Source organism: Chanos chanos, chromosome 9 (assembly GCF_902362185.1).
Source record: "Chanos chanos chromosome 9, fChaCha1.1, whole genome shotgun sequence".
NCBI classification, from domain to species: Eukaryota; Metazoa; Chordata; class Actinopteri; order Gonorynchiformes; family Chanidae; genus Chanos; species Chanos chanos.
The window spans coordinates 42,896,204-42,968,013 of record NC_044503.1 but is presented as its reverse complement, the minus strand read 5'-3'; the positions used below and the strand labels follow the sequence as shown (position 1 = coordinate 42,968,013).

General features: G+C 41.0%; 3 protein-coding genes across 3 annotated transcripts; 1 reads left to right on the top strand and 2 right to left on the bottom strand.

Moving 5' to 3' along the window:
- Nucleotides 1-27,254: 27,254 nt before the first annotated feature.
- On the bottom strand, nt 27,255-34,238 carry LOC115821836 (interferon-induced very large GTPase 1-like). Its single transcript, XM_030785623.1, has 4 exons — nt 33,841-34,238; nt 33,391-33,458; nt 28,715-31,642; nt 27,255-28,216 (listed from the first exon to the last, which is right to left on the bottom strand). The coding sequence occupies exons 1-4, from the start codon at nt 34,236-34,238 to the stop codon at nt 27,255-27,257; spliced, it is 4,356 nt and encodes a 1,451-aa protein (XP_030641483.1).
- Nucleotides 34,239-35,319: 1,081 nt separating this feature from the next.
- On the top strand, nt 35,320-55,345 carry LOC115821835 (carcinoembryonic antigen-related cell adhesion molecule 2-like). The gene is made up of 7 exons (XM_030785622.1): nt 35,320-35,430; nt 38,688-38,697; nt 46,225-46,380; nt 47,218-47,493; nt 51,981-52,229; nt 52,317-52,380; nt 55,216-55,345. Exons 1-7 carry the CDS (start codon nt 35,320-35,322, stop codon nt 55,343-55,345), a joined length of 996 nt encoding a protein of 331 aa, XP_030641482.1.
- Nucleotides 55,346-63,778: 8,433 nt separating this feature from the next.
- Nucleotides 63,779-71,097, bottom strand: LOC115821834 (interferon-induced very large GTPase 1-like). The gene is made up of 3 exons (XM_030785621.1): nt 70,260-71,097; nt 64,245-68,717; nt 63,779-63,807 (listed from the first exon to the last, which is right to left on the bottom strand). The coding sequence occupies exons 1-3, from the start codon at nt 71,095-71,097 to the stop codon at nt 63,779-63,781; spliced, it is 5,340 nt and encodes a 1,779-aa protein (XP_030641481.1).
- Between the last annotated feature and the right edge of the window lie 713 nt (nt 71,098-71,810).

Sequence of the window (71,810 nt, the reverse complement as noted above, 5' to 3'; positions counted from 1 at the left end):
TATATATATATAACCGCTAATTATCACAATATCACAATTCACAAGTATAAAGACAGAAGCTGGACAAGCTCAGATGGAGTCAGTCAGACTAATGAAGAGATGTACACACTTCCTCAGCTCCTCTGGACATCTCTCACCTCATACTCGTGACTCTGTGAGACTGGAGGATTGTACATAAAACAGTCAGATAGAAAAAGCACACACGTCTCATATTTCACAATACACACACACACACACACACACACGTCTCATATTTCACAATACAGACACACACACACACACGTCTCATATTTCACAATACACACACACACACACGTCTCATATTTCATAATACAGACATGCACCTCTACACAGCCAAAACACACTTGCTTATACACATGCATACACACACATGAACGCACGACCACACACACACACCATGGACTAAATGTGACTCACCGCTCTTTGAGAACTTCATCCTAAATAAAGAGGAATAAAAGGACATAGGAATTAGTGATTTGTAAATAAATACACAGACATTCAGTGTTGAACTGAAGCTGCTTAATAAGTGTAGCGAGCTAAGTTACCAGTTAAACACAGCTCACAAACGCAATCCTTCAGAGAAATGTAACCAGCTACCCTGCAAGCTCCATGGCAAAAGTAACTGGATACATCAGGACTGATGTCATGTCTGAGGCAAAGTACAAGTAATAATAAGCTGGTGGTCAAACAATTAGTTCTAATTATATTTTAGCACAAGGCAAACAAGACACTAGTGTTTTTATATTACACTTCACTAGTGGAGTGTATTAGACTATGTGTAGTCTCCGTGGGCCGGCCTCGGATCAAATTTAAGGACCCTGTCAAAAGGATCACAACACGGAGCAGCTAATATATTCTGTCAAAAATAATATTATAATATGTACACAGTGTGCATGAATGTCTGTGTATATATACGGCTTCTAAGAGACGCTTATTCACGTGAGACAGTAGAAGCCTTTCAGAATATCTATCAGAAAACCAGTTTCCCTTTGGTCAGAAAATGTCTTTCCCAACATCAGAGAGTCTTTCACAAACCGCACGTAGAATTCTATGGGAGTTCTGGACATAACTGAAAACGTCGAGCGGGCTTCTCGCGTGCAGTTCAGTCACTTTAGCGAATCACTCTTGTCCTGATTCCTAAATACTATCCTGGAAGATGAAACGATGTGGCGTTTGTCAATGCTATTCCGCTACATGATCCACAAAAACAGCTTAGCTTTACGGCTGAAAACCAGTTTGATTTTGAAAACAGCCTGAAAGAAAATGAAAATGAAACTGAATCTGAATTGCTGAAGTTCATGAAGAGACGTTACCAGTGTTTCAAGCAGACGGCCAAAACTATGACTCCCGTCACTACAGTGAAGGAGATCCTGATGATGTTTCCCACAGAGAGAGAAGGCCCTGCAGACACACAGGAGAAACATATATCTCTGAATGCCTGTTCCCAACACTGGAAGAGAAGAGACAAGCTGTCTGTCTGTTCAGAGGACTTGGTGAGAGACCGTCACAGTGATGGTAAAATAAACAGGCCTGGAAACACTCTTTTTGTCCAGATTCGATGTGGTGTATTGTGATGGTGCGGTTAGTGCTGCCGTTACCTAAAGTGCGGTAATGGAAACTCGACCTTTGGGAGAAACGAAACTCTCCGGCACAAACGAACAGGATGTAAATTAATATTTTATATGGACTTCACCAAACATATGGACTTCACCAAATGTTTGTTGCACAAAACAGAACAAAAACAGTACCTGTACTGTTTGAGGTGTAAACAACATCAATCGATTTGCCATTATGCTCAGTACCTGTATAAAGCCTGTTTTTTTCTTCTTTTTTTAAATGGCAGTCGAAAATTGAGGACTGTGTTTTGTCATAGCAGTCTGCTAGAACTCTTGTTTCACCATGGCAAACAGTTAACCATGGCAACAGCTGACTCGGGTATTAAATTTCTAAATAGGATTTTTCACTGTTTAGAATAGTGGTAGCCTAAATAAGTTTTTTTTTTTTTAATTCTGTCCATTTACCGGCACCCTCAAATCTCTGGATCAAAATCTCCTTACCGGTGTTCTGACAAGTTGTGCTACTTACTGGTCATGGATGAGATATTTTGTTGTAAAATGCTACCACAGCACGAATCTATAGCAGAGTCTAACCCCGCCCCTAACCATAACCCGAACCCCGCCCCTAACCATAACCTGAACCCCGCCCCTAACCATAACCCTAACCCCGCCCCGTCTGTCTGAATAAAACACCACTGCAGGTTCCTACATAACTACATAAAATGTCTGTGTTTGATGTCGGGTCACCGTGAACCATCAGACCTGCCTCAGTGCAGCCTGTCATGGATTCTGAAGTGCCTAAAACGTGAACCATCAGACCTGCCTCAGTGCAGCCTGTCATGGATTCTGAAGTGCCTAAAACATGAACCATCAGACCTGCCTCAGTGCAGCCTGTCATGGATTCTGAAGTGCCTAAAACATGAACCATCAGACCTGCCTCAGTGCAGCCTGTCATGGATTCTGAAGTGCCTAAAACGTGAACCATCAGACCTGCCTCAGTGCCTAAAACTTTGCTGGAGGAACGTCATCTTGTACTCGATCTTGATATGATTCTGTCGACTGTTCGATAGACCTCTGTCTGTCTTTGTTTCGCTGCCTTACTCACAAACTAGTATTAAGCATGTGCTATTAATTCTGCATTGCATCATTTAGTTTTCTTCTCTGTGAAGTTCTCATTAGACTGTCCTCGATGAAGGTCATGTCCTCAATCAAGACTGTCCACAGTCGCCAACCCTCTAATGCAGCACTTAATCATTCTATTCATTTCTGTTGTCTCTGTTATTCTGTTCATTTCTATTGTCTTTGTTATTCTATTCATTTCTACAGTGTCTGTGTTGGTGAATTATCATCAGTAAAGTGAATGTGTGTCACACTCACCTTTGATAGTCATTGTGTAAGTTGCAGTGTCAGAGCTGACAGGGTTACTGAGTCTACACTGGTATTCTCCACTGTCTGATCTCCTCACTGGACTGATGGACACTGATCTGTTATCAGCAGAGAAGATGATGCTGTCGCTAGGAGACAGAGGTTGACCATCCTTCATCCATTCTGTGGTGATGTTGGAGCCAGTTCCCTCACAGGTTAAATTAACAGAACTTTGATCTTCTATTAGGGGTTGTGCTGGACCAGTGAGGGAAACTCCAGATACTGTCTCTGTAGGAGAGACAGAGCAGAATCATTCAGGAAAGAAAGTGGTAGCCTGGCGTTTGCTCGGAATGAACGCACAATTTGGGAATAAAATCCAACTGTTGAACACAATAAAAGCAACACATATATTTTCCTACAAAAACAGTCGGATAGAATGACTGATTTTCAAGCATTTACAAAGGCTGTGTCATTACTGTTTACTCTTTTGATGTTAAATTTATTTTCAGTCTAATGTTACTAAGTGTTAGTTTGGTCAAAGAATGTATCATTGTACGTTTATTTATTTATTTATTTATTTATTTTGGTCTCTGTCTACTGTTTGGGAGAATTCCTCACGTGCAGTTTTACGTGCGTACTTGGCAGGTTGCCTTAGCGGCATCTTTTTTGTTGTCGTTGTTGTTTTTTTTTACATTGAAAAACAGAACAGAGGTCACCTGGCGTTAATACGCTCATCTCACAGCCAGCTGGTGTAAGCGAACCAGGCTGACTGAGGACTGACCCAGAGAGACAGCCCAAAGAGGTGCCATGCAGTCTCACTGAACACTAAGAGACAGAAACGGGTCAAGTTTTGGCCATTTTGGCCCCAGTGGACCATGGAGCACTCTCCCTGTGCCCCAGACGCCCGGTTCAAGCTAGGAGCTATTTTAAACTTTCCTATTCGACGTAAAAACAGAACTTGAAACAGGTCAACATAATGCAGGAAGCATTGCAGAAAGAGTAGCAAAACGATCCATCCAGCACACAGTGCATCTGCTCCTTCTGTTTTTCCCTGAGGGTTTTTTTTCTCTTTTTTACTCTTTGCATATCTATAGAACACCAGACACATTTTTTTACTGGGGGCAGTTTTCAATTCAATTCAATTCAAATGAGTTCAAGTCAAAATATTAAAATCAAAACAAAATCTTAAAATATTGCTTTTTTTGCAGTGGGAATTTCAGCAAGAACACAAAAACACATATTACATTCCAACACAAAGTTAGAGACAGAATTCGACAAGCTCATTACCAGCTGTGTGTAGTGTAGTTTTGTCTGTCAGTGCGGGAACATTCAGAGTTTTCCTTATGGTCACTCTGTACTCTCCACTGTCACTCAGGGTGAGATTCAGTAACTCTAATGAACCAGTGTGATTGTCCAGTCTGACTCTGTCACGGTAAACAAGTTCTGTAAAGACACCATCAGGGTGAGATGTAATAATGTGTTTTCCATTAAATGTCCATCTGACAAATTTGTGTGGTTTATCAGAAGGACTGATGGTGGTGTTGATCCAAACACTTCCTCCTACTGCTCCATACACAGGTCCAGGAGACAACACCACATCACCACCCAAACACACACCTGTGGAGAAAACAGAGAGTTAAATTATAACAATCACAATCATAATCAGACTTAATGATCTGCTTTGTCTCTGTAATCTCAGTATGATGCTGTTTCTCTTGTGCTCACAGAGAACTGGGCAAAAAAACCGATTTACTTAAAACCTGAGACATGGCCAAACCACCCTAAATGATACGCTACAGTATATTAACATTTGTTTGTTGGCTGTCTTAAAACAGTCCTTTGGCTGAATAAGCTATTGGAAGCACCAAAATAAAATATTACAAACCATATTTAAATAGATGAACTGGAAAGTGACACTGCTAATGAGCATCTTTAAATCAATTAAACACAAGTGTGGCACATAACTGTGAGTTGTCCACTGACTGTCACTCTCACATGAACAGGCTGATCTGTGAGTTGTCCACTGACTGTCACTCTCACATGAACAGGCTGATCTGTGAGTTGTCCACTGACTGTCACTCTCACATGAACAGGCTGATCTGTGAGTTATCCACTGGCTGTCACTCTCACATGAACAGGCTGATCTGTGAGTTGTCCACTGACTGTCACTCTCACATGAACAGGCTGATCTGTGAGTTGTCCACTGGCTGTCACTCTAACATGAACAGGCTGATCTGTGAGTTATCCACTGACTGTCACTCTCACATGAACAGGCTGATCTGTGAGTTGTCCACTGACTGTCACTCTAACATGAACAGGCTGATCTGTGAGTTGTCCACTGACTGTCACTCTCACATGAACAGGCTGATCTGTGAGTTGTCCACTGACTGTCACTCTCACATGAACAGGCTGATCTGTGAGTTGTCCACTGACTGTCACTCTCACATGAACAGGCTGATCTGTGAGTTGTCCACTGACTGTCACTCTCACATGAACAGGCTGATCTGTGAGTTGTCCACTGACTGTCACTCTCACATGAACAGGCTGATCTGTGAGTTGTCCACTGACTGTCACTCTCACATGAACAGGCTGATCTGTGAGTTGTCCACTGACTGTCACTCTCACATGAACAGGCTGATCTGTGAGTTGTCCACTGGCTGTCACTCTAACATGAACAGGCTGATCTGTGAGTTGTCCACTGACTGTCACTCTCACATGAACAGGCTGATCTGTGAGTTGTCCACTGACTGTCACTCTCACATGAACAGGCTGATCTGTGAGTTGTCCACTGACTGTCACTCTCACATGAACAGGCTGATCTGTGAGTTGTCCACTGGCTGTCACTCTCACATGAACAGGCTGATCTGTGAGTTGTCCACTGACTGTCACTCTCACATGAACAGGCTGATCTGTGAGTTGTCCACTGGCTGTCACTCCAACATGAACAGGCTGATCTGTGAGTTGTCCACTGACTGTCACTCTCACATGAACAGGCTGATCTGTGAGTTGTCCACTGACTGTCACTCTCACATGAACAGGCTGATCTGTGAGTTGTCCACTGACTGTCACTCTCACATGAACAGGCTGATCTGTGAGTTGTCCACTGGCTGTCACTCTCACATGAACAGGCTGATCTGTGAGTTGTCCACTGACTGTCACTCTCACAATATACAGGCTGATCTGTGAGTTGTCCACTGGCTGTCACTCTCACATGAACAGGCTGATCTGTGAGTTGTCCACTGACTGTCACTCTCACATGAACAGGCTGATCTGTGAGTTGTCCACTGACTGTCACTCTCACAGTACCTGTGCAAGCCTGCTGCTGCTGTTGTGCTGATTATTCGTCACTGCTCTACGGTCTGTCTCTAACATTTACGTTGTGCTGCGCTTCTAATCTTGTAATATTGTGTGCTTGTTTTAATCTCGCTCTGTGTCTGCTTCGTTAACGTTACCTATCAACACATTCTTTCTACTGTTTGGCTGCTAGCGTGGTAACACCAGCCTAGCATTCTTGCTAACCTTATTTGCACAGCAATAGTGTGTTGATAGTTCACGTTTACGTTACCTCTCTTTATCTGCCACTATGTCTTGCTCTCTCTGCCTCGCTCTCGTAGAGAAGTTGTCTCTCCTAGAGAGACGTGTCCGTCAGCTAGAACAAGGCAGCGCTAGCCCTAGTTTTATTACTATAGATACGACGGGCACCCCAGATAGCATTAGTTTAGCCTCTGAGCCGATTAGCGGCTCAGTCTCTCCCTTTAGTGCAGTTTCGCCGGCGGAAAAGGAGTTTGTTACGGTCATGAGTGGCAGGAGGTCTCGCCGACGCCGACACCAGCCGTCATCCGTACGGCCCGACTCACAACCGCTGCCGGTGGTGAATCGCTATGCTACTCTTGTTTCTCCTGCTTGCCGGCCCGGGTCCTCCACCTCCCACGACCGCCCCAAGCCCCGTACCTTAGTTATAGGGGACTCAGTGACCCGAGGGATTAGATTAGCAACGCCAGCGACTGTTACCTGTCTCTCCGGGGCCAGAGCTCCCGACATAGAAGCTAACCTTAGGGTGCTGGCAAACAGGAATAGCCGTATCGATAAGGCACACCACACAGACACTAGCTATGACAATATCGTTATTCATGTCGGCACCAACGATATTAGAATGAGGCAATCTGAAGTCACAAAAGTCAACATAGCTAGGACTTGTGACTTCGCCAGAAAGATGTGTCGGCATCGATTAATTGTCTCTGGCCCTCTACCAGCTAGGGGTAACGACGAAAGATATAGTAGATTACTGCAACTGAATCGCTGGCTGGCGCAGTTTTGTTTAGATCAGGGATTTGATTTTGTAGATAACTGGCCCTCGTTCTGGGGTCGACCTGGCTTGCTAAAAGCGGACGGCCTGCACCCTAATGGGCATGGCGCTGCTGTTTTATCAGGTAACATAGATAGATGTCTGAGTCAGCTATGACATCTTCCACTAGAGCGGGCCAGGTCGCAGGTGATTACAGAACCTGCTAATGAAATCCCCTCAGAGGCTGCTGAGTTCCATGAACCAATGACTCCTCTCCTCCAGCATAAGGCAAAGATTAATTTGACTAGTTATTCATTTAGTGGAGGGGCTTCAGCAGAGACTAGCTCCCTCTGTGAGCCTGGTCCTCATTCTGCCTTAGTTGCTCAACATAACTCGCTCTATGGTCATCCCTCTGTCAGCAGCAATTTGGCTTTTGCTATTAGCGTACTCTCACGCCCTCGCAGACCACGTCGGCCTAGATTTAGACAGCCTATTTCCCACAATAACTTAATTCCTATTCAACTGACCCCCTCTTCCGATTCGATCGTTGTAAGCCCAACAACCCTGAAGTTCGGTTTTATTAATATTAGATCACTCTCCCACAAGGCCTTGCTGGTCAGCGACCTTATTACTGATCTTAGCCTTGACATGATGGGTTTGTGTGAAACTTGGTTGAAGCCAGATGTTTATTTTTCTTTAAATGAAGCCTCACCCCCCAATTATTCCTTTTCACATGCTGCTCGAGCAGCGAAGAAAGGTGGGGGTGTAGCCTTAATTTATAACACTGAATTCTCGCCTAGCATCTTTAATGCACCAAATTTTACCTCCTTTGAGCTGCTCTCTCTGAAACAATCCTGCTCTACCTCACCCTTCCTCATAGTAGTGATCTATCGGCCCCCTGGGCCCTATAGTCAATTTCTCGATGATTTCACTGAATTGATCTCTAGCATTATAACTACGGTGGATAAAATCCTTATAATGGGGGATTTTAATATCCACATCAATGATAGCTCTGATTCTCTTAATAAAGCATTTACTTCTATTTTAGACACTTTTGGCTTCAACCAATACGTCTGCGAGCCCACTCATTCCAATGGCAACACCTTAGATCTTATTCTAGCTCGCGGCCTAACCGTCTCTCATGTGGTTGTTTCTCCCTATTCCACTGCCTTATCTGACCATTTTCTTGTCACCTTCCAGGTCACGCTCCCCTCTCCTCCTGTAGTCTCCACCGTGGTTCGTCGCTGCCGCCGCATTAATGCTTCCACCACTGCCGCACTTGCTAACTTACTTCCTGCTGCCCTCAGCTCTCTCAATGATCAACAAGGGTCTTTGAACGATCTGACAGACAGTATAAACTGTACCCTCCGCAATGCTTTAGATACGGTAGCACCATTAACGCTAAAAAATAGGAGTAAACATAGAACACCCTGGTTTAATAATGATACACGTGTATTGAAGCAAGCATGCAGAAGATTTGAACGAAACTGGCGCGCCACTAAGCTGGAGGTCTTCCGCCTCGCCTGGCATGATAGCTTAATAGCCTATAAATGTGCCCTCTCCACGGCCAAATCCGCCTATTACTCAAGAATAATTAATCTTAATAAAAACAACCCGAGATTTCTATTTGATACAGTATCAAAATTGACCCAGAATCACTCCCCTCAATCCAGTTCTATTACCGCATGCGGCTTTGTCGATTTTTTCTCACAAAAAATAGACTTAATCCGTTGTGATATTAAAAACAGTCAACAAAATCAATGCGCCGGTATACTCCCCATCGCTGCCCCAGAGCCTAATCAGGATGTGCACTCTTTAACCCAATTTGAGCCTATCTCCCTAGACGCGCTCTCCAAACTGGTGCACTCCGCTAAACCAGCCTCTTCCCTGCTCGATCCCCTACCTCCTAAACTTTACGTAGAACTTTTCTCGATCCTCGGCCCTACAATCCTCAACCTTTTAAATTTGTCAGTTAAGTCGGGCGTTCTACCCTCTGCTTTCAAAACAGCCGTGATTAGCCCCCTACTTAAAAGACCTAACCTCGACCCAGAAAGCTTGAATAATTATAGACCAATCTCTAATCTCCCGTTTCTTTCTAAAATACTCGAAAAAATTGTCGCTGCGCAACTCATCGCATATATGTCCTCCAACAGCCTCTTTGAAGTGTTTCAGTCAGGCTTTAGGCGTTTTCATTCCACTGAAACCGCATTAACTAAAGTGACTAATGATGTATTACTAGCCATGGATGCTGGTGATACCTCATTACTTATTCTTCTCGATCTGAGTGCAGCATTCGACACAGTCGATCACACCATATTGTTAAAGCGCCTGGAAAATCAAATTGGCATCCGTGGCCTGGCGCTCTCTTGGTTAAAATCTTATCTCTCAGAGAGAAAGCAGTGTGTCCACTACAATAATGTGACATCTGAGTATCGAGAGCTTAACTGTGGTGTCCCTCAGGGGGCGGTCCTTGGCCCTCTCCTTTTCTCTATCTACATGCTCCCTCTTGGAGACATTATTCGTAGCTATGACATTAACTTCCACTGTTATGCTGATGATACTCAGATCTACTTACCAATCAAGCACAGTGACCGCTCTGAATTGGCTAACCTTGAGGCGTGTCTCTGTGCCATTAAAAATTGGATGTCCTCAAACTTCCTGATGCTTAACGCAGGTAAGACAGAAATGCTAGTCATTGGACCCCCTGTGCATAAGCATCTTTTTAGTAATCTTAAATTAAAATTTGACAACTGCATTCTCTCGCAAAATTCTACAGCTAAAAACCTTGGTGTGATTTTTGACTCTAGTCTCTCGCTTGTCACTCATATCAAGAACACTACCAAAACGGCCTTTTACCATCTCCGCAATATCGCCAAAATTAGGCCCCTACTATGTTTAGCTGATGCAGAAACCATTGTCCATGCATTTGTCACGTCTCGCCTCGACTACTGTAACGTTCTGTACTCTGGCTTGCCCGCCTCTAGCACCAGAAGTCTTCAGCTTGTCCAGAATGCTGCTGCCAGAATCCTGACCCGAACTAGGAAGTTCGATCACATCACTCCCGTCCTGGCTTCCCTTCACTGGCTCCCAGTTCACATGAGGGCTGATTTTAAAGTCCTCCTATTAACATTTAAAATTCTCCATGGGCTTGCACCGGCCTATCTTTCTGATTTAATTACACTCTACGCCCCCCCCCCGCACCCTGCGCTCTCAGGCTGCTAAATTATTAGTTGTTCCAAAAGTTAAAAAGAAGTCTGCTGGCCATCGCGCCTTTGCCTACCGCGCACCCTTTCTCTGGAACAGCCTACCTATAGATATTAAAGAGGCAAACTGTCTTGCTACCTTTAAAACCAAACTTAAGACTCATTTATTCTCCGTGTCGTATGATAGCATAGTCTCAAACTAATCTTCCGGTATAGCTCAGTCTCTGCTGTAGTCTCTCCTGGCATAGTTTAGCTTAGTAGCTGCCGGCTTAGATACCTCTCATCTTCTCTCTCTCCTCCCTCTCCTCTCCTCTGCTCTTATCTTAACCTGATCAGTTACTGTCATTAACCTGCTCTCTTCTCTTTGTGTGAGTGGTCGATGTCTGCGCCTGCTTCCTGGATGTGGCACCTTCCCCTGACCGGCTGAATGACTGTGCCCTGCTGTCCCTGGCCCTGCTCCCCCACGTGGCCCTGCTCCTCCTGCGCCCTCCTCAGCTACTACTCTTGCAACTTTCAATACAAAATTATCTATAAAATTACTTTTCTTATTTCATCTGTTAAGTGCCGCTACTCCAATTGCTCTCCTTCCCTCCCTCATCTCCTGCATGGCTGTGGCTCATCTGTTTTGAGCATGAGTGTCTGGTGTGAATGTGGCTACTTTCTCTTAGGTGTCTCCCCCCCCCCCCCCCCCCCCACCCTCCATGCCATCCCTCTTCACCGTCATCCCGATGGCTGCTGCGGCTTCGTGTCCTCCTGCGCTGCTACAGCTGTGCCGTCCACCCCAACTGAGCCCCATGCTGCTGTGTCATTCCTCATACTACCTACCAGTTGTGTTCTCATTTATTATCACTCTGTTGTTTTGTAAATTGCCCTCTGGGCTGGCACCTACTGCACGCCTGGCTGGCCTAGAAGGGGTCTCCTCTCTTGTGGTCCTTCTCAAGATTTCTCCTATTTTTCCCTAACGTCTGGGTTTTTTGAGGAGTTTTTTCTTGCCCGCTATGAGGATCAAGTCAGGGGGTGCCACCCTGCTCTGTTTTGTTGTAATCCTGTGGGCATGTAAAGCCCTTTGAGACTGTAAACAGTGATATTGGGCTCTAAATAAACTTAAACTTGAACTTGAAACATGAACAGGCTGATCTGTGAGTTGTCCACTGGCTGTCACTCTCACATGAACAGGCTGATCTGTGAGATCCAGCTCTGGACACAGGCCTGAAAGAATGGCTTGAAGAAAATGATGGCCTACGAATCAGTAAACCTGTGTATAAACCTGTGTGTGTGTGTGTGTGTGTGTGTGTGTGAGAGAGAGAATCTATATAAACCTGTGTGTGTGTGTGAATGAAAATCTATATAAACCTGTGTGTGTGTGTGTGTGTGTGAGAGAGAGAGAATCTATATAAACCTGTGTGTGTGTGTGTGTGTGTGTGAATGAAAATCTATATAAACCTGTGTGTGTGTGTGTGTGTGAGAGAGAGAATCTATATAAACCTGTGTGTGTGTGAATGAATGAGAATCTATATAAACCTGTGTGTGTGTGTGTGTGTGAATGAATGAAAATCTATATAAACCTGTGTGTGTGTGAATGATTGAAAACCTATATAAACCTGTGTGTGTGTGTGTGTGTGTGTGTGTGTGAGAATGAGAATCTGTATAAACCTGTGTGTGTGTTTGTGTGTGTGTGTGTGTGTGAATGAATGAATGAATGAATGAAAATCTATATAAACCTGGGTGTGTGTGTGTGAATGAATGAAAATCTATATAAACCTGTGTGTGTGTGTGTGTGAATGAACCTATATAAAGATAGCTGTGTATATTTTATTCTTTTCTCTTTTGTGGTGTTCTTTTTTTCCCTCCATCCTTAGTTACTAGTCATTTGTGATGCACTCTATTGGCTAGTATTTGTTCTCTCTGTCTTCCCTGTATTGTCATCCATGTATTTTTTTTTTTATTAAACTTTTGATCTTAAATACAGAGGAGTTTTAGCAATGCAGTTCACTTAGCCCCCTGACTAGGGCGGGTTCTGTTGATCAGTTCACTTAGCCCCCTGACTAGGGCGGGTTCTGTTGATCAGTTCACGATCAGCCCCCTGGGTTCTGTTTGTTTTCTTGTCCTTTATTTCAGTCACTGCGGTGTGTGTACGGCTAAGACCATGGGTGTGAGCGTGGTGGTGAGAGCAGTTCATTCTCCCCTTAGTCCAAAAGCCCCTGCAGTCGACCCTCCACCGATTACGATTTCTTTACGTTCCCACAGACAGTCGACTCTCCACCGATTATGATTTCTTTACGTTCCCACAGACAGTCGACTCTCCACCGATTACGATTTCTTTATGTTCCCACAGACAGTCGACCCTCCACCGATTACGATTTCTTTACGTTCCCACAGACAGTCGACCCTCCACCGATTACGATTTCTTTACGTTCCCACAGACAGTCGACTCTCCACCGATTACGATTTCTTTACGTTCCCACAGACAGTCGACTCTCCACCGATTACGATTTCTTTATGTTCCCACAGACAGTCGACCCTCCACCGATTACGATTTCTTTACGTTCCCACAGACAGTCGACCCTCCACCGATTACGATTTCTTTACGTTCCCACAGACAGTCGACTCTCCACCGATTACGATTTCTTTACGTTCCCACAGACAGTCGACCCTCCACCGATTACGATTTCTTTACGTTCCCACAGACAGTCGACTCTCCACCGATTACGATTTCTTTACGTTCCCACAGACAGTCGACTCTCCACCGATTACGTTTTCTTTACGTTCCTACAGACAGTCGACCCTCCATCGATTACGATTTCTTTACGTTCCCACAGACAGTCGACTCTCCATCGATTACGATTTCTTTACGTTCCCACAGACAGTCGACCCTCCATCGATTACGATTTCTTTACGTTCCTACAGACAGTCGACCCTCCACCGATTACGATTTCTTTACGTTCCCACAGACAGTCAACCCTCCACCGATTACGATTTCTTTATGTTCCCACAGACAGTCGACCCTCCACCGATTATGTTTTCTTTATGTTCCCACAGACAGTCGACTCTCCACCGATTACGATTTCTTTACGTTCCCACAGACAGTCGACCCTCCACCGATTACGTTTTCTTTATGTTCCTACAGACAGTCGACTCTCCTCCGATTACGTTTTCTTTATGTTCCCACAGACAGTCGACCCTCCACCGATTACGATTTCTTTACGTTCCCACAGACAGTGCTGATATTGTAGAGTTTTGATGCTCTCTGTGTATTTGAATAACGTGGTGTTCGTTCTTCATTTCTAATTTTTGTTACCAATTAATCGTTTTATAAGTAAAACCAAACTGACATCTCTGTTTCTCAATGTCCTAACTTCAGAGCGTGGGAACCCCTCCCACTGGTTTTCAATATGCTCCTAGACTCTTGAGGTTAAAGTCCTCAGGTAGTGTTAAATTGAACACGCGTGATGTTAATCAAAGGTCTTACAGTCAGAGCATGCGGCTCGAAGAGCGCATCACGGAATGTCGTCTCGGCAGTCTACGAAGATGTAACGGTCTGCTCTAATTTTCCAGCTGTTTTCTTTAGGTGACTTGTACATCGTCTCGGAATACAACTACGACTGATCTACATTGCCAAGTTCCTGTTTTAAAACGTTCCATGTTAAGAGACTTACACACACATATACCACATACTTTCATACTACTCATCCCAATGTAAAGTGACTACTGATCATTTGGTGATGATAAACTTGTGAAAAAAGTGAGGGTTTATAAGGAATTGCATCAGTAATGCATCGAACATGAATGGGCAGACTAAAGGCATTGAACACTCAAACAAGATTTACACTGCACAGTGTACACTGCTACTATACAGCGTACCTTGGCATGTGACAAAGAAAACACCAGACAAATATCTCATCTCTCTCTCTAAACTAGAACAGGGACACTAGGATCCAGTGTCATATATCACATTATATTCCATTAGAACAATTCTAACACAGAGGAGAGATGCTCTATGATGGCCTCATATGATGGTTTATTGTCATAAAGGATGAGATGTTTTTACCTGTTAGCAGGACTATGATCAGGGAGGACACTGCAGTGGGCTCCATTTGGTCTGTTCTCCTCTGTCTGCTCTCTGTGAGGTTTTGACCAAACTCATCAACACTCACTGACTCAGTGTTAAACCACAGGGTAAAACTTTCACAAACAGCATTGGGTCATTTCCTCTGTTCTTCAGGTCTGGCAGTGTTTGCGTTCACTGATACAATTTTTCCTATAGATTTAGATCTAGATTAGATTAGATTCAACTTTATTGTCATTGTGCAGAGTAGAGGTACAAAGCCAGTGAAATGCAGTAGTATTTATAAGAAGCATTAAACTCTTTACAAAATAAACTACATGCAAAATGTGCACAAAGAGAAAAACACAATCAAACAAACAAACAAACAAACAAAAGTACTTTATCTGAACAAAAGCTGAATTGCAGACAGAGATACCAAAACACTGTAGAGATACCAAAACACTTTCTCTAGTTAAAACATGTTGAAATGGATAAATATAAATATAAATATAAATACATGAAGTGACTTTACATCACGAGGACGTTTTCTAACATCTTCCACTGCCTGCTGCTATCCTGGTTAGACAACATACCACTATATGCTTAATGTGAATGTTAATAGATTATGGATCTCCCTGAGCTATTTAAGCACATATGTAAGGGATAATGTTTAGTCTGCCAGTCATTATCGAAAAATAAATCCTGACAGGACGAACAGGACCCCAACGCGCAGCGGAGGGGATTTATTTTTAGGTAATCACCGCCGGACTATACATTATCCCTCTTATTCTACGGTTACTTGCCAAAGTGATAAAAGAAACTTCACACAACGTTTAATTTTAATTGCCGTTTCGTGGCTTCCGCTGAGAAAAATAGTCCTTCTAGCAAATAGGCTTGGAATTTTAAAGTTAAAGTTTAAAGTGTTGCATAGCAACGTGTTAGGCCACATAACTCTGTGTCGCAGATTAATAGGCTAAGCATTCTGTTTCTTGATGTTAAATTGAATGTTTCCATTAATGGTGCAGTTTCAGAGAATCAGTGGCACATCTCGGGGAAAGTGGAAGTTGATGTCCCCATTCATTTCCTGTCTCTGATTGGCTGCAGATTGTCAGATACAACTGACCATGTATATCCGTGACGATAAGTGAACGGACTTTTTGCGGAATGATATGACACAGAAGCACAAAGCCCGTTGCCAATGGCAGCGGTCATTCATTTTTCCAGCGGTTATTAATTTTTTCCAGCAGTCATTGTTAAGAAATATTGGACCTCTGAATGTTGCGATGACCCATTCAGTTCAATGGAGCATTCTGAGGAACCGTATGACACACACACACACACGCACACGCACACACACACAGTGGCTGGGTTGCCAGTGGTCAGCGCTGTGAATGTGGAAAAGAATGTGAAGTCATTTATGCGAAGAAAGCAGGCAAGACCACAACTTCCTGCTGCTGGTCATGTGAGTGCACCCTTCTTCACAGAAGATCCTCTTCTGTTTTTAGCTGTTCTTAAAATGTGACCTGTATAATTCATCCACAGGTAAATCATATCCAAGTCTTGTTCAGACACACTCTGTAACATGCCAAATAAACTTAAACCAAGGTTCCCAACATACAGAAACAGTGTACAGCCATTGGTCCAGACGCAGGTATACGATGATAGCAATAGCCATTTTTAAAGATCCATGTAAAATATAGTCTTAGAACGTATTACATTTAGTTTTTGAAATTCATGTCTAAAAATGTATTTAAAATGTCTGGAATTGTAGGAGGGGAGACATCGTTTTTATATTTTATTGTACCGGTATGTTATATCCCCCAACAATGACCATTTCTGCAACGTCCAATGTAGATTTGTACATTGCAGAGGTAGCGTACACTCCGCTTCGGTAGGTGCTTGTGTGTCCGCTTGTGTGGCTGTGGGCTGTGGGATTCGAGGGCTGCGGCGGGGAAAAGAAAAAAAAACACGATGCTGCGAGCAAGCAGGCACAAGCGCTATGCTAGCACCCGAAAACTACTATGCCCATCGAGTCATTCACTGCTACTGCGGTAGTAAATGCATAAATGCAGGGGGACATTTTTTTCCACTGGACTGGGTCTATCGCCATACAGTTTAATTTTCGTTAATGAGAAGGCAGTATCAATATTTCTGCCATTCAAACTCAATAAAACTGGTTAATTGTGTATACTGTAGTCTAGTTTGTCGATTTCTTTTGCCGCAGTAATGGTTCTTTTTTTCCTTTTGGAGGTATTTAAAAGGTCTTAAAAGTCATTAAATTTGTACTTAAAAATGTGCAGCTATCCTGGTTAGTCATAAACAACATCTCTTAGCTGCTATACCGTCGGCCGGCTTACGTTACTTCAGCGTTCCTACTGGTGGTGCCAAAGCAAACAGAAGAAAGGCCCTAGAACTTATGTAGTTCTAGCGGAAGCTCCCCAGGGGGGAGTTCCTATCAAACGAGACCCTAGAACTGTTCGGCCCAAAAGTGCCTTAAGTAACTGTATTCATTAACTCTGTTTATACTGTGTTAACTAATTAAATGTATTCATTAACTGTGTTAGTACTGTATTGTGTATCATGTGGAGAAGACAACAGCCTGTTTTCTGAATTTACACTTTTTGGTTTTATTTATGAGGTTGTGTTTTTCTAAACCTTTATTTAGTTTGAGTGAACTAGAAATTAATTTATGTACCTCAGGCAGAAATCAATGCTACTTTTCAATAAAAAATATTTTCCTATGATATTATTTTGTAATATTGGCTTGGACTGAATAAATAAATTGATTCTGTCTTTATTGTGGAGGTTTAGACTGCGTCAGTGGAGCTGGACCCAAATGCAAGACACGGTGATCATGATAACAAAAAACAAGGAGGACTTTACTTACAAAAAATAAACACAAATAAACAGGTGCAAACAGGAACCGAAACTGGGTACAAACCGTGCAGCCAAACAGCGTGTCTTCAGACGAACGCATAGGCTTAAATACATAAGCAGAACTAAACTGGCCCCCATGGGGAAACATGATTGGTGGAACTTAACAGGGGTGAAGCGAGGTTAATGAATAGAATAAACAGAATCAGGTGAGGGGCGGAGACAGACACGGAACAGGAGCGCAAGACATTTCAAAATAAAAGTCCAAAACAAGGCGCAAACTGTGACAGACTGGTTATGACTGTGGGTTAAACTGGTCTCTGTGGTTTAAACTGGTTTCTATGTAGCTTTGAAGATGAGATCTGAAGGTCAGATCCTGGCTGTGAATGAAATTCACTCCAGAAACTTGTGTACAGTGTTTTCATCTGGTCTCTAAAGTTCTCTCTCTCTCTCTCTCTCTCTCTCTTAGTGACAATAAAATTGATTTTAAATGGATTTGTCTCTGTGTGTGGAGATTTGTGTTGTGTTTTAGTTTTTATGTACGAATGACCGAGATGAGTTATGTCATGGCTGTGATTGTATGTATGTGAAAGGAACATGTTTAGCTAATGAATTATGTCGTGGTTGTGATTGTGTGTATGTGAAAGGAACATGTTTAGTTAATTAATTATGTCGTGGTTGTGATTGTGTGTATGTGAAAGGAACATGTTTAGCTAATGAAGTATGTCAGGGTTGTGATTGTGTGTATGTGAATGGAACATGTTTAGTTAATGAATTATGTCGTGGTTGTGATTATGTGTATGTGAAAGGAACATGTTTAGCTGATGATTCTGTGTGTGCAGTCACAAAAGCGTCTAACTAGTAACTGGGAAGAGAGTGTATGGTTTATGGTTTGGAGGTTAACCAAAAATGCTGCCATGGTTAGCAACAGAGCCCTCTCTCTCTCTCTCTCTCTCTCTCTCTCTCTCGATCTCACATACTCACTCGCCCAGTGTACTCTTTTTCTCATGCCTGTGAAGAAAACACAACAATATTTATTCTGAAAACTTTAATTAAAGTAGATAAAAATATGAGTTTATCCCTGATATTTTCCAGACTGTGTCTGAACTGAAAATGGTGAATTATTCACAGACTAATATATTCTGATGGTGGTATGCTCTGCTGAATTGATCTGATTATGAAAATGATTCATATTGAGAATAAGAGTTCTTGTCATAAAGACAAGAAATGTATTAGGAGCAGATTTAAAGAGCATGTAAATGATTTGTAATTGAGTATGTAATTGTGAGTATGTGTGTATGTGGATAAATTGAATTTAATAAGCAAATATAAAACAAATTACAAATTACAAATACAAGCTGTTGAACAGGACAGAGAGAGAGGGATAAAAAAAAGAGGAAGTTGACCTCAGAGGCCAAAGCTCAGAGAAACTGGCATCATTTCTGTTAAAGGAACTGTCAAAACCACAGTATTAAAATTAGAACAGTTTTCATCTGAACCACCACACTGACCCTGCTCTCCTCCTCAACACACTCACTAATGACACACAGCAGTCTCCACTGAATACACGGTGTTCAGCTGTGTTTTCCTCTGTTCGTTTTCTCTAGATTTTTATCTTTGGTACCAGACATTGTTTTTAGACATGTGTGTCGTATGTTATGATGTGTATGACATTGTTTGTGATGTGTGTGTGTGTGACATTGTGTGTGTGTGTGTGTGTGTGTGTGTTGTGTTTTCTGATATGTGTGACATTGTGACATGTATGTTGTGTATTGTGATATATTACATTACACTACATTACACAACATTACATTTATTTAGCAGGTGCTTTTATCCAGGGTGACTTACAGGTGGGGAAACAATTCAAACTCCAGTACAGTGAGAGACCTATGAGTAAACACTGAGTACTACATCTGTTCAATAGGGCAAAGTGCAAGCAATAAGTGTGAGTTTTCATTTCAAGACAAAGAGCAGGAGATTAGGTAGAGAAGAACACAGTAGGTGTGAGTTAAGTACGTTAGAGGTGTTAAGTGTTAGGGGAGGAGGTGTTCTCAGATATGTGTGACATTGTGATGTGTGTGTTGTGTTTTCTGATGCATGTGACATTGTGACTTGTGTTGTGACACATGTGTTGTAGATTGTGATATGATTTGTGTTGTGTTTTCTGATGTGTGTGATATTGTGGCATGTGTGTGTTGTGTTGTCTGATGTGTCTGAAATTATTATGTGTGTGACTTTTGTACAGAAAAGTTAGTGTAAGTTAGTGTCTCTGATCATCTCGTATCAGCCTCTGTTTGTGTCTTTTTCATCATAAATTCTTGTCATGTCATTGTGTTGTTTTTGTCCATATTTGTCCACATTACAACCTTTATTGGAATCATTAACCATTTTTCACTAGTTAAACTGGATTTTACTGGATTAACTGGATCTCTATACTCAGACATAAACCACAGCTAAAGGAATAACAGCTCTATGCAATATAATGAAAGAAGGAACAGGGCTCAGTTTTGAAATGCTTGAAGAAAAACACTTATTAGAAACACAGGGCTTCTATCGGTGTCTGCAGGTACAACGTTCTGTCAGTGTGAGGGTGAGAAAGGTAACAGAGACAAGTGCATGTCTGATCCTGTTCAGAAAAGCATATAATTCAGATACTGGCAGTAGAATCATTTCATGCATGTATAAGGGTCAGTCAAATCCTAAAACACATTTGGCTTCACACGTTAAATCAAACTGGCTGAGGGGAGGAGGGATAATTATATCTGAGGAAGGATGGACAACAAAATGGAGATATCAGTGGAAGTGTACTAGTTCACAGAGATGGAGGGAGTTTGGATGGAAAAACCTGATAAGGTATTTTATTTTTACACTCTCAGAAATCTCACTATGATAAGAACCACCCTGTATGATGGAGAAACTGTGAAAACCAAAACGCAAAGCATTACCGTATTTTCTGGGATTGTCCCGTTATCAGAGATTACTGGAGAGGGAGACTTAGACTTAGACTTATTGTCCAATCAGCATGAATATACAACTGTCCATTCAGCATGAATATACAGCTGTCCAATCAGCATGAATATTCAGCTGACTTAGACTTAGACTGCTTTTATTGTCATTTCCACACGTGCATGACTCATACATACAGGGGAACGAGATTGCGTTACACAAGGACCACAGTGCCACATAAAACAATTAACAAATAAATACCACATAAAACAATAAAGAACGCACAACAAGTACTTAGGTGATTCTGTATTCCATAACATAGAAAAATTTAAACTGAAAATTACATCCTCCACTAACAACATTAACTGTGTTTACTTGATAATCTACATTATAGCTGATTTGAACAAATTTCAGACAGGTTTCAGACTTACATAACAGTTTATCAACACTCTGATGTCAGTGTTCTTGCGTTAAAAAAGCATGTTCCCATATCGTCATTTCTAACGACTTTGCACAGTAACAATGTTATGTGAAGAGCAGTTTACCAGTCAGACAATGGCAGGGTGAACTCAGGAAGGGGCTGTCCTGCTAGATTACACTGCAGCTGTAAATCTACAGTGGGCTGTGAACTGAGTGTGTAGAGGAGTCTACTGACTGAGACAAACACTCTGGATGGATGTGGACATGACACAGTACCTGCTAATGTCCTCACTTTTCTTTTAACGGTAAGAAGAATAATGTTTACGTTACATTAGGCTATTACATTACGGATATGTTTTATTTATGCAAAAATAATCTGGTGATAAACACACATTTGTAGTAACGTGACATTCCAGCGTGTTTTGCTTTTACATAATTGGGAATATGCTTGTGTTTTCCATGCAGTTTAGGGGCAATTGTTACGAAGAGAATCATATCTAGTAAAAATAACTGTAACCTTCCAGTATCAATGTGACAAATGCAATCAGTGATTGAATTATTAGCTATGACAGCACATTTGATGAGACTAATTTTATTTTCAGTGGTCACACTTCAAACACTAGCTATCGTTAATGTGTTTTTTCGCCCTCTAAAATGTAGTCTCATTCTGCTCCCTCTGCGTTTGTTTCCACCCCTGCGTTCTCTGTGGGAGTGTACTTGTTACCGGCCCCAGACCTAGGGGATATCTGGACCGGCAGCAAGTGATGCACAGGCTGGATAACACTGTGAATCAATGAAGAGACATGACATTCTTTAGTGTCTAACTGTAGCCAGCGCCATTTTATTTTTGAACTGCGCGGGCTTAGAGCTTGAAGCTATGTCTCCCTAGCTGACCCACAGGAGTGCGGAACGCCACCTACTGTCTGGATGATATCACAATTAGAATAGCTCCGATTATCACAAAAAATTAGGGGGGTATCTGTTATTAAATGAAACTATGAATAGAGTCAATTTCTTAGTCCTCTACATACTTCCTGTTGGCAGTGTGGTCTGTGTGGGGGAAGGCCTGTGGTTGTCATTGCTGGGGGGGGCAGGTGGCTCGATCAAGTGAAGTACAGGTCAATGGTAGGGCTTGTCTCTGACCAGAATCTCTGTTGAACGATCATGGTTATCTGCTCCAGGATATGTCTCTGAGTGACGAGCAGGCCAGAGTGCTCCAGGGAGCTGATGGTCCGTGATCATGACGATGCTCCTGGTTGTGAGGTTATCATCATCACTTGTCCATTTCTGTCATGGCTGCAGGCTGGACAGGTACCTCTGAATCAGTGGGGTTACATGTGCAAAGCAATCTGATTAAAGCACCCGTCAGATTATTATCAGATAAAGGAATAGTCCAGTTTACATGAAGTAGTAAAATCCCATTCACATAGTGAAACATCTTCAGTCGAGGAGCGATAGGTATCGGTTGCATAATTAGCCCACAGGTATATTTTGAAAAACTCGCAGGTCTTTGTTGTATTTTGCTTGTGTGTTCTGTGAGGTCTGTGATACTAAAGATGATATCTGGGTCTGCGAGGTCTGTGATACTAAAGATGATATCTGGGTCTGTGAGGTCTGCGATACTAAAGACGATATCTGGGTCTGCGAGGTCTGTGATACTAAAGACGATATCTGGGTCTGTGAGGTCTGCGATACTAAAGACGATATCTGGGTCTGCGAGGTCTGTGATACTAAAGACGATATCTGGGTCTACACACTCAAAAAACCAAAACAGTAACTGATGGTAATTTGGGGTTTTCCATAGGATTCGTCTCAGATTTGCTCCGGAGTCCTGATGAAACATCAGAATCAGAAAGTTTACCGAAGACCTCTCTGAACTTTTCACCATTTCATCACTGGTCTTCCTGCTGTCTAGGTATTTTAACATGTTTAATTCTTTTAAAACTCAGGCCAATCGTAAATATAGTCTCAGCTTCTGTCCAGAGATGACTGTTGTATCTCTTCATGCTAGTTAGTTAGCAGCCTACCATAGATTGGGTAACTTTAGAAGTTTCATGCCATGAAAAACTACATTTCACATCCAAGCCAAATTAAAATTATTGTCAAGTCTCCTCTTAACTCTGACAGAACTAATTGTCTGTGCTGTCAGTAGGAGTCAAATGAGGAAAGCTACAAAGCTAACCCTGACGTGTACTGCATTAGCAGGCAAACTTATAACTTGCTGTATGTGAAAAAAACAGCTCTAGGCAGAGTTTTGGTCATGGAGGACAGGCATATAACCTATTTGATAAGCTGTTTGATCACTGTAGGAAAATTCTTTATTCGTAAAGCCAGGTTTACGAAAACCCCACCAAATTCAAAAGTGAGCCTTATTTTGGGTTTCAGGTCTCAGAATGTAAGAATGCCATAGATCTACTGAATATAGTGGCCAGTTTTGATTTATTAATTTAAATTTGAATTAAATTCATTTGCTTTATTTTGTATTTTTGACTGTTTGTTTGTTTATTTATTGTTATTATTATTGTTATTATTATTATTATCATCCTTTTATTTATTTTTACTTTAGTACTGTTGTAATGTATTGTAATCTTTGTTTTATTTTTACATTCTCAACATTATTATCTCAAGGCATTTATCTTCCTCTGCTAAGCTATTTGTATTTTGTTATAATGTTACTGCATACAGTTTCCATAATGCTGTGTATTTGAATATTTCTGGAAAAAAAAAATCCTCCTGACTGAAGTCATATGAAGTGACCAGTGAAATAGCAGAGAAAAATATCACAAATAGCCACTAGGTGGAGCAGCTCTAATACACTGTTGCTTCCCTTGTCCCTTCCTTGTTAAACTTGAAAGAGATTTTAATTAGCATGCACTGTGGGTCTGGAGTTCTGCTTGGGTGTTGTGTGCTTGGTTATGTTGGGTCTTGTTCTGTTTCCTTTAGTTAAAAATGTTGTTTAAAACAAATTATAGATACGATCATGAGGCAATATATTATAACAATGTGAACTGATTCAATGAAATCATATGCTCAGCAAACAATGAAATAGAGCAGCAATAATAATTGCAATATTACATGATAACCAAAAAGAAATGAAAAAGATCAGTAAAAATCAGATCCACCGAAATAAAACCAAGGCTGAAGTGTCAGTCAGTCAGCGATGAGTAGTCTGGATACTCAAGCTCAATATCCTGAACATCAGGGATTAAGGGACTAGATGTTGCTAACCACATGGAAGCTACCCATCTTCATTTTGGCCTTGGTCACAGCGGTCATATTATCAGAGTTGCAAATCTGGAAACTCTGCCTGACAACGGCTCATCAGTGTAACCCGACAGTGTGACCTGTGCTGATTCGTTAAACAGTATTCTGTGATTCTGTCACTTCCCCAGCTGACACTGGGCTAACATCGGCCTCACAGTGGAGTTCCACTTTTGACTTTCCCAATCTATGTGGACACTAGCCAAGGTCAGGTGGCTGGCTGGCTGGAGCTGCTTCAAAACACCAGCTTCATGCCTGAGTGCCACACTGCAGTGGCCTGTCCCCCTGTCCCTGTGATAGCAGCTCCAGCCATCACTGTGACCAGGGCAAGGAGAAGGAAAGGAGGAGTTATGCAGGAACGTTTTTTTAAGTTTTAAACAGCCATAACTGTTTACATGGCATCCATTTTATGTGTGGTCATGCCTCTGTGTCTCAAACAGTGTCAGTATATACAGTATATACACATATCATTATTGTTCTGTTTATGATGTGATTGATTCTTACTAGTGTCTGTGATGCATTAGAGTCTAGTTAGCATGTGTGTGTGCTCAGCCAATGTATGCGATTATATTTTTATGATACTTGTATCATATGGAGCCCATGGAAAGGTGTGTGTGTTATGTAGTTAACTTTCATGTACCAGTATTTGTGTGCTGCCCATCTGTTTGAATTCACCTCTTTTTTCAGTGTCCTGATTGAAGTTTCATCCATTTAATTATTACCTTAGTTGCATTTGCTGTCTCTGTAGATACATTTCTAACTCCAGTATGAACCAGTGTATACCTGCATCATTCGGCAAAACACGCTTGAGACACTGACCAAGGGCAGTGTATTATGATAGCTGATCAGGAATGGGAGATCACATCATGTGATCAGGTAACCCTCAGCCACAGTCAACCACAGAAGGGAAGTGGGCTTAGGGTATCCCTTGTAATGGTCACCCATTAAAAAATATATAAATATATATATGTTTTAATATGTCTATTTTTTTTACCTTTCTTCCTTGGGGTCCTCATTGGAATATCTGTTTATAAAATTGTCTTAATAATAAACAGACACTTGGAGGATGGGACTATCAGACCAAAGCATTAGGAAAAAAAAACACGGGGAAAGGACTAAGGTCCCATCTATTGGCCTGCCAATCAGCTGGAGGTGTTGGTGGGATGGGACAAGTTTTTTCATCATCGCCAGCAGCTGTAGTATAGTCAAATAGTCCGCCCAGACCTTTTATGCGTTTGTAGCCCTTTCTATTCTGAGAAATAGAGAGTGTTCGTTACACCCTGATGTGCTTAATGGGGATGGAGGTAGACTACCATTACATCTTCCAAGGAATTTCATTTTTCTTTGCTCTGATGTTTTTGTAACTGTATTCTTACAACTAACTGGGGAAAGACTAATGCTGTAATGTAACCTTCAAATGCTTTTACAAAACAACTGAGTGCTTGTCCAGAGACTGAAGACTGAATTTTTGGAAAGGTAGGTAACTATAGTAAGAATGCCAACTAAAACTCTTAAACAATTTAAAACTTTTAAACAACACATCCCTTTTTGTATAGCTGAAAGAAACACCCAGCCATAATCTGTTATTTGTTACAGGGAGGCGCACAGATAATTATCACATAGGATGAATTCCTTTTATGGTACATGGATGTTGAATTTTTGTAATAAGATACGACATTCACTACATACAGTGGAAAAAAGCTTAGCCAGACATTCTGCTGCTTACTTGTCTTGCCATATTCAGACCTTACTTCACTCTTTACGTTCCAATTTCTGTACCATGACATTGTGTTAAAATACAACATAAAATTAAACTTATACATCTATTTTTTTGTGAAGCATAGTTTGGTATCAATGCACAGATAGTGAACAAAACAGTGGGAACACAGCAAGGTTTGACAAGCGAAGGGTTCTGGTGGTTCAGCCACTTTATCATGTGGATTTTCCTTAGCAGTTTGGTTGACAATGTAAATTAGGGGGGGGGGGTGTCAGAAAGGGCTGTCAAATCAGTGAATACATATCATTTAAGAGAGAGAACCACTGAGCTTATTCTGGTTCGATGGATCTTTAGGAAACACAAATAAGGTACAGAGATCTGAAATTAATATGTGGGACACCCAATCTTATGCATTCACTATCTTCAAAATAAAGTTGCACATCAATCTAGATTCCTTTTCCTTTGTCATGGAAAAACAACCACAAGGTTGGAGGGATATTTCTTTGACAAATACCCAAAAAGGTATTAAATATTCGAAAGGCTGTAAAGGAGTCATACTTCAGTAAACCAAAGTATGTACAAAAGAAAACAAAATAACAGAAAAGAGGACAAACTCAGCTCTCACATTTCAAGCACAGACATTTATACAGAGATTGTAAACAGGCATCGCTTGCATGTGATTGGTGATTTGCAAAACAGAGAACAACAGGGATTTCTTCTTCTAGGGTTACAAAGGTTGTTTTCTCTACACTTACACATTGCGAACAAGAACATCACTTTGGGTGGAGACTGAGACGGCCCTCAGCATCCACGGCAATGCCCTGTGCAGTCAGACACCTTATGGAATGTTCATAGCCTGGGAAGCTTGGGCCTGTTCCTAGGGCCTGTCGCTAAGCCCCTCAGTAGATAAGCGAGAGAGAATCATAAACTTAACAGACAAAAGGTTCTTGTTAACTGCTGGCCTACATAGAGTAAGATTATGTACATGATACAGTATGAAAATGGGTATCGCTGACTGTGGCACAATTTCTGCCCCTACACCTTAAAGAGGGAAATGTTGAAAAACCAGCCAAAAACAAGAGCATTATGTAGCTTAAAGACTTTAAGTCAAATCTGAAGAAAAGAATATTCTTTCATTCAGATAAGGGGCGGATACAGATAGTCACTATGGTGACAATTTCAAGTGACTCTAAATCAGTAAGGTTTTAAAACAAATCGGTGAATAAGTAAAACTTGAAATTAATGGATGGAGTTCAGAAACAAGCTTAATTATTTGATTTCAAGAATATGCATTAGTACAGGATATTTTACACACAAGAACTGATCAACAACAACTCTGAAGAAACAATTTTCAGTCAGTTGAAATGCATTTGGAAGTTTTACTGACAATAGTAGCATATCGCTCTCGTAGCATTATTCATAGTATACGTAATCATATATTATTAGAGTTCAAGCACTGAAGAATCCTCACTTTGAAATGACCGAAGTTTGACACAGTTACCTAATTTACGATGGTGGATGAACAAATTGCATGTGTTCTCATCCATACTCGATGAAACTGTTATTGCAACTCTTCCAAAGCAGATTCTCTCGTGAAACTGTTCCATTCATCCGGGATATTTCCACGGTCTTTGAATTTATATCCATACTTTTGCTCCCATTCTGACTGAAACTTACAGATGAACCATTTCCAGTAGCGCTGCTCACTGCCATCTGCAGTAATGCTCCATGTATCGTATGGGTCTCCAGCATCCCTGTATGTCTTGAAGGGGATCCATTTATCCTTCTTACGAGCAAAGAATTTTGCATCACTGTTAACTGATGTGGTACAAAAATCTACAGAAAAATGGTCTGTGTTATGATAATGGTAGCCAGCCAGAGCCTCACAGCGATGAAACCTAACGCTGTGTCTTTTATCATGGTTGGGGATGGTGTTTGTGCAGATGGCTTTGCAGAAAGGACACTGGGCCCAACATCCCTCGACCTGCTGAAAAAGAATTTTGGTAGGTTTCTCTCTCAATGCCTCCACATCCATCTTTTCGTCCTTAACCATCTCTTCCAGGGATTTGGCCATCATTTCTTTAAAGAACTGCCAGTCTTTGATGTCTTCATTTTCAATGCAATGCAATTCATTTCTCATTATTGTAATGAGATGCCCCACATTTCTACAGAACAAGTCAAGCCACATGCTTGCATTGCCTGCCTTTTCATCCACTTCTGTAGTTACATCTGTGCTTGCTGTTAATAACTGATTTTTCATGGTCTCCAGGCTCTCCTGATGGATTGTGCCCAGTTTTTTGGTATCACAACAAAATTCATCTACCTTTTCCTGGATAAATCTTTCAAAGTATCTCTTTGGGTAATCAATATACTCCTCATACATGCTGAAGTCCTCCTGAGTTGCCAGATGTTTTAGTATATGATTTTCAAGATTTGATCGGTTGCCACTGAGAGCTTGGTTGTTGAGCTTCAACTCATCTGCTATCTGCTGACTGAGTTTCTCATTTGCTGCCTTCAGAACCTCTGGTGTGATGTGGTCACACAGAAAATCAACAAATATTTTCACAGAGCTGGCTCCTTTGCAGTAGTTTTTGAAAGATTGGAAATATTTGTCTCTTTGACTTTGCAGATATGTTAGTGGATCATTTGCAGTCTTGAATTCCTCATGCATCTTCTGAAATCTTGAAACATTTTTGAGACAAAGATAGACTGACAAGTCCACCCTAAATTCTTGGGTGAATTTATGAGCATCTGGTTTGTCCTCAAATGCAAGAATGTCCTTTTCAATATTTGATAAAATTTCATAAATGAAGTTCTGATCAAAATCCTTCTTGTCATTTTCTTTGGCAGTGATGTATTTGTTGACTGCATGAATAATATCATTTTTGAGAACCTCTACATCATGTCCTCTGCCACGCATCCAATCCAATGTCCTTTGAAAGACATTTTGCTGAATGTGTTTTTTTGGATCAAACTTAAACAATCCTTTTTTAATTTTGTCTTGGATGCCTGGTTGTTTACGGAACTGGCTTAGGAGGACTGATTCCACTACAGCTTTCACATTCAGTGGCTCCTCAGGGGGTTGTGATTTCAACACCTCAGCTGTCCAGTTACTCCAGAGATCATCAAACTTCTTCGTCACCTGCTTATCTGTCAGTTGCTGTGTTTTAAGTTTAGATGCTAGGCGTTTGCTCTGCTGAGTCAGCTCATTTGTGTATTGGGTTTTCCTCTTGTCCAGCTCTGACCTGTTTTGCTTGGAGATGAGTAATTCCTTACATTTTTTCAGAGTCCCATCAATGAGCTCACTCTTCAGGCTTTCAAAACGCTTGTCAATATTTGTCTTCCACTTTATGAGGGTCTCTTTGTTTTTGTCTTCTTTGAAATACTTCTCTATCTCAGTCTTGAGAGGTTCATAGACTTTGTCATACTTTTTCATCAGATCTGCAAAAGTCACATTCTGAATTAAGTTGCTAGCGATCTGATTCTCCAGTTTTGTCTGAAGGCTCAGGGAAAATTTCCTCAGGTGCCATGACCAATCTCCATACTTACTTTCCAAAGAGCTGTACACCATCATTTCAACTGTGTTTTTGAAGCTGAACACAAAGTTCTCTTGCAGTAGTGCAGTCCAAAGGTCAGAAACTCTATATTTGAATTCTGACAGTGAGGAAAATTTACATTTCTCCTGCCATGATGCAGCTGTTAGGAGCTTGATCTTCAGTTCTTGAACATTCTGGCTATATGAGGGATTAGGTGGGGCCATGGGAGGGTCTCCCTGTAGAAGATTTTTGAAGTAAAAAACTTGTGTTTCAATGTCAAAGTGTATGACATCACTGAAGCAAGTGACACCATCAACATTCTCCTCTTTTGCTGCCAGTTGAGCCATTTCATCCAGTCTCTCCAGGAGACGTCTCCTCCCCTCAATGTTTTTATCTCCAGCTGATCCTTCCGCAACATTCTGGTGCACAAAAATGCAACTAGGTGTGATTTTAACTTGTTTCATTCGCAAGAAGGCCTGCACACAAATCTGAAGAATGTCGTGCATCTCAGAAGGGTTCTCCCCCATGATATTGATGACTGTTGCGTCGCCAAGTCCGATGATGAAAGTGGCAAGCTCGTTGTCATGGCTCAGCGATATCTTTGTACTGAGTTCTGGAGATCTGAGTCCCTCTGTGTCCACAATGAGGACAAAGTCATATCCGAGGTCATTTCTAATGCTGGAGTCCACTTCTACTAGCTGCATAAAGGCTCCGCGTGTACATCTTCCAGCGCTCACAGCAAACTGAAGACCGAACATGGTGTTCAGCAGTGTGGATTTCCCAGAGCTTTGAAGCCCCAAAATGGACAGAACAAACACCTTTTTGTCTCCAAGGGTTTTGATGAGCTCATCCAGGACAGCGTTAATCCATGTTAAAGGCACATGGGCAGCATCCCCATCCATTATTTCTAGTGGATACCCAGAGAGCAGCATTGTCACCCCTATTTTTGGCAGTGTGGCATATTGTTTAGTATTTTTCTTGGCTTGTGTGCACATCTGAATGGCCTCATAGAGTTGACTGACCTCTCTCATAATATGCTGAAGTCCAACTGTAGTAGCGGCCATTTTGTCTGTTATTCTGTCCAGCTTGGTTTGCAGAGATTGTACAAGAGATGCTTTTTCTTTATCTTTGGATACATTTTTCATTTTTCTCCAAGTTGAGTTATAGTCCTCTTCAAGCAATGCAAGCTCATCAGTGGTGAGATCATCTAGGAGGATCCTAAGCCACTGCAGCATGTACAGACGTGTGCCTTCAAACTGAGCAGGCGTTGTCAAGCATTCCAGGAATGATCTCATGAAGTCATTGAGAGGAGTGGCTTCACGAAGTTGTTCCTTACGGATCTTGGTCATCTGAGCTGAGATTTTACTCTGCTGCTGTTCGATACTTTCCTTTTCTCTGACTTGCAGTCGATACTGCTCTTTGTTCTTGTTGCACCAGTCATGCCACAGTTTACCTTGCAGTGGTAAAATCCTCTCCTTCAGGGTGGATACATCCTTCACATCTTTCAGAAGGCACATTAATGTCTGGGCCTTTTCGTACCCATCCTTGCATGATGGCTTATCCTCGTCGACTATGAACTGCAGTTTCCTTGCCTCTTCACAGCACCTTTCAATTGTTGCAGTCTGTTTATATTTACTGATGCACTGTTTGATGCTTGAAATCAGTTCCTCTGTAAATTTAGCCTGATTCCTGTTCTTTGCAGCTAGCCTCACCTTTGTGGGTTTTTTTGACGGATGAATATTATCCTTACCTGAGAACAAGCAGATCAAGGGGACAGAGGACTTGGACAGTTTCTGGGAGACCTCTTTGGCGGTTTCACTCAGAGGGTGCTCTGAAAGTAGAAGCACATTGACTGTACTCACTGCCTGAAGAAACTCGAGTTGTTTTGGGTGTTCTGCTGCATCACCATGAAGGTTCAGAAAGGCCACACAGTCATCAAATACGTCGTCTTCCTTTCCTCCAGGACAGTACCATGCAATCTCCACAACTCCATTCATGAGCAGGCTGTCTGGAGTGCTGCCTTTGCAATGACGGTGGAAGAACACACTGTGCTTCTGTTCGCTAATGACACCATCCAATATCTGGGACTTGGAGTTGGAATCAGAAACTCCCAATCTAATGAAGGAAACAATTGGCACTGGTGTGTTGAACATTTGTCTGTTGTAGTACTTCCCACAGCCACTAGATGCAGTTTGTATTTTGGTTTGCCATGATTTTCTGATGTGTCGGAGTGCCCAGAGAGGGAATTCCACTTCATCTGTACAGGGGTTAGGTACCAAGAAGGGTAGGCTAAACTGACAAGCAGAGAGTTTCGTAAAAATGTACTGTCGCAGGAAATCATTGGAGCAGTGGAAAATGGCCATGTGCACATCCATTGGGTGAATTTGTGCCAGTTTGACTCTCACCACCGGGTCTGATTTATCAACAGAATCAAAGAAGTCATCATAATCATCATCATCATCATCATCATCTTCAGCATTTGCACCACCCCCCCCCAAATCCATGTTAGTTGCCTCAGGTTTTACAAACAGATACCTGGCTCTGTAGTCCAATGTCATGAGTTTGTAGAGGTAAAGGGAGCTCAAGTCTTTCTCTGTTTTGGGTTCTTTTACACTCAGAGATAATTTGTCTATGAGAAGAACATTAGATTTTATCATCTTTTTGGGGTAGGAGTCTTGGAGGCCCAACTTCAGAAGCAAATCCATAAAGCTTCTAGTTTTTTCACTTTTGTTATTCACTGGTGTATTCTGCTCATCGGTTGTCTGAACCTCAGTTAAAGGTGCCACTTGCTTCACTAGTATATTTTCCAACTGAGAGACAGCCACCTCGACTGTTGCACTTCCATCACTCATCTGGGTGCCGGTAATGATGGAATGTAATGCCCTCTCCAGGGACTCCCAATCATCATGGCTTTTCTCAATCACTGATTCAATGTGAGTTGAAAGATTGTTCTTCAGTTGTGTTTGTATGAGCTGCAATCTTTCTCCCTTTTCTTTGGGTGAAATCGTGATGTCTTTGTCAGTGGAAACAGTCAAAGCTGTCTGCAACAGGTAGGCCTGAGCCCTAATGGAACACTGTTCTTTTAGAGAGGAGTATATGCTAAATGCTTTCTGCAGCTCAGACTGTAAGAATATGATGTCATTCATATCCAGAACATGATTAAATGTCTTATATTCTCTGCGGTATCCTACGACGGTGATTATGGATAGTATCAGCAGTTCAGCTTCCTTTTGATCATTTTCTGCCAAGGAATTACAAAATGAATTCAGTGAGAGGGTTACAGTGTTTGTAGCTTTTTTTTTTGCACTGCGATCCTGTTCAGAAGAACTGAAGGCGTGTCTGCTGTCCTCCAATTCCTTTTTGACACACTGCAAGATTCTGTCTAGGTCTGAGAATCCAGACACCGAAACTTGTTCATGGAAGTCTTCTTCAGTGTGGTAGGCCCAATTCACAATTGTCTTTCTGTTTGGGAAGTTCCCCAGTTCATAAAGATCAGGTTCCAACAGAGAGCGCATCAAAATTCTCAAGTCTACAGCTGGGGATCTGCTGTTAACTGTAACCACTTCAAACAGGTACTTGTGAAGTATCTCATTTGAGAGACATTCCAGAAACCAGGTTTTGTGGGATCCTGTTTTCTCATAGAGCCTGGTTTTGAAGTCCAACAACTGTGTCAAGTAGGATTCACAGTCAGAGGCACTCCACCCCTTTACTGACTGAATCAGAGTTTTTGCTTTTTCCACTTCAGAAAGAATGTTCTCTCCCCACACCTCTTCCACAGTTTCTTTAGTGATATCTGCGTATGCTTCCATCAATATTCTGCCTAAATTGGACACGTCTTTGAAATCACCTCTGTGAGAAGCCATCACTATTTCCCAGACAGGAATCAGGGTTGTTCCTCTGTCAATAACACTCCAGGTTCTGTTATTAGCAACAAGATGGGATTTCCACAGCCAGTGATCATCAATCTCAGCAGGACCACCAGTTTTACTGACTGACAGCTGCACTTGACTCATCAGGTCCTCTCTGTGTTTCCCAGTGAAAGATCCTCTCAGCTGTGTGGAGGATTTTGTTGCTTTGCCTGAGATAGATAGCGCACCAAATCCAAATCCAGCACAAGAGTAAACTTTTAGAGATTCAGAAGTCAACTTTTTTATCTCTGACAGATCTTTACTTCTGAAGCCTGAGGCAGAAGCTCTCCACCAGAAAACTCCACCGAAGTGTAGAGGGCCCTGGTTAACATGGGACCCAAATCTCTCATAAAAACGTCTCACTTTGTTGGTTTGTGTTTTGCGGTCATTCGAATGCAAAATGACCTTCTCAATTTCTTTAAGGGCATTAACAGCCCCAGTGGAAAGCTTGAGTTTATCTCGCTGAAAAAATCCAGATGCAAGGGGGATGTAGTTGTGCTTTGTGTGGAGGATGAAGGACTCTTCTCGTGAATTTGAACTTGTTTCCTCTGTCTCGCTAAATTGATTTTTCTCCACTCCAAAGCCAAAGCTGAAGCCTTTGAATCCAATGTTCAATGAGCAGCTAAAGCTATAGCCTAGTTTCTCCATGACTTTGTGGAAAACTGTTTCAGATTTGTGGGATGAAAATTCTTTCTGCTCGTACCTGGTATTTTGCTTTGGGCCGGTAAGTGAAAATGAATCTGGAATCTCAATGAGCTGATCTCTTTTCACCAGGAAGTCTTCAGGATTCCTGGTTTTGTAAACCCCTTCCAAAGCCAGACCCCCAGATGCATTCTTCAGAACATCCTTATCTGAAATCATCTCGGATGAGAGTGTTGAACTCTGTACAATGTCCAGCTGTTTACGCAAGATTTCTATGACATCCTTCAGAGTTTGACCGGTGTTCATCCAGCTTTCCCTCGGGACATCGAAAGCAATGCGGATCTTGTCTTCCATGTCTTTTACTTTAGCATCATTTCGATCTTTGCCCTCCTTAAACAAATTCTCAAGCTCCATCAGATTTTCCTTAACCCGCGCTATATTTTCTTTGAATAACTCCATTCTGGCCTGCTAACACTTTTCAAGTATTCTTTTATCTTCTCAAAGATGTCTGATTGGTCACACGTTTATCTTCATTTCCTAACTGCAGATGTTGTCAAGGTGTTATTCCATAATTTCCTAACATTGTTTCACCTCAAATATACAGTACCACATGTGTCTAAAGGTCTGAATTTCAAAAGAAATAAAATGAACAGTGTCTTCAATGTGTCTTCCACAATGATTTTCTTCTGTGTTTCATATTTCCTGGAGGAACAAAAATAAATTGATAGAAATGAAATTTAGTTGTAATTAAATTTATGCTTTCAAATACAAGGTGTAAGTATATTATACAATTTTATTTTCATTTAATTTACTTTCAGCTTGAAACAATCCTTTTTCATCCCTCAAGTCATCACTTTATACTTCTGAATGTTGCCATTATTTTAATCGTATTCAAAAACAGGCCCCATGACTGTGTGTATTAGTGAGCAAATTCATACATTACCATCATTTGAACAGTAGTCACATAAAATGTTTCCAGCGGTTTTTACTAATTTATGATGTAATATAACAATTAAGTTTTATAACAGTACTATCTTGTTACCCTTAGCCCACAGTTGAGCGGAGAGCTTTGTTGTTGTTATTGTTGTTGTTGTTGTTTTGTGAACAATCTTGATGACATGTATAGATGGTTCCAACAACAGCACAGGTGACCACATTAATGCTCAGTTATGCTCAGTGAATAATGCTTAGCACGATGCTTAGCTTAACACAGAGACATTGGCAGAAACTACACTATTACGTATTTATTATACATGCAGTTTCTGCAGAGCAAGCTTTAATTCCTGAACTGCCCTTCCTTGGCCATTCTGTCATGTTTAACTCTTATTTGTCACAATCTTCTGTTAATATTTTCTTACTGAACTTTATTAATAACCTTTTAATTTTTTCTTCACTTTATTGTTCCCAACATTTGCACTTTTCAGCTGCTCAGCCATGCTCAGATCATTTGCCACATATGGAGGTTGTGTGCTGGTTAATCATTAAACAGGAGTCGACAGTCACATGTTTTACCTTCACAGATGGTGAGGGATCATGAGTGATGCATTTGTCCAAGGAGAATGACCCCAGTAAGGAGCTCTATCCCCAGGCAGACACGGTGGGATTCCTGCAAGGAGAGAAAGTGTTGATAGTGGGGAACAATGGGACATATGTACAATGTGCTCCTGCAGCCTCTAGGCCAGGACTACTCAACACGTGGATCGGGGGCCGTTTTTGCGTTCCCTCCCAAATGACATTATTATTACCTATTATTTATTATTACCAGTGCAATCAGGAACCATTTTTACTCTCATTCCAATGATGAATTCTTTTCTAAAGCCCTGCTTTTGTGGTATATGGTGACTATGAGCCTCAGGGTATACCCAGTTAGCCTGGGGGGGGAGGGACAATACACCTATGGGTAAGGCCCTCCATGAGATTTCAAATTGTTTCAGATATGTTTTTTTGGGGTAACCAGTAGAGGGCGCTGCCTGTTGATTGGGGGGATGTGCTGCTGCGAGCTAGTTGCTTTTCCATATCATTACAACTGGCAACCTGACGAAGCAGCACGGTGTTTTGTGAGCTTTCTTTAAACACTATATTTCTCCACTCTTCAGGAGTGTAACACTTTCATACTGTAAAATGGGCGTTTCTTTTCCTTGCTCTCTAGAAATAGTAAAAACAAACTGGTTTCTATCGCTGATACTGCATCTTAGATCACCAGCTCAAGCCTTGTAAATCTGAGGACCCTTCATGCACAAGCTGTTCAAAGGAAAGCACATTTCATCACGGCAGCTGGACAGCGATTGGAGCACTGATGTTTTTAACTGCTGCCTTCAGGGTGGTGCTATCACTTTCCCTTTGCGGGACTGCCCAAATTAAAAAAGGTTTGTCCTGCTAGCCATTGATTTGTAAAATGGATAACTCCCCTTGTCTTAAATGTGCTAATTCTGGTGATATGGTCGCTCTGTTCATTTATGTTTTGTGTTCTCTGTGGGTTTCTGTTCTGACCCCGAACTGTGGAAACTAACTTTCTGTGAGGACAATACCAATGCATTATTATTGGTGATAGTTTACACTTTGTATCAGTATCAAGTCTATTAGATATTGTGGTAAAATTGACCATTTGCGGCAGATCAAGGTAAGGTGAAGTCTTGACAGTTCTAGTTTTAGTTATCTTTGCTTTTCTTCCCCTCCTCTCTGTTATTCCCAACATTAGCATTTTCTATCTGTGCAAATGATCGGTCCATTTCAGATCAGATAGGTTTTGTGCTGATAAATCATTCAACTTGACTCAACAGCCACTAAATTTACCTCCGCCGATGGCAAGGGATTAGGTGTGTTGCGTCCTTCCAAGGAAAATGGCAGTGTTGAACCAGACCAGCCCTAACCCAAGGCAGACAAGGAGAGAAAGCATTGGTTACCATGGGAATGGAAGACTAAATTACTGTAATGTGTGAAAACCAATTCTTCCGCTGTCCCAGCCGTAGTAAATGTTACACCTCTCATATTGTGCTCAGTTACAGTGTAATCTGAGTGATCATCGGTGACAGGCGTACGCTTAAGTTTAAGCAACGTGCTTCTGAAAAATGTCCAAAAATTACAATTTCACAACGTAGCAGCATTTGTTGTGTTTCCGGTCAAAACTGACCAGAAAATGCTGATAAAGCTTCACTGGACATAGACGATGATCTGATTTTGATTAGGACCCTTTGACAACTTTGTTCCTCATAATTATCAAAAGTTACACACATCTCTGTACATGTATAGTTTATAGGCCTCTTTTAGATGAAATTGTACCACCTGGTTTAACATAAAGGAATTCTTTTTTTTTAAAATTTTTTTTTACAAATTTAGAATTTCCCAACATAATGGTATTTGTTGTCTTTCCTGTCAAAAATGACCAGCCCAATTTTGTTGATAAAGAAAACACACCTCTTTTCATATAAGCATTCATTCTTTAAACATCTCTTATTACATTTAATAACAACAACAACAACAACAATAATAATAATCATAATAATAATAGGTTTATTTAGAGCTCAATATCACTATTTATAGTCTCAAAGGGCTTTACATATGTACATATTTTTTTTTATAGTTAATGGTGCTACTATATTGAGTACACTACGCAGGGTAGAATTTACGCTGTCCGTAAAAAAGCTGTAAAAGCTTTATTAAGTGAATCAGAACTGTTATTGATGTGGATATTAAAGTCCCCCAGTGTCAGGATTTTATCCACTCTAGTTAGAGTAATCCAGATAACTGCAGAGAACTCATCTAGAAATGGACTGCAGGGTCCCAGGGGATGACACAGCACTGCTATGAGAAAAGACCAGGTGGTGCAGGATTGCCTCACGGAGAGGAACTCAAAGGAGGCAAAATTAGGTAAACTAAGGGTGTTAGGAGTAAATTTAGTATTATAGATTAGTGCTACACCCTCATCTTTCTTTGCTGCCCTTGCAGCATAGGAGAAGGAAGAGTTAGGGGGTAAAGCTTCATTTAAAGGGAGAAAAACGTCTGGCTTTAACCAAGTTTCACACAAACCCATCAAGCCAAGGCTAAGATCACTGATCAGGTTGCCAACAGGCAACGCCTGTGACATTGATAAAACCTAACTTTAGCGTCAAATGGAAGTCCACTGACTCTGCTGAATAATTTTTGGCTATAAAATGCATACCCATCGTAGATGTGATGTCGATCAAAGCCCGTCTATTGTAAGTGATCATGACGTTCAAAAAATGTAGCATTATAAAATATTATAGCGTTAAATAGGGTTGTTGCATAAAATAGTGTGAATAAATTAACAAAAAAATTCCATTTAAGGAAGAGCTCATAGAACGACAGCCGTCTCGACGGCGCGTTACCATTCCCAGACTAGTCATAGGATGAGCAGTCCCAATTCACATACAAAGTCTTCGCTCATAATTTGTGAAAAAAAAAAAAAAATACAGTAACCAAATAGGGAAGACAATAACCAAATCATGTATTCGATCAATAATGTAATCTTGCCAAACTATGGTCAGTTAGGCTTACTTAAAGCAGTAATATGTAAATATACTTAAATCTGTGAAGCTTTGACGTGAGTAATTTGTGGTTTAGTGGGTTTAAGAGAAACATATAAACATCATAGCGGTGACCAGCAGGTCAAGCTGTTAAGCTGTTCTCATATGGTTTCAAGTTTAAGAAAAAAACTTCGAATCCATTATACATTTCTTTGATTGTATGATCGAAAATCATCATTTTTTAAATCTATTTGTTTTATTTCCCTCAGAGGTAAACATTTTTATGTTTTCAGATACTAAACAGAAAATCAGGATATAAAGAGAAAATACGCTAAAGCAATGATAAAGTGCTGTCTGTTTTAGTCAGGGTGCTTCAATCAAAATAATGACATTTTTACTTACTTTTTACTTGTCCTCTTTTCAGGATAAAGCAGGTGAGTAATCAAATAAGGAAACCCAAACATCTCATCCCGTTAGAGTCCTTTTGACAACACTCGTCAAACGTGGTAACATTAGCCACACCCTGCGTATGACTGCGGCTAGTTCGTTAAAAAAGATTAAATGTCGGAAGTGCGAGCAGCACCTCTTTCTCCCGCACTGTTGCCAACCTGCCAGGCAAACTGGCTCTTAGTTACGCAGCACGGAACTGAAATAAGGAAACGCTCTCTCACTTTCAGTTTCATTTGGACAGTACTGACCAAATATGGTAACAGCTCCATGGCGTGATTGTTCGTACTTTACATAAGCTTCAGTGAAGTGGCATGATTTCCCGGAAGCCTGAACTGAACGTTTCATTATAAAACTCTGAGGTAACAGCTGTCACTTATAAAGGCGGACGGAGGACTTAGACGAACCTAATCTCTGCTTCATCTTTATATGCTTGCATACTGTATACTGGCATCTGCTGAGTCATCATTATTTGTGTGCACTTTGGATGCTGTTGTGTTTGTCTCTGTACATTCTGATTTGGATGCCAAGTATAGGCCTCATTGTAAATATACCATATGGACTGGAGTCTGTCAAGTCATGTCGTGTGACATCACCCAGCAATTCTTTAGGGGAATAAGGTAATGAGTGGGGCAAATGTGATAAGAATCACAATTTGACTGTACTGTATATTAAAATCTTAATCAGGTTTGGACACCCCTGTTACTTTTTAACTGCAGAACAACAGAACACTGACAAAACCCATAGAATTTGTTCTTTTGAAGATGGTTCTTATGGCTTGTATGAATAAACATAAATGCAATGCAACTGTTCTCATCTGGATTTGGTTGGCCCAGTAATGAAACCAAACGTATGGTAGGGATATATTAATATTAGCAAAGTCTTTAGAATTGGGTCGGTTTATATGTTTATCTGGATTTCTCTGAGTGCATGACAAAACTGAGTTAAAAAAAAAGAGTGACAAAAACCTTAGATATTTAAGGTAATTAAACTAGTTGCTAGTGTGTCCCTTCACGCTTTGTGTTTGTTTACTGTTGTGTCTGCATTTCCGTGGTTTGTGGTTGCGTGTTTTCCAGCAAGAAAAGGGAATTGTATTGTAGAGAAAAGTAATTCAAGAGAAATGATACAACAAGTTCAACACGTTCTTTAATTCACCAAGCTTAATACGTTCATAAATGGTCTGCAGACATGTTGTTTATGCGGCACACCCCCATACTCGCACTTTTTGTGTCCCCTCCAGGATTTTGTAGAGGTTTTTGTGTTATTATTCATGCTGTTGCATGTGTTGAGCACTAGGTGGCAATAGAGGTAAATGGATGAGGCACTGTCTTGGCTGGGACAGCGACGTGTAAAAGAAGAGGCCTGGGAGGGGGAGAGAACAGACACAGAAAAACTTTCGATGTAATGTGTGTTTCTGTGCCGTTACGGAATAAACGGAGAAAACGCATCAATACACGTGTCTAGGACATCGTTTTATTAAAATGTAAAATAGGGTCATATATGGAAGTGTCAATAAAGTTTATTCACAATTCTTGTGAACGCACGTCCATTTACGAATGGATAAGGTTCATCCTGTTTATGCGGTAAATTTGCAATAATTTTTTGAAGTATGTTTGATTGTTTCTTAAATCTGACATGACAAAATTGAACGATCTTTGGTCACACAAATGCTCCCGTAGGAGACCCACTGGGTACAGAGGACGAGTACATTCATGTGAAAGTCTCTGAAAGCAGATGGTCTCTGCCATTTTAAAAGAATTAGTGGAAATATTCCAAACGTCATGGCCTGTTGTTTCTTCTGCTTGATGTTAAAGACTTGGCATCAGTTAATCTGGGAAAGATGAGTTTAAGAAAATTTGCATGTGTTTGTACCATTCAGTGTTACTACTCTGAAACACATAAAAAAACTCTCTCTTTGGTGAAATGACAGTTCACTCAGCCACACAGGGGCAGTAAAATCCAGGCCTGAATAATTATCTGAACTGATTATCTATATTAGTGTCTTAAACTGTTGCAAAGTGTCTTAAAATACTTGAAATATGTAAATATATAGTTTACTGTCAGTTACAGGTGTGAAGATGTGATTTTCATCTGAAACACAAACATCAGCATTATAGAAATGTCAGCCTGTAACAGACTAAAACCCTGATATTAGGCATTAAAATGTGTAGGGGAGGTCCTCTAATGACTGTGTGTGTCAGTAGAACACTGTGAGTTTAAATGTGTGGGGGAGGTTCTCTAATGACTGTGTGTGTCAGTAGAGCAGTGTGAGTTTAAATGTGTAGGGGAGGTTCTCTAATGACTGTGTGTGTCAGTAGAGCAGTGTGAGTTAAAATGTGTAGGGGAGGTTCTCTAATGACTGTGTGTGTCAGTAGAGCAGTGTGAGTTTAAATGTGTAGGGGAGGTTCTCTAATGACTGTGTGTGTCAGTAGAGCAGTGTGAGTTAAAATGTGTAGGGGAGGTTCTCTAATGACTGTGTGTGTCAGTAGAGCAGTGTGAGTTTAAATGTGTAGGGGAGGTTCTCTAATGACTGTGTGTGTCAGTAGAGCAGTGTGAGGTTAAATGTGTAGGGGAGGTTCTCTAATGACTGTGTGTGTCAGTAGAGCAGTGTGAGTTAAAATGTGTAGGGGAGGTTCTCTAATGACTGTGTGTGTCAGTAGAGCAGTGTGAGTTAAAATGTGTAGGGGAGGTTCTCTAATGACTGTGTGTGTCAGTAGAGCAGTGTGAGTTAAAATGTGTAGGGGAGGTTCTCTAATGACTGTGTGTGTCAGTAGAGCAGTGTGAGGTTAAATGTGTAGGGGAGGTTCTCTAATGACTGTGTGTGTCAGTAGAGTAGTGTGAGTTAAATGTGTAGGGGAGGTTCTCTAATGACTGTGTGTGTCAGTAGAGCAGTGTGAGTTAAAATGTGTAGGGGAGGTTCTCTAATGACTGTGTGTGTCAGTAGAGCAGTGTGAGTTAAAATGTGTAGGGGAGGTTCTCTAATGACTGTGTGTGTCAGTAGAGCAGTGTGAGTTAAAATGTGTAGGGGAGGTTCTCTAATGACTGTGTGTGTCAGTAGAGCAGTGTGAGTTAAATGTGTAGGGGAGGTTCTCTAATGACTGTGTGTGTCAGTAGAGCAGTGTGAGTTAAAATGTGTAGGGGAGGTTCTCTAATGACTGTGTGTGTCAGTAGAGCAGTGTCAGGTTAAATGTGTAGGGGAGGTTCTCTGACTGTGTGTGTCAGTAGAGCAGTGTGAGTTAAAATGTGTAGGGGAGGTTCTCTAATGACTGTGTGTGTCAGTAGAGCAGTGTGAGTTAAAATGTGTAGGGGAGGTTCTCTAATGACTGTGTGTGTCAGTAGAGCAGTGTGAGTTAAATGTGTAGGGGAGGTTCTCTAATGACTGTGTGTGTCAGTAGAGCAGTGTGAGTTAAAATGTGTAGGGGAGGTTCTCTAATGACTGTGTGTGTGTCAGTAGAGCAGTGTGAGTTAAATGTGTAGGGGAGGTTCTCTAATGACTGTGTGTGTCAGTAGAGCAGTGTGAGTTTAAATGTGTAGGGGAGGTTTTCTAATGACTGTGTGTGTCAGTAGAGCAGTGTGAGTTAAAATGTGTAGGGGAGGTTCTCTAATGACTGTGTGTGTCAGTAGAGCAGTGTGAGTTAAAATGTGTAGGGGAGGTTCTCTAATGACTGTGTGTGTCAGTAGAGCAGTGTGAGGTTAAATGTGTAGGGGAGGTTCTCTAATGACTGTGTGTGTCAGTAGAGTAGTGTGAGTTAAATGTGTAGGGGAGGTTCTCTAATGACTGTGTGTGTCAGTAGAGCAGTGTGAGTTAAAATGTGTAGGGGAGGTTCTCTAATGACTGTGTGTGTCAGTAGAGCAGTGTGAGTTAAAATGTGTAGGGGAGGTTCTCTAATGACTGTGTGTGTCAGTAGAGCAGTGTGAGTTAAAATGTGTAGGGGAGGTTCTCTAATGACTGTGTGTGTCAGTAGAGCAGTGTGAGTTAAATGTGTAGGGGAGGTTCTCTAATGACTGTGTGTGTCAGTAGAGCAGTGTGAGTTAAAATGTGTAGGGGAGGTTCTCTAATGACTGTGTGTGTCAGTAGAGCAGTGTCAGGTTAAATGTGTAGGGGAGGTTCTCTGACTGTGTGTGTCAGTAGAGCAGTGTGAGTTAAAATGTGTAGGGGAGGTTCTCTAATGACTGTGTGTGTCAGTAGAGCAGTGTGAGTTAAAATGTGTAGGGGAGGTTCTCTAATGACTGTGTGTGTCAGTAGAGCAGTGTGAGTTAAATGTGTAGGGGAGGTTCTCTAATGACTGTGTGTGTCAGTAGAGCAGTGTGAGTTAAATGTGTAGGGGAGGTTCTCTAATGACTGTGTGTGTCAGTAGAGCAGTGTGAGTTAAAATGTGTAGGGGAGGTTCTCTAATGACTGTGTGTGTGTCAGTAGAGCAGTGTGAGTTAAATGTGTAGGGGAGGTTCTCTAATGACTGTGTGTGTCAGTAGAATAGTGTGAGTTAAATGTGTAGGGGAGGTTCTCTAATGACTGTGTGTGTCAGTAGAGCAGTGTGAGTCAGGTAGAGTAAGAACACAACAGAGTCTGTTATAACTACAGTAACAATCACGCCTCTACTCCAGCTCACAATGGATCTGAACATGTTCAGCTATTTCATCTCTTCACTTTATCTTCATGGTAAGAATCAACACACAGTATTTACTGCACTCTGCTTTATATTTTATCATAAGAGTGACTTGGTGAATTAGACTTGTCTGTGATCATTTAAGCATGTCTTACTATATACACGTGTGTATCTCCTTTAAGAGGATTCATATTTCAAATCAAACAGTCTCCAGATAAACCTGAAGCAGTAGAGTAATTTGATGGTGGAGCTGATTGTGTTTTCTAAGGGGTGATGTGAACCCTGTAAGATAAAATCTCTGTGTTAATGAAATGATCTGTTTTCAAACCAATGATGTAGTTTAGAGGTGAACTTTGGGCTTTTGTCTGTCACGTGTCTGTTACTGATGCTGTATTAAATGTGTGTGTTAGTGATGGTATATTAAATGTGTGTTAGTGATGGTATATTAAATGTGTGCGTCAGTGATGGTATATTAAATGTGTGTGTTAGTGATGGTGTATTAAATGTGTGTGTTAGTGATGGTGTATTAAATGTGTGTGTTAGTGATGGTGTATTAAATGTGTGTGTTAGTGATGGTGTATTAAATGTGTGTGTTAGTGATGGTGTATTAAATGTGTGTGTTAGTGATGGTGTATTAAATGTGTGTGTTAGTGATGCTGTATTAAATGTGTGTGTTAGTGATGGTATATTAAATGTGTGTCTGTTAGTGATGGAGTATTAAATGTGTGTGTTAGTGATGGTGTATTAAATGTGTGTGTTAGTGATGGTGTATTAAATGTGTGTGTTAGTGATGGTGTATTAAATGTGTGTGTTAGTGATGGTGTTTTAAATGTGTGTGTTAGTGATGGTGTATTAGATGTGTGTGTTAGTGATGGTGTATTAAATGTGTGTGTTAGTGATGGTGTATTAAATGTGTGTGTTAGTGATGGTGTATTAGATGTGTGTGTTAGTGATGGTGTATTAAATGTGTGTGATAGTCATGGTATATTAAATGTTTTGAAAGTGAATTATGCTGTTTTGCCCTCATGGTGAAGAATCATCTTCCCTGTTCTGTTGTATGCAGTTAAAAAGAACAGTATTAAATGCTGACATAAACTCCATTTTCACCAACAGCTGAACATTTTTTTAATGACAGATTAAAATAATGAAATAAATCTCTTTTTTCTCTTCTTCATCTATTTAAACCAGAAGTGAAGTTAGGATAGTGTACAGTCTGCTCCAGTAAAAGAGGGAAATTATAGAGAATTCCTTTAAAAATCTGTGTGCTCTGTATTTTCATTCTGTTCCAGTCCATTCTGATATCGATTATTTATTGATTTGATAGAATTGATGCTCCTTTTACAATCACAGCACCTCTCATTGGTTTAACTCATTGTTTTACTGATATTTAAGATACCGGCTTTAAACTAGTTATTGTAAACTGTCGCAAATTTCACCATAAAAACTAATTTCACAGACAGACACACACGCACACACACACATGGGCGCAACTATGTAAACTTGAAATATAACATTATTTCTATGTATTTTAATTTTTATAATTAAGTTTTTCTATATATACAGATTACGTCTCTGTCGTGTATTCTGATTGTGAAAAAAGTCAGAAAATAAAACAGAGATCTAAAGACATTTATTTGTCTATTTAAATTCTGAAATGCTTCACGATTTCATTTTTTTGTGTCTAATTATACCAGCCAAAAAATTCCTCTGTCATTCACCAGGACACTTCATAACTCCTTCACAGTGAAAAAAGAATCATCAGTGTGTCTCATTATGACACGAACTGTCTGGATATTTCTGTTCTCTTTAAAGATTATTCAAATACGTCTGAGGGCGTTTACATTTTTAAAAGTAAAGTATTGATTAGTTATTTTTATATGATTGGTTTTGATAGAATTGATTCTCTTCCTACCATCACTGCACCTCTCATATATAATCTGGAATCACATGGTCAGAGGTGCACAGCTGTATAACCAGTAAAGATGCGTCTCCTCTGCTGTTTTAAAATGATGATTTTGTCTCTGTCGTGTCACTTTAAGTAAAATACATCAGTAAAGAGAACAAGCAAAACACTTAACCTGTAGGACCATACAGAATCTGTGATGACCGGTCAGAAACATCGTCAAAATAGAAATACAAACAGGGGCTTTTCTAGCTATTGAAAAGATCAGGGGCTAAGTCCCGGGCTAAGAAAACCGGAGTGTTTCATCTGGGTGGGAGATTTAATCTCCTGTGCTAAAATGAAAAGAAATTGTTTATCTGTGTCAGTCTATCAGTTTGACAAGCTGCATCACAATTAAACTGAGGAGGCCAGACTCTCCAGACTTCCTGACAGTAAAACTTTTGTTATCATGTAAAGTGATCGTGATTATACAGTGTGACTATCTGTTCTCTCCTCAGGTGTGTGTTGTGGTGTTGTCTCCTCAGGTGTGTGTTTGAGTGGTGATGTGGTGTTGTCTACTCAGGTGTGTGTGTTTGTGTAGTGATGTGGTGTTGTCTCCTCGGGTGTGTGTTTGTGTAGTGATGTGGTGTTGTCACTTCAGGTGTGTGTTTGTGTAGTGATGTGGTGTTGTCTCCTCAGGTGTGTGTTTGTGTAGTGATGTGGTGTTGTCTCCTCGGGTGTGTGTTTGTGTAGTGATGTGGTGTTGTCTCTTCAGGTGTGTGTTTGGGTGGTGATGTGGTGTTGTCTCCTCAGGTGTGTGTTTGTGTAGTGATGTGGTGTTCTCTCCTCAGGTGTGTGTTTGGGTGGTGATGTGGTGTTGTCTCCTGGACCTGTGTATGGAGCAGTAGGAGGAAGTGTTTGGATCAACACCACCATCAGACCTGCTGATAAATCTCTGACAGAGGTCATGTGGACATTTAATGGATCAACTGTTATTAAATCTGACCCTGATGGTGTCCTTCCAGAACCAGTTTACCGTGACAGAGTCAGACTGGACAGACACACTGGCTCATTAGAGTTACTGAGTGTGACTGTGAGTGACAGTGGAGAGTACACAGTGAGCATAAATAAAACTCCTAATGATCCAGCACTGACAGACAAAACTACACTAGACGTGATTGGTAAGAATCACTTCATCATCACACTGGTCACATTCTACTTCCTGTTTTTATTATTACCCTTCAGGGCCTGACTGATTTGTCACAGACAGATTTCTGAAGATTATTATTACGTAAATCTGAATCACTGAACTCACACTGAACAAACCTCCTTTCACCTGGTCAGGGGTAAGGACAGGGTGATGAATCAGGGACAGAGATGATTCAGTTAATTATCAGTGATATGAAAAAGCAGGACCAAATCTGGATTTAAGGGCCAGGTTTTGATCTCCTTGGGGTAGTTTTATGTGAATTATCTTACAGTGGTTGTAGCAGTTTCGTTAGAAGTTTGAAACTGCACAGGACAAAATGAGTCTTAATTAATCCTTTCATACAGTGTTTTTACTCCTCTGTCTGACAACACAAACACTCACTGGTCACGTTCTTACAAACACATATGTTCTGGAGACACCTCGTTAGTGTACAGTTAGAGACCATGGCCCATCTGTTGTCATGCAGAGTGTGTGTTATCCATTCTCTAGATGTTCATCAGTGGTCTGGTTCTGACCACAGGACCACTGTTGGCTGGATCACTGTCAGCCCAGCAGCAACAAAAACCCCAGTAACACGGCTGTGTGTGACACACTCACACCATTTCAGACCAGTGATGAACGGAGTAGAGAGCGACTGACAACCTGTGCATGCCAACAGACAGGCTGTGGTCTGTAATTAGACACTCACACAGTGTAGGTATGAGGTAGGTTAGGGTGGTAGGTATGAGGGAGGTTAGGGTGGTAGGTATGAGTGATATTTATTTATGCCTAGTTACAAAATAAAAATCACCCTCTTTTTCTCTCACAGAGAGAATATCTGGAGTTTCTCTCACTGGTCCAGCACAACCCCTAATAGAAGATCAAAGTTCTGCTGATTTAACCTGTGAGGGAACTGGCTCCATCATCACCACAGAATGGATGAAGGATGGTCAACCTCTGTCTCCTAGCAACAGCATCATCTTCTCTGCTGATCTGAGATCAGTGTCCATCAGTCCAGTGAGGAGATCAGACAGTGGAGAATACCAGTGTAGACTCAGTAACCCTGTCAGCTCTGACACTGCAACCTACACAATGACCGTCAACTGTGAGTGTCACACACATTCACTTTACTGATGAGAATTCACCAACACAGTCACTATAGAAATGAATAGAGTAACAGAGACTATAATAATGAATAGAATAACAGACACTGTAAAAATGAATAGAGTAACAGGGAGAATAGAAGTGTCAAGAAAAACAGAGACAATAGAATTTAATAGAATAACAGAGACCACCTACACAGTGTCAGTCTATGGTGAGTGTGACAGACAGTCACTTCACTGGTGATAAAGTAACAGACCATTCAGTGGGACTGGTGTTCAGGACTCCTGATGGAAAAACCTCAGAGTGTTGAGTCAGTGTCCACACACTATAAAAACACCACTAACAATGAACTCACAGACACAGCAAACTCAGCCCAGAGGAATCACTGACCTTACACAGGTTTGTGTCACTTTCTCCATGGTCACATGGTTTAAGATTATGGTCTTTATGGTTCTTGTCTTTATGGTTCTTGTTAAGAGAAGATGAGAGCTGTGTTAAGTGAACTCATCTGAACACATGATGAAAGCCCAGAACAGTGTGTGATCTTCATCACTCTGGGTCATGTCTCCCACTGTCATTTTCACTGTAACCACAATGTCAGTGTTTGGAGATGGAGAAATGATAAATCTTCAGAAGAACCACAGGTCCTATAGACTTTAAATGTCCTCTCTGTCTTCACTGAATATTTCTCACTGAACCAAATTACAGAGGAAAACATGACCAAAGAAAATACAGTATGAATGATGAACCAATCAGATTTCAGTATTTCAACATGGACGTTTCCATGGTATAGACTATTAACACAGGGGACAATATATTTCTCCTTACAGCCACATGGAGGCGCTGTGTGGAGGATGTTTGATTAAATCCTTAACAATTGTGAAGCATGTCTCAATGTTCACCCACCACAGAGACTTGTTGCTATTTCTCTCTCTCTCTCTCTCTCTCTCTCTCTCTCTCTCTCTCTCAGATTTGGAGTGTGACTCACAGGTTGTTGGTTATCTGGGTCATGATGTGAAACTGTTATGTGACTCCATCCATGGCATCCAATCAGACAGGATTTTACAGGTCACATGGTCCTGGGGGAATCGTGTAGGAGAGAGTGACAGTCCCATTGTTGTCTTTGACCCACAGTCAGACATATGTCTCCCTAACTCTCCCCTGAGAGACAGAGTCAGTCTGATCAGTGGACCCTCTCTGGATGAAGCTTCTCTCATTATCAGAGATGTGAGAATGACTGACCAGGGAAACTACAGCTGTCAATACACAACATTCCCCAGTGGGACACACCAGGCCTGTACTACTCTGACTGTAAAAGGTACGGTTTATACAGAAATGATTTTCACATGCTTTGGCTCTTTCAGCTTGACTCTGGTTTAAGTTAGTTTGTGTTTACAGTAACCATGATGACAGGTGAGATCTACAGGACTGTGACATCATCACTGAAGATCATTGTTATTCTGGGGGCCACAGTGTTCCTCATCAGGAGGTCAGAGACTCTACCATGTCATCTTAGGACACCATCACCTGTAGTCAACACATGTTCCATCACTCTCTACAGCTTATCAAAATACCATCAAAATATTCATATCTGTCATCTTTATCTTCTCAGGTTAAAACCCAGTCACAACAATAACACAACGTCCAGGATGGGTGAGGATCACTTGAGTTCTGTGTGTTATTTCAGTATCTACAGTGAATTAAAGTTTAGTGTTTCAGTACAACACTGAAACATATGTGAGTAAGTAGGACAGTGTGAACTGTGTGGATTTTATAACATTTATGTGGAGAGACTAAGAGTCCAGATACACCAGATACAACACAATGACTCTATTAAACAGTTCTACAAGGTCTTGAGAAAGACCTTGTAGAATTGTTAGATCAACAGGAACCTGTTGAATTGTTAGATCAACAGGAGCCTGTCTATGGGAACCAGAACTAAGTCCCTGGTTCTTCTCCCTTGGTGAGAGCTGAATTCACTCATTTACACTTGTTATTTATTTACATCGCTACTCTAGCTACGGCTACCCCTCTCATGTAATGTTATACTAAAGTAATACCAGTCATAACTTTGATCTAATAAATCTTATTTTTCTCTCCTCTGCTGTGTTAAAGTCAAACAGGGAACTCCAGGATTCGTCCACTAAGACACAGGTTTTCTAAGATGTGAACTGTGGGTGTGACAGACACAAGTGACAGTTCATCACACCACCGTTACCTGCTGAGTGACGTCTCCTCACGTCCCAAACAAACCGTCTCCTTAGTTACCTTCCCCTCTCTACTGTGGTTACTGTTAGAGTTCTGCTACATTATGATAATGTTTAAGGATTATGGTTAAAGACTACAGCAGTAATTCTTTATTTTCATTTATCTATTTCTGCTGCATATACATGTTTCAGAATTACAGTTCATTTATCCTCCTTTTCTGTTAATTTCTTTGTCATTTTCATACAAATTTAACATTGTTTTAGATTATTCATGTTAATTTCAGTTATTGTTGTCTTTCCTTAAGTGTTGCAGTGTTGAACCTTTGTGCTCTCTCTCTCTCTCTCTAGGCCTTGGCCTTGTTCTCTTCTACTCCTTCTCTCTCAGACCAGACAGGAAGCAATAGTGGAGAGGGGGGAGGGAGACAGAGAGAGAGATAGATCTGTTTGAAATGAAAATGAATAGGGCTGGTCATCACACACTCAACTCATGCTGTGTATGTCCTATGTCATATTGTCTAACTTGTGATTTTCAGATGTTATTAACTGTGTAAAAACACACACACACACTGACACACACACTCACTCGCACACACACATATTAACATATGCATACACTTACATATACACACAGTGTCCAATGTTTAAAGACAGTTTTTATAATTATGTCTCCATCTTTCTCCTGAAAGTTTTTGACTGATTTTTTTTATCAGTTTTGTCTGTCCCCAGAATTTTATGTGTGTCAGATAAAAACCTTGTGTCAGTTGTTGTAGTTCTGGATTTTAGCTGATATTTCCTGTAACAAGTCTCACTTCCTCAATGAACACAACACAGCAGTAAGGAACTAAAGCCTCACACAGGCCAGGGATGGACGTCCAAATCATTTTATCTTTGATGCCAAAAAAAAGAAAGAAAGAAAGAAAGAAAGAAAGAAAGAAAGAAAGAAAGAAAGAATAAGGAACAAATAATTCTTCCATCACTGCATCCTACAACCTACAAATTTACCTTCATTAGTAGTAGTAGTAGTAGTAGTTGTAGTAGTAGCAGTAGTAGTAGTAGCAGTAGTAGTAGTAGTAATGGTAGTAGTAGTAGTAGTAGTAGTATTTTAAAATCCTGTTCTTAGCTTTGTACCTCTATGGTGTCTAAAACCTTGTAAATTCTGTTCATTCAGAGTTTACAGGTCAGTCACAGTTCTCATTCAGTCTATAGTTTTGTCTGTTCTCAGCACCAGGAGTTTGTCCTCATGTGACCTGACTGAATCTCCACAACCTCCTGTAGTCTGTAGGTCTGCTGGACACAGAGACCATTTTCCATTAAACACCATCAAAATGATCCAACACTGTTTATCACTGAATCTTTATTAGGTAACATGACTCACTGCACTGTAGATTCATACAACTCTGACTAAATGAGTCCAGTCTTTTCTGGAACAGTGAAAATGTCTTTCATAAGTTTGACTGGACTATACCAGACACAAGCACCCTTTCACCAACTAGTCGGCTTTTATACATCATTCCAGAGATTGTATTTGAGTTGAGTTGTGTGTTGTGACGTGTGTAAGTGCGAAGTGACTGACTCCAGCCTGCCTTTTGAGCTGTGTATTGCGATGTGTGTAACTATGAGTTGACTGACTCCACCCTGCCTGTGTCTCTGAACAAGTTGTGTCAAACTGCCCTGTGTTTCCATTGACATCATAATGTGTGAAAACCACAACCCAGAGTTTCTTCTTCTGGAACTGTCAGCCCCCTGTCAGCATCGCCACCCCCTTTGTTTGTGATCTGATTGTAATTGCTTGAAATTGTAATAGGTCGGCACCTATTGCACACCTGTCTGGCCAAGGAAGGGGTCTCCTCTCTCTGTGGTCCTTCTCAAGATTTCTCCCATTTTTTCCCTGTTATTCCTGTTACACCTGGGTTTTTGGGGAGTTTTTTCTTGCCCGCCATGAGGATTAAGTCAGGAGGTGCCGTCCTGTTTTGATTTTGTTTGTTGGGGGCCTGTAAAGCCCTTTGAGACTGTAAACAGTGATATTGGGCTCTAAATAAGCTGGAAACTTTAAACTTGACCTTTCAGACAATGCAACCTACAGAATGACTGTCAACTGTGAGTGTGACACACATTCACTTTACTGATGATAATTCACCTACACAGACACTATAGAAATGAATAGAATATCAGAGACAATAGAAACATCCAGGATAACAGAGACAATAGAAATGGACAGAGTAACAGAGACAGAGGAGATATTATCAGATTAAAACAATCCCATGATGCCTCTGTCTTTCAGATGGTCCAGAGAACGTTTCCATCAGTGGACCGAATGAGGTGGAGGTGGGGTCAAAGGTGACTCTGACGTGCTCTGCTGAATCCACACCACCTGCCTCCTTCAACTGGATGTTGAATGGAAGAAAAACAGGAGAAACTACAGCCTCATATTCCATAGAGAAGACTGACTCTACACACAGTGGGAATTACACCTGCACAGCCTGGAACAATGTCACCTCACTCAACACAACAGTTCACCATCATTTAACAGGTAAAGGTGAAGTTTCACTGTGAGTTCACAGACACAGCTCTATTAATGTACATTAACATTGTTGTATAGTGATTTTTGTGTTGACAGAGTTCAGTACTAAAGCGATAAACCTCCTGTTTGTCTACAGTGAGAGAGTCTCTCCGTGGAGAAGGTGTCATTATAATCATCATTGGGGGAATTACTGTATCAGTGACAGTAGCTGTAGGTTTGATGTTCTGTTTTGTGAAAAATACAATTGGGTGAGTGATCTTTTATTTTGTATGATAACATTATTATGAATGTTGTTCTATAATTTTTTTTAAGGAGACCATATTCAGAGGGGAGAGCAGTCTGTGTTTGTGGTGACTGGGATCCTCTGTCTGTTACAAGGTCACAGAGCAACTTAGGGAGAGAAATGTGAATCCAGTTACGAGCCAATACTGAAATAAGAGAAATAATATTCCTTTTTTCTTGTCCCCTTTTCACTCCAGTTTGGTAATGACCCATTGCTTTCTACTTCTGGTCCCTGGTCACAACCCCCATGCCAGCTAGAGATGGTGGGCCATAGCGTTACTCCTTAGGTCTATGAGATGGTGGGCCATAGTGTTACTCCTTAGGTCTATGAGATGTTGGGCCATAGCATTACTCCTTAGGTCTATGAGATGGTGGGTCATAGTGTTACTCCTTAGGTCTATGAGGTGGTGGGTCATAGTGTTACTCCTTAGGTCTCTGAGATGTTGGGCCATAGCGTTACTCCTTAGGTCTATGAGATGTTGGGCCATAGTGTTACTCCTTAGGACTATGAGGTGGTGGGCCATAGCGTTACTCCTTAGGTCTGTGAGGTGGTGTTCTAGTGTCGTTTTGTCTAAGGAAAAAGCAGCAGTCAGACTCCATACAGTCTTATAGTATTTACTTTGTTCTAACAGTGGATGGTGTTGATCAGATTAACTGATGGTAAATGAGATCTTATGTGATGTTCAGTTCAGATCATCCCACACTGTAAGGTCTTGTTTTGTGTGGAGTTATCATACTGCACAATGTGGACACCAGTCAGGACCCTCTCTGGTTCTGAGGTACAAAGTCACCAGTGTCTTCTAAACTGGTTATTATTGCAGACTGGGCCCAGGCCGGTTTAGAGTTTAAACTGCTTGCTCTGTAACCTGAGGAATGTGTATTGATTCACTATTTTCACTAATTCACCATCAGTATTGATCAAGGTGTGACTCCTGGAATGTGTGCAGTTCTCATCACTGTAAAAGATCAGTCAGATCACTGTAGTGTCATCACTGTAAAAGATCAGTCAGATCACTGTAGTGTCATCACTGTAAAAGATCAGTCACATCACATCATGGTGCCATCAGGAAGACTGACACTGGGAACTGTAATCTTAATCATTCTGTGTTTTAGCACCACCCACCAGTCATTTCTTGGTGCAGTAAAGAAAGTCGCTTCGAGTGAGGTCGCTTTAAGAGGTAGCCTCTTTCTCATTGGTGGAGCTCAGGCACATGACTTGTGAGATCACACTTTGGTCAGCCGTTTTGTCACCAGCATTTACACTAGAAGGCATTGTTTAGTTCTGTCTGATAAATCTTTTCCAGTCTGTTTGTGTAGCTTGGAATAGCTTTGCTTGTTAGCAGCCTGGTTCTTCTATGTTATATAGCTGTGTGTGTGTGCATATTTAGTGACACTTTGTGATGCTGTGTAACATAAGCGGATCACCACTGTATTTGCCATACTGTTATAGTAGTTCAGTTGTTAGTGCTGTTGTATACTGTAGTTCACAGTAAAGCCTAAGCTATAAAGTGTTTATTTGTAGCATTCTATTGACATTATTTACATTATTTGCACTTTATATACAGTTTGTAAGCAGATCATCTTAATTGCGTTATACTGGATGTGCCAGCTTTAGACTAAATACTTTTTTATTGTCATGTTAGTTTCACAGAATCACAGTACCTAGAGAAACCACATGATTGGTCAAGACATACACGTAAAGACAACTGAACTTTATTTCTGTGCTTGGGTCTTCATTGAAGCCTGTCAGTACTGAATGTTTAACTATCTGTCAGTTCGTGCACAGTAGACAAGCAGGCAAGGGAACGGAATAGGAACAGTTCACTGATGGGGTTTGTTTCTCTGTTTGTCCAAAGAGTTCAGGTGAACATTTCAGTGTAGTGTTGGTCTGACGGTGAGAAAATTCAGTCACTCTGTACAGATGGACCTGCACTGTCCAGATCTCTGAGTGTCAGTAACACTATAAGACAGATAATATTATTAAAGATTTTAGTTTGTCAATAACATTTTGTCAGAGGTGTCTGACCTGTTCATATGTTCCAGAACAGTGTGTAAAGAGATGGCATTGTATGTCCACTGTATGGAAACCTCATTGAGTCTAGAGTTTCACTAACCTGTTTATTCTGTATGGAAACCTCAGTGAGTCTTGAGATTCACTAACCTGTTTATTCTGTATGAAACCTCTGTGAGTCCAGAGATTCACTAACCTGTTTATTCTGTATGGAAACCTCAGTGAGTCCAGAGATTCACCAGCCTGTTTATTCTGTATGGAAACCTCAGTGAGTCCAGAGGTTGTGGGTCAGTACTGGACAGTATGAGTCAGTAAGAGTCTTTGTGAGGACTTCACAGATGTTAGTGAGGACTTCACAGATGTTAGAACAGCTGTAAATGTCACATTCAGAGAGCTGTTATGAGATGGACAATGTGTTATCATGGTCTAAATTTACCAGAAGGTTCTTTTTTCTTCTGCCTGTTGTGACATAGTAGATTAAACATAGATCAAAAACACACAGAGAGCTGATCAAGAACACACAAGTCCATGTATAGGAACAACACAGAGGACTTCACAACATATGAAGAGCCGTAAAAAGGACTCAGACCAGCCTTTTGCCACTATGTGTGTTTGTATGTCCACGTGTGTTAGTGAGTTATACATAATCTCTCTCTCTCTCACACTTTCTCTCTCTCTCTCTCTCTCTCTGCCTGATGTCAGACATTTCCAGGAGGCCAATAGGAAGCAGGTGGAGCTGGGAATCTTGGGAGGAGACACCTCAGTGTTCCCAGAGGTCAAACTAAACTCTGCAGCCAATCAGAGAGCTCTACAGCTCATCTTAGGTCAGTGATGTCACTCTAGCTCCACCCTTACATGGACACCTCAGTTCCTCACGGTTCTCATCAAACTCTGGGTTGTCATGGAACTTGTTGTCATGGGAATTTATTATTGTACATTAATGAACATTTCAGCTGATCTATATTTTTATATTTCTTATGAATTAGGTGCCAAATCTGCCCTCGAAGTATCAGAAGTCATTTATACACAGGTGAAGAACTGACTGCTGGCTCTGATTGGATGAGAGCGTTGGAGGTGTGAAGAGTTTTTACCTGTGGTGTTCCTGGGTTGTGAGTTAGTAGTTCTGTGGACAGTGTGAAATATGGAAGGGGTGACCTGTCTTTACAGGAGATGCGTCAAATTTTATGACATTATGTCATCAACATGGACAGTAATGACAATGAGAAGAACTGAACTCTGAACTGTCCGTAAAAAGTACCAAGTAATTTTTACAGAGTTTTGAGCAGCATCATTTACATGTGAAGTCATAAATGAAATACCAATGGTGTAGTGTATCTAATAGAGTTATATTACAGTTGCTCAGTAGCTTAGTAACAAAACAATCAAAATGCATTTTGGAATACAGGCCTAAATATAAGTGTTGATTCAATACGATATATATTTCCTGTAAAGATAGGTGTATAGGTTTCCTGAACAGATCACATGTTGTACCTGTACTACATTTCCCATCATTCCATTTGTCATGTGACAGTGCATCCAGAACTTTGCAGTGCTTTTTTTGGCTGTGGCCTATAATGCTTGATTTCATGGCAGCTTTTCTAAAAAAAAAATTGCTATGCATGTTGCAATGACTTTATGTTTTTTTTTTTTTTGGAATTGCAAGTGAAAATTACAAAAATCGTGGCGATTTTTTTCTTTTGAATTATAATTGAATCTATCACTGAAGTAGATCGCAACAGTGCTACTTCCTGTTTGTAGCCACCGCTTATGTTTGGCCGTCTAATATTACGTATTACAACAAAATAGAATTTAGTTAAGAATCAAAGTTCTCATCACCATACATACTATACACACTATTTACAACAGATTCACATACATACAGACTGTAGCGAGTGGGCACACACACACACACACACACACACACATATTCACGCTACACAATCTCTCACACACACACACACACACACACACACACACACACACTCACACACATATTCACGCTACACAATCTCTCACACACACACACACACACATATTCACGCCACACACACACACACACACACACAGACACACACAGGGTTCTGAGTCTAAACACAGTTTTTATGACCATGTCTCCTAGTTTCAGATGGAACTGAACACAGATCTCCGGTCTGTAAGGAACTGAACACAGGCATCTGTTCTGTGAGGAACTGAACACAGATCTCTGGTCTGTAAGGAACTGAACACAGGCATCTGTTCTGTGAGGAACTGAACACAGATCTCTGGTCTGTGGGGAACTGAACACAGATCTCTGGTCTGTAAGGAACTGAACACAGGTGTCTGTTCTGTGTTGAACTGAACACAGGTCTCTGTTCTGTAAGGAACTGAACACAGGTCTCTGTTCTGTGGGGAACTGAACACAGGCCTCTGTTCTGTGGGGAACTAAACACACGTTTTTTGGGAGATAAAGTTAAAAGCAGAGAAAGGGACATTCAGACAGGAGAATTTTCTCACTGACTGTTTGACCAGAGACAACTCTGTCATTTTATTTCTGTCTTTATTTTTCCTGTGTGACTCTTATCTGAGCGTGAATCTCTCCTGTGTTTATATTTGTCATATCCATGGTCATTCATGACTGTGTTACTTCATTAGTTTTGTTCAGCCAGAGTTTGTCTGTAATGTCTCTCCTCAACATTTTCCTTTTTCAGATGATTAGATTTCGGTTTATGTAACAACAGTTAAGTCTCCGTGATTACACACACACACACACTGTGAACAGTGAGCAGTGAATTTGTCCTCTGAATTCAACCCATCCAACACACCAGTAGTGAACACACAACAGACGCAGGAGCAGTGGGCAGCATTCCTCTGCACCCGGGGAGCATTAGGGCATACAGTTGGATGTTGGGCCTGGGAATTGAACCAACAACCCTCCAGTCAAACAGTAGGATATCAGTTACTATGACAACAATAAAAATTAAGCTAACATGACAGTCTACGGCAATAGTAACGGATGGTAACAGACAAACTAACTCAAAAACTCAACATCCAGGAATGAGTGAAATGACATTTCATGATTTAATTAAAACTGAAGAAGCTGTAAAAAGCTTTTCTCTAGATTTTTATTTTTGGAACGAGACATTGTTTTTAGACATGTCTGTCATATGTTGTGATGTGTATGACATTGTCTGTGATGTGTGTGTTGCATGTTGTGATGTGTGTGACATTGCGTGTGTGTGTGCGTGTGTGTGTGTGTTTTGTGATATGTGTGACATTGTGACATGTATGTTGTGTATTGTGATATATTACATTACATTACATTACATTACATTTATTTAGCAGATGCTTTTATCCAGGGTGACTTACAGGTGGGGAAACAATTCAAACTCCAGTATAGTGAGAGACCTATGAGTAAACACTAGGCGCTTTCGCACCGAACAGTTCTAGGGTCTAATTCGATAGGAACTACCCCCTGTGGAGCTTCCCCTAGAACTACATTCGTTCTAGGGCCTTTTTTCTGTTTGCTTTCGCACCGCCAGTAGGAACGCTGAAGTGACGTAAGCCGGCCGACGGTATAGCAGCTAAGAGCTGTTGTTTATGACTAACCAGGATAGCTGCACATTTTGAAGTACAAATTTAATGACTTTTAAGACCTTTTAAATACCTCCAAAAGGAAAAAAATAACCATTACTGCGGCAAAAGAAATCGACAAACTAGACTACAGTATACGCAATGAGTTTAATTGAATTTAAATGACAGAAATATTGATTGCACATCAGATAACCTATAACTGCCTTCTCATTAACGAAAATAAAACTGTATGGCGATAGACCCAGTCCAATGGAGAAAATAATTTCCCAATGCATTTATGCATTTACCACCGCAGTAGCAGTGAATGACTTGATGGGCATAGTACTTTTCGGGTGCTAGCATAGCGCTTGTGCCTGACCCTTGCTCGCGGCATCGTATTTTTTTTCCCCCCTTTTTCCCCGCCGCAGCCCTCAAATCGTAAGCTGGATAAACACATTCTTATCTTAGGTTAAAATGCGGATCACAGCCACACAAGCGGACACACAAGCACCTACCGAAGCGGAGTGTACGCTACCTCTTCAATGTACAAATATACATTGGACGTTGCAAAATGGTCATTGTTGGGGGATATAAAATACCGGTAAAATAAAACATAAAAATTATGTGCCCCCTCCTACAATTCCAGACATTTTGAGACATGGATATCAAAAGCTAAATGAAATACGTTCTAAGACTTTATATTTTGCACGGATCTTTAAAAATGGCGGTTGCAATCATCGTATACCTGCGTCTGGACCATTGGCTGTACACCTACGTCACAAGGTTCCTATTGTGCTGCAATAGTACCTACCCTGGAGTAGGGGCTAAAAAAGCCCCTCAAAACGGCGTTCTTAGAACTAAAATCGTTCTAAGTTCCTGCGGTGCGAACACGCCAAAAAGGGGGTACTTTCTCCAACAGTTCTAAGAACTATGAAAAGTTCCTCTGGTGCGAAAGCGCCTACTGAGTACTACATCTATTCAGTAGGGCAAAGTGCAAGCAATAAGTGCAAGTTTTCTTTTCAAGGCAGAGAGCAGGAGATTAGGTAGAGAAGAACACAGTAGGTGTGAGTTAATTACGTTAGGGTGTTAGAGGTGTTAGGTGTTAGGGGAGGAGGTGTTCTCAGACATGTGTGACATTGTGATATGTGTGACATTGTGATGTGTGTGTTGTGTTTTCTGATGTGTGTGACATTGTGACTTGTGTTTGACATTGTGACACACGTGTTGTAGATTGTGATATGACTTGTGTTGTATTTTCTGATGTGTGTGACATTGTGGTGTGTGTGTGTTGTGTTGTCTGATGTGTTCGAAATTATGATGTGTGTGACTTTTGTACAGAAAAGTTAGTGTAAGTTAGTGTCTCTGATCATCTCGTATCAGCCTCTGTTTGAGTCTTTTTCATCATTTTAATCTTTTTCTGACCACAGACCTGCTGTTGTGTGGATGTTTTCTCAGTGCTGGACTCTTCTCCATATGCCTGTGACGTTACTAAGTGTGAAAAATGCTAGCAGTGTTGTTATTCTTGGTTTACACCACAGCTCAGACTGCTAACGGTTTATTATTGTATAATTGAGCTTTGACTGCTAACGGTTTTTCACTGCTCACTGTTAACATTGTTTACATGGCTATGTACCACTCAAACTCTCTTAAAACTCTTGTCTTGCATGACAGACAGAAACATTGTGTTAAATGTTGTGGCATTTGACGCGGACCCTTCCCCGTGTCATGCTCATCGTTTTTATAAAACACTAAATCTCCCGCTAAATAACTTGCTTTCTATTTTTTCCTTACCTGTCACTTTCCCGTCACCATAAACCTTAAACTTTCCATCACCAAACTTTCTCCATTTTTTTCTTTGATTTGCCGTTACGTCATTGGCTTTTTGCCGTGACTGAAAGGGGCCGCCGTAGAATATAGGAAGGGGCGTGATTCCTGCTACGGTGAGGGAAAACTTGAAACGGCATTCTCGCGGTTTTCTTTTCCTCCCAGTCACCGACGCTGTCTGTTTACTTTTAATAGTCGATTATTCAGTACGCGCAGCTTCGTTTTCGTACGGCTTGGATGCTCTATACTAAACCGGATTACAATCATGGACTCGTAGTGGTTGGACTCCACATGGGATTGCAGCTCCGCCTCCTCACTCTTCCTGACTAGCCTTGGTTTCACACCCCTATCTGCTGTTCTGCTAAACTCCGTTCGCACGGTTGGCAACCCTTTCATTCATCACGTACCCCTTTTCCACTGCCGCGGTGCCGGTGCCGGTGCCCGATCGAGCACCGGCACCCGCGCTTTTCCACTGACAAAATACTGGTGCCGGAGCCGAAAAGCTGGCACCGGCACGGCACCACAGAAATGCTGGTCCCAAAAGTTGGAACCGCTGATGTCAGAGGCTATGCAAATAAAAACCACGCGAGAACCAATCAGTTCAGCGTTTGATACGTGACGTTCTTTAGAGAGGCGGGAGTAACAAAAAACGTCTGACCAAGTAGCGGTAGGCTAAAGGATATTTGTAGCATGAAAATATGTATATGATTAAAAGATGCATGAGTAACAATTTGTGTCTACATCAATACGGGCTGTTGTTTACATGTACATGTACTCCGCACCGGCACGGGCACGGGCACCAGCACCGTCGTAGTGGAAAAGAGACAACGGAGAGTCCAGTTATGTCTCTTTTCCACTAGGACGGTGCTGGTGCCCGTGCCCGTGCCTGTGCCGGTGCGGAGCCAGTGCTGCCTTGGTGCCTTTTGAGAACCGGCCCGCATTTCCACTGGTTTGGGAACCGAACGATAGCGAAAGTTTGGGTAATTTCCGTGGGGAAAAAATAATGTCGGACAGAACGCATCTGCTTGCTCTTTATAAATTTACTTTTACGCTAGGCTTCCACACAGCGAAACACCTCACGAATTTTGTCCCAGAACTTTTCGCTCTTTGGGCAAAATTCATGAAAATAGTAAGTCTGTCACCCCAGCTCAAAAGTTAAAACGAGTGTTTAAATGAAGGTCTGCATGCAGTGGTTTATTTGCACCAGCCAGAGCCAGAGAGAAAGTGTGTCTTTTTCTACCACTCTGGGTCCGACTACGTTCATGTAACATGTAAACAACAGCCCGTATTGATGTAGACACAAATTGTTGCTCATACATTTTTTAATCATATACATATTTTCATGCTACAAATATCCTTTAGCCTACCGCTACTTGGTCAGACGTTTTTTGTTATTCCCGCCCCTCTAGAGAACGTCACGTATCAAACGCTGAACTGATTGGTTCTCACGTGGTTTTTATTTGCATAGCCTCTGACGTCAGCGGTTCCAACTTTTGGGACCAGCAATTCTGTGGTGCCGTGCCGGTGCCAGCTTTTCGGCTCCGGCACCAGTATTTTGTCAGTGGAAAAGCGCGGCCCCGGTGCTCGATCAGGCACCGGCACCGGCACCGCGGCAGTGGAAAAGGGTTATTAGGAGGGACGAACATTGCAGAGGTCGCCTCTCTTTTTTTGTTAGTTCCTCCTCTCAATTATTCCGTAATGAGAAACGAACCCTCAGTTTAGCCTCATGTATGTATGTAAATATTTGTGAACTAAGCTGTAAATTTATGTATTGTGTTGTGTGTTGCCATTGGGTTTTGTCTCTTTTTTTGGTGGTTGTTGTTGTACAATACACATTGTTTCTCTTCCACTTGACCAACATTTATGACCCTTCTCACCATGGACCTTTAACACCTGTAAATATATTTAATCTCTGGACATAGGTGTTGTATGGTCTCTATATATTGTTTTCATGTTGTTTTGGAAATATTGCTGGGAATTCTGTATTGTATGGTTACTGCCCTGAGATTAGAGCTAGCTGTGCCAGGCCGCATGTGAATCTAGGCCCTACTAGACACATATGCGGTCTGATAGTGGTAAAAGAGGCCTTGAGTAGACTACACTATTCTTCTTTATTTTTTACCTTCTTCTCTCTCTCTCTCTCTCTGTGACGCTCCTCAAGGGCGTCTGGCGCCCAACTAAAAAGTAGCCATTTCTCAGTCTACTGTTTTACCGCTATATTACTGAAAAATAAATTCCGACAGGACGAACTGGACCCCGCTTATTATACAGTTACTTAAGTGATAAAAGAAACTTACACAATGTTTCATCTCAATGGTTTTACTGCCGTTTTGTGGGTTCCGCTGAGAAAAATAGTCCTTCTAGCAAACAGAACTTTTAAGTTGCAAGTGTTACATAGCAACATGCTAGGCTACCTGCAGACTCATCAATGTATTGCAGATAGACTGTTTATTTCCATTATGATAAGTGAACGGACTACTTGCAGAATGATATAAAGATGTGAATCAGAAGCACAGAACCAGTCATTAATTTATTTTCAGCTGTCCTTATGAAGAACTGTCGGACCTCCGAACTTCGGCATGGCCCATTCAATTCACTGGAACTTTCTGCAGCATTCTGAGGAGCTGTAGGTCAGACATGCTCCACAACTTAAATCCTAAATTGCAGCCTTTGCGATTTGCTAAGCACATTGTTTCACATTGCGATTTCAATTTGACATCGATTAATTGCTCAGCCCTAGTAGGGAAGGACAAGATCTTGATGTAGCTTAATGGCCTTAAGGCGAATCAGAAAATGTTGATAATTCAGACAAAAAGTGGATGCAGATAGACAATATGCTGGAAATATCAAGTGAGATACAAATAAGTTAAGTAGTCAAATCAGTGAAGACATACATCAGAGGATGAATTGAAATGTGTCTTACTCTTTATTTATTTAAATCCCTTATTATACTCTTATTCTTACGACTAGTGTGCTCGTATTGCTGAGTTGACCTGTTTCTCTCGTCTCATACATTTCATTGGACCGTTGATCCTGTGTTAACCTACATATGACAAATAAACTCTTGTACTGAAATGACTGAGGTGCATGTGGCTTAATGATATAAAATGAGGTATAATCTTCTAAAATACGTATGTGAGACACCTACATCATGATCTAGATGTAGTGTCTGCAAATCCTGTTTTTTTCCATCACTACCTGGTAAGTGAACTGCAGAATTCAGAATGGCACAAGACACGGGGAAGGATACATAAATGAAATTCAGTTTTATTGACTTCAGAGACAACATTATGTTTCTAAAGATATATCATGGAAACTCCAGAAAGTGGCTTCATTACTTGATTTCAAGAAGATATGCAAGCACAGAAATTTATATTTTGCACACAAGAATTGCTAAACAACAATTAGGCAGGCAATTGAAAGTCATTTGGAAGGTTTCATAACATTGATAATATGTTGCTTTCATTTTTATCTTTTAGGCAGCACCCTTCCCAAGAGTCATATATTAATCATCGTATATGACTAAAATTGACTGAAGTGTCTTCACTAAAACAATTTTGACACTGCATTAATTTATAATGAGGCATGGTTTATACCGGAAGCCACCTTAAATCGGGCAAATGTATTTTCTAACCTAATATTCATTGGTAATGCAACTTTTCTACCTTCAAAGCATTAAATTAATTACATATGATTTTATTATATACTTGACTGATTATATGATTGCTTATGAAATTTATTTCCGCATCCTCATACTGTGTTTTTCATCTCTCTCCTTCTCCTTTTATTTTTAACTAAAGTAAGTTTTATGAGCTGTCTGAACCCCACCACCACCCCCTTTAACTGGGGAATGCTGAACAATCAGAAAACCAGGGGTAAACCAACTGCCACACTAGGCTTTTGTCTTGCTAGCCCCTGAACCTGACATGGTGGGGGAGACTACAGAATATGGAGATCACTTTTTCAATAATGTGTTGTAAGATGAAATGACTAGTTTGTGAAATCAAAGTCCTATGTTACAAACAGAATCAGCATTTTTAACTTGTGGCCATCCACGTTGATATGAATCGATTTGCAGAAACATAATGGGTAACGCACAGACATAACAATCATCCTTTTTTTTCCCCGAATAATAATGAGCAACTCCGGGCAGAAAATATCTATTTCCATCCCATTATTTGTGCTTTCTCAAATAACATATTCATATTTGGGTTCATCCCTACTCCATGTCCAATTAAACTATGACTGTAACTCCTCTAAAGCAGATTCTTTTGAGATGGATTCCCATTCTTTTGGGATGCTTCCTTGACCAGCGAATTTATATCCATACCTATTCTGCCATTCTGAACGAAACGTACAGATGAACCATTTCCAGTAGCGCTGACTAGTGCCATCTCCAGTAATTTTCCATTTATTGTAGGGGTCTCCAGCATTTCTGTACTTCTTGTAGGGGATCCATTCACCCTCATCACGTACTCTGAAACTTGCATCACTGTTTACTGATGTGGTACAGAAATCTATGCTAAAATTGACTGTGTCCACATAATGGAAGCCAGTCAGAGCCATAGGACGATGAAACCTAACACTGTGGTCTTCATGATGGCCGGGGATGGTGTTTGTGCAGACAGCTGTACAGAAAGGACACCGGGCCCAACATCCCTCGACCTGCTGAAAAAGAATTTTGGTAGGTTTCTCTCTCAATGCCTCCACATCAGTCCTTTCACCCTTAACCATCTCTTCCAGGGATTTGGCCATCATGTCTTTAAAGAACTGCCGATCTCGGATGTCTTCCTTTTCAATGCAATGCAATTCATCTCTCTTTATTGTAATGAGACTCCCCACATTTCCACAGAACAAGTCAAGCCACACGCTTGCACCGCCTGCCTTTTCTTCCACTTCTCTAGTCGTGTCTGTGCTTGCTTTTAATATACGATTTTTCAGGTTTACCAGATTGTCCTTATGGAGTGTATGCAGCTTTCTGTCATCATTTAAAAATTCATTTACCTTTTCTTGGATAAATCTTTCAAAATATACATCTGGGTGATCAATATACTCCTCATACATGCTGAAGTCCTTCTTTTTTGCCAGATGTTCCAGTATATGATACTCAAGATTCGATCGGTTGCCATTGAGAGCTGGGTTGTTGGACATCATTTCATCCACTATCTGCTGAGTGAGATTTTCATTTGTTGCCTTCAGAACCTCTGGCTTGATGTGCTTACAGAGAAAATCAACAAATATTGTCACAGAGCTGGCTCCTTTGCAGTAGTTTTTGAAAGACTGGAAATAGTTGTCTCTTTGGCTTTGCAGATATGTTAGTGGATGATTTGCAGTCTTGAATTTCTTATGCATCTCCTGAAATCTTTCAACATTCTTGAGGCAAAGATGGACAGAGAAGTCCACTCTGAATTCATTGGTGAATTTAGGATTTTTTGGTGTGCCCTCAAATGCAACGATCTCTGTTTCAATATTTGATAAAATTTCATAGATGAAGTTTTCATCAAAATCCTTCTTACCTTCTTTGGTAGTGATGTATTCATTTATTGCACGAACAACCTTGTTTCTAAAAACGTCTACAGAATGCTTGAACGAACTGCCAAAGATCAAATCCCCAAGCTTTTTAAAGAAATTTTGTTGAATATGTTTTTGAGGATCAAACTGAAACAAGCCTTTTTTAATTTTGTCTTGGATGCCTGGTTGTTTACTGAACTGGCTGAGGAGTACTGATTCCACCACAGCTTTCACATTCAGTGGCTCCTCAGGGGGTTGTGATTTCAACACCTCAGCTGTCCAGTTAATCCAGAGTTCATCAAACTTCTCCATCATTTGCTGATCCGTCAGTTGCTGTGTTTTGAGTTTAGATGCCAGCCTTTTGCTCTGCTCAGTCAGCTCTTCCGTGTATTTGGTTTTCCTCTTGTCCAGTTCTGACCTGTTTTGCTTGGAGGTGAGTAATTCCTTACATTTTTTCAGAGTCCCATCAATGAGCTCATCCTTCAGGCTTTCAAAACGTTTGTCAATATTTGCCCTCCACTTTATGAGGGTCTCTTTGTTTTTGTCTTCTTCGAAATACTTCTCTATCTCAGTCTTGAGAGGTTCATAGACTTCGTCATACTTCTTCATCAGATCTGCTAAAGTCGCATTCTGAATTAAGTTGCTGCCAATTTGATTCTCCAGTTCAGTCTGAAGGCTCAGGGAATATTTCCTCACTTTCCATGACCAGTCTCTGTACTTATTTTCCAAAGAACTGTACACCATCATTTCAACTGTGTTTTTGAAGCTGAACACAAAGTTCTCCTGCAGGAGTGCTGTCCAAAGGTCATGAACTCTACACTTGAATTCTGACAGTGAGGAAAATTTACATTTCTCCTGCCATGATGCAGCTGTTAGGAGCTTGATCTTCAGTTCTTGAACATTCTGGCTATATGAGGGATTAGGTGGGGCCATGGGAGGGTCTCCCTGTAGGAGATTTTTGAAGTAAAAAACTTGTGTTTCAATGTCAAAGTTTATGACATCACTGAAGCAAGTGATATCATCAACATTCTCCTCTTTTGCTGCCATTCGAGCCATTTCATCCAGTCTCTCCAGGAGACGTCTCCTCCCCTCAATGTTTTTATCTCCAGCTGATCCTTCCGCAACATTCTGATGCACAAAAATGCAACTAGGTGTGAATTTAACCTCTTTCATTCTCAAGAAGGCCTGCACACAAATCTGAAGAATGTCGTGCATCTCAGAAGGGTTCTCCCCCATGATGTTGATCACTGTTATATCCCCAATTCCGATGATGAAAGTGGCGAGCTCGTTATCATGGTGCAGCGATATCTTTGTACTGAGCTCTGGAGATCTGAGTCCCTCCGTGTCCACAATGAGGACAAAGTCATATCCAAGTTCATTTCGAATGCTGGAGTCCACTTTTACAAGCTGCATGAAGGCTCCGCGGGTGCATCTCCCAGCGCTCACAGAAAACTGAAGACCAAACATGGTGTTCAGCAGTGTGGATTTCCCAGAGCTTTGAAGCCCCAAAATGGACAGAACAAACACCTTTTTGTCTCCAAGGGTGTTGATGAGCTCATCCAGGACAGCATTAATCCATGTTGAAGGCACATGGGCAGCATCCCCATCCATTATTTCCAGTGGATACCCAGAGAGCAGCATTGTCACCCCTATTTTTGGAAGTGTGGCGTATTGTTCAGTGTTTTTCTTGGTTTGTGTGCACATCAGAATGGCCTCATAGAGTTGACTGATCTCTCTCATAATATGCTGAAGTCCAACTGTAGTAGCGGCCATTTTGTCTGTTATTCCGTCCAGCTTGGTTTGCAGAGATTGTACAAGAGACGCTTTTTCTTTATCTTTGGATACATTTTTCATTTCTCTCCAAGTTGAGTGATAGTTCTGTTCAAGATTTGCTAGCCTATCAGTGGTGAGATCATCTAGGAGGATCCTAAGCCACTGCAACATGTACAGACGTGTGCCTTCAAACTGAGCAGGCGTTGTCAAGCATTCCAGGAATGATCTCATGAAGTCATTGAGAGGAGTGGCTTCACGAAGTTGTTCCTTCCGGATCTTAGTCATCTGAGCTGAAATTTTACTCTGCTGCTGTTCGATACTTTCCTTTTCTTTGACTTTCAGTCGATTCTGCTCTTTGCTCTTGTTGCACCAGTCAAGCCACAATTGACCTTGCAGTGGTAAAATCCTTTCCTTCAGGGTGGATACATCCTCCACATCTTTCAGAAGGCACATTAATGTCTGGGCCTTTTCGTATCCATCTTTGCATGATGGCTTATCCTCATCGACTATGAACTGTAGTTTCTTTGCCTCTTCACAGCACCTTTCAATTGTTGCAGTCTGCTTATTTGCACTGATGCACTGTTTGATGCTTGAAATCAGTTCCTCTGTAAATTCAGCCTGATTCCTGTTCTTTGCAGCTAGCCTCACCTTTGTAGGGTTTTTTAACGGCTGAATATTATCCTTACCTGAGAACATGCAGATCAAGGGGACAGAGGACTTGGACAGTTTCTGGGAGACCTCTTTAGCGGTTTCAGTCAGAGGGTGCTCTGAAACTAGAAGCACATTGACTGTACTCACTGCTTGAAGAAACTCAAGTTGTTTTGGGTGTTTTGCTGCGTCACCATGAAGGTTCAGAAAGGCCACACAGTCATCAAATATGTCATCTTCCTTCCCTCCAGGACAGTACCATGCAATCTCCACAACTCCATTCATGAGCAGGCTGTCTGGAGTGCTGCCTTTGCAATGACGGTTGAAGAACACACTGTGCTTCTGTTTGCTAATGACACCGTTCAATATCTGGGACTTGGAGTTGGAATCAGAAACTCCCAATCTAATGAAGGAAACAACTGGCACTGGTGTGTTGGACATTTGTCTGTTGTGGTACTTGCCACAGCTGCCAGATGTTTGTTTTTTGCTATGCCATGATTTCCTGATGTGTCGGAGTGCCCAGAGAGGGAATTCCACTTCATCTGTACAGGGGTTAGGTACCAAGAAGGGTAGGCTAAACTGACAAGCAGAGAGTTTCGTAAAAATGTACTGTCGCAAGAAGTCACTGGAGCAATGTAAAATGGCCATGTGCACATCCATTGGGTGAATTTGTGCCTGTTTGACTCTCACCACCGTGTCTGATTTATCATCAAAATCAAAGATGTCATCATCATCATCATCTTCAGCATTTGCACCATCCTCCCCAAAATCCATGTTAGTTGCCTCAGGTTTTACAAACAGATACCTGGCTCTGTAGTCCAATGTCATGAGTTTGTAGAGATAAAGGGAGTTCAAGTCTTTCTCTGTTTTGGGCTCTTTTATACTCAGAGATAATTTGTCTATGAGAAGAACATTAGATTTTATCATCTTTTTGGGGTAGGAGTCTTGGAGGCCCAACTTCAGAAGCAAATCCATAAAGCTTCTAGTTTTTTCACCTTTATTATTCACTGGTGTATTCTGCTCATCTGTTGTCTGAACCTCAGTTAAAGGTGGCACTTGCTTCACTAGTATATTTTCCAACTGAGAGACAGCCACCTCGACTGTTGCACTTCCATCACTCGTCTGGGTGCCAGTAATGATGGAATATAATGCCCTCTCCAGGGACTCCCAATCATCATGGCTTTTCTCAATCACTGATTCAATGTGAGTTGAAAGCTTGTTCTTTAGTTGTGTTTGTATGAGCTCCAATCTTTCTCCCTTTTCTTTGGGTGAAATCGTTATGTCTTTGTCAGTGGAAACAGTCAAAGCTGTCTGCAACAGGTAGGCCTGAGCCCTAATGGAACACTGTTCTTTTAGAGAGGAGTACACGCTAACTGAATTCTGCAGTTCAGACTGCAAAAACATGATTTCATTCATATCCAGAACATGATCAAATGTCTTACTTTCTTTGCTGTACCCTACAACTGCGATTATAGATAGTATCAACAGTTCAGCTTCCTTTTGATCATTTTCTGCCAAGGACTTACAAAATGAATACAGTGAGAGGGTTACAGTTTTTGTAGCTTTTGTTTTTGCACTGTGTTCCTGTTCAGCAGAACTGAAGGGGTGTCTGCTGTCTTCCAGTTCCTTTTTGACACACTGCAAGATTCTGTCTAGTTCTGTGAATTCAGACACCGAAACTTGTTCTTGGATGTCTTCTTCAGAATGGTAAGCCCACTTCATAATTGTCTTTCTGTTTGGGAAGTTCCCCAGTTCATAAAGATCTGGTTCCAATAGAGAGCGCATCAAAATTCTCAAGTCTACAGCTGTGGATCTGCTTTTGACTGTAGCCACTTCAAACAGGTAATTTTGTAGTATCTCATTTGAGAGACATTCCAGAAACCAGGTTTTGTGGGATCCTGTTTTCTCAAAGAGCTTGCTTTTTAAGTCCAACAACTGTGTCAAGTAGCATTCACAGTCAGAGGCACTCCACCCCTTTACTGACTGAATCAGAGTTTTTGCTTTTTCCACTTCAGAAAGAATGTTCTCTCCCCACACCTCTTCAACGGTTTCCTTCGTGATATCTGCGTATGTTTCCATCAATATTCTGCCTAAACTGGACACGTCTTTGAAATCACCTCTGTGAGAAGCCATCACTATTTCCCAGACAGGAATCAGGGTTGTTCCTCTGTCAATAACACTCCAGGTTCTGTTATTAGCGACAAGATGCAATTTCCACAGAGAGTGATCATCAATCTCAGCAGGACCACCGGTTTTACTGACTGACAGCTGCACTTGATTCATCAGGTCTTCTCTGTGTTTCCCAGTGAAAGATCCTCTCAGCTGTGAGGAGGATTTTGTTGCTTTGCCTGAGATAGATAGCGCACCAAATCCAAATCCAGCACAAGAGTAAACATTTAGAGATTCAGAAGTCAACTTTTTTACCTCTGACAGATCTTTACTTCTGAAGCCTGAGGCAGAAGCTCTCCACCAGAAAACTCCACCGAAGTGTAGAGGGCCCTGGTTAACATGGGACCCAAATCTCTCATAAAAACGTCTCACTTTGTTGGTTTGTGTTTTGCAGTCATTCGAATGCAAAATGACCTTCTCAATTTCTTTAAGGGCATTAACAGCCCCAGTGGAAAGCTTGAGTTCATCCTTCTGAAAAAATCCAGATGCAAGGGGGATGTAGTTGTACTTTGTGTGGAGGATGTAGGACTCTTCTTGTGAATTTGAACTTGTTTCTTCTGTCTCACTAAATTGATTTTTCTCCACTCCAACGCCAAAGCTGAAGCCTTTGAATCCAATGTTCAATGAGCAGCTAAAGCTATGGCCTAGTTTCTCCATGACTTTGTGGAAAACTGTTTCAGATTTGTGGGATGAAAATTCTCTCTGCTCGTACGTGGTATTTTGCTTTGGGCCGGTAAGTGAAAACGAATCTGGAATCTCAATGAGCTGATCTCTTTTCACCAGGAAGTCTTCAGGATTCCTGGTTTCGTAAACCCCTTCCAAAGCCAGACCCCCAGATGCATTCTTCAGAACCTCCTTATCTGAAATCTTCTCGGATGAGAGTGTTGCACTCTGTACAATGTCCAGCTGTTTATGCAAGATTTCTATGACATCCTTCAGAGTTTGACAGGTGTTCATCCAGCTTTCCCTCGGGACATCGAAAGCAATGCGGATCTTGTCTTCCATGTCTTTTACTTTAGCATCATTTCGATCTTTGCCCTCCTTAAACAAATTCTCAAGCTCCATTAGACTTTCCTTAACCCGCGCTATATTTTCTTTTAATGACTCCATTCTGGCCTTCTAACACTTTTCAAGTATTCTTTTATCTTCTCAAAGATGTCTGATTGGTCACACGGTTATCTTCATTTACTAACTGCAGATGTCATCCAGGTTTATTCCCTAATTTCCTAACATTGTTTCACCTCAAATATACAGTACCACATGAGTCTAAGGATTTGAATTTGGAAAGTAATATAATGAACAGTGTCTTCAACGTGTTGATTTTCTTCTGTGTTTCACATTTCCTGGAGGAACAAAAGAAATTAAAGTGAAATAGAAATGAAACTTAGTCGTAACTAAAGTTACGTTGTCAAACACAAAGCATGAGCATATTATACAATTTAAATTTAATTTAATGTATTTCAGTTTGAAACAATTCCTTTTCACCTCACAGTTCATCACTTTTATACCTCTGAATGTGGCCATTATGCTAATCACACACAAAAACAGGCCCTATGACTGAATGTATTAGTAAGAATATTCGTACGCTACCATTATTTGAACAGTAGTCACACAAAATATTTCTATCCTTCATAAATACATAGCTGGAATGGAATTTGCTTTACAGGGAAGATGTCTTTGGAGTATTAATAAAATTTGCCAATATTTGTTCTGACAAAATCTAAATAACGGCAGTTTTTACTGATTTATGAAGTAATATATTAAGCAAGTTTTACTTGTGAACTGTTGACCATAAAATAAAGCATCAAAAAACTACATTTTCA

Coding starts and splice junctions, on each gene's coding strand:
- LOC115821835 (XM_030785622.1), top strand. CDS start 35,320: ATGCATTTGTCCAAGGAGAATGACCCCAGTAAGGAGCTCTATCCCCAG. Junction 46,381..47,217: donor AACTACACTAGACGTGATTG/GTAAGAATCACT, acceptor TTTCTCTCACAG/AGAGAATATCTGGAGTTTCT. Junction 52,230..52,316: donor AGTTCACCATCATTTAACAG/GTAAAGGTGAAG, acceptor TTGTGTTGACAG/AGTTCAGTACTAAAGCGATA.
- LOC115821834 (XM_030785621.1), bottom strand. CDS start 71,097: ATGGAGTCATTAAAAGAAAATATAGCGCGGGTTAAGGAAAGTCTAATG. Junction 68,718..70,259: donor TTCTGCCTCAGGCTTCAGAA/GTAAAGATCTGT, acceptor TTCTTCTCATAG/ACAAATTATCTCTGAGTATA. Junction 63,808..64,244: donor CTACTGGAAATGGTTCATCT/GTACGTTTCGTT, acceptor CCACCATGTCAG/GTTCAGGGGCTAGCAAGACA.
- LOC115821836 (XM_030785623.1), bottom strand. CDS start 34,238: ATGGAGTTATTCAAAGAAAATATAGCGCGGGTTAAGGAAAATCTGATG. Junction 33,459..33,840: donor GGCCCAAAGCAAAATACCAG/GTACGAGCAGAA, acceptor CATGTTAACCAG/GGCCCTCTACACTTCGGTGG. Junction 31,643..33,390: donor GGCTTCAGAAGTAAAGATCT/GTCAGAGATAAA, acceptor TTGATAAATCAG/ACCCGGTGGTGAGAGTCAAA.